The sequence below is a fragment of the Solanum verrucosum genome, unplaced genomic scaffold (genome assembly GCF_900185275.1).
Source record: "Solanum verrucosum unplaced genomic scaffold, falcon-dt-bn FXZP01000115.1, whole genome shotgun sequence".
NCBI classification, from domain to species: Eukaryota; Viridiplantae; Streptophyta; class Magnoliopsida; order Solanales; family Solanaceae; genus Solanum; species Solanum verrucosum.
This window is the reverse complement of record NW_026020680.1, coordinates 3137711-3209799: the sequence shown is the minus strand read 5'-3', so window position 1 is coordinate 3209799 and position 72089 is coordinate 3137711. Positions and strand designations below refer to the sequence as shown.

Sequence of the window (72089 nt, the reverse complement as noted above, 5' to 3'; positions counted from 1 at the left end):
TACCAACCAAACTTTGTATAAATTAATACATGAATAACTTTTATTCAATTTGCAAACCAAATATGGTACAAAATTAATACATGAATAACCAAGTTATTCATGTATTATCTTTGGATTTATCCAGCTACCAAACAACCCCTGAGTCCGAGTCCAAGTCCATCAAGATCCATTACTTTAGTTTTTATCTATTCTACCCAAATCAGATGGTCAACTTTCTTGTGGATTGTTCATGTACTAAGTTTATGTCTATTGAGATGCATATGCCATTAACAAATTTATTATTTTCAAACCAAAAAAATCAAAGCAAATCGTCAATAACCAAATCGACGGTTATTTTTTCATTTAATTGATTTGTTTTGAAAATTTAAAAACCAATTAAATTAATTTGATTTTAATTTTAACTAATAATCAATCCAAATTCTGAACCATGAACAGCCCCTACGTAAAAGTAGTTTGAATATTTACATCAATATTGTGTTAGGTGAATTGATCCCCTTTTCATTATATACTTTAAATTTTTTAAACAATAGATCACAGGGAACAACTTTGTAGATGTATTCCTTTTGTTTCAATTTATTTATTTTTATTAGTCGGATTATAAAAATGTACTTTGCTCTTTTTATAACTATTAATTAATTTCAATTTTCACATTACATAATTAAGTTCACAAAATTAAAAGATATTTTGGACTTTTTATACATTAAAGTTCCACATCACTGTTTTGAAGTCACAAGATTTCTACCACAAAATTCAATTTTTTAGTTTGCTTTTTAAAATTTTGTATCAAGTTAAAAAAAAAAAAAAAAAAAAAATTTAAAAAAAATAATATTAATAATAACATGCTCCACCACTTGTACCCCTCAATTCTTTGAGTTTCACTCTTACAAATAAACTGCCCCAAAGTATGATAACCATTTTTTTTTTCTTTTTTAAGCATTGATAACATTTATGTAATTGGGTCAATTAAGAAACATGTTGCAGAAATGCTGAAAAACCCAAATTTAGTCCTTAAGTATGAACTTAATGACAATAAACTAACACGTTGATACCAAGCTTCTTCACTGATGCTTTTATAATATTATTGAGACTGTTTCACCCTTAACTAGATATCTCAAATTCGAATCTTAGGTATGAAAAAAATCTTGTTGGAAGCGTCATTTCTAAATAAATCTTGCAATGTGCGATTCAAATTTAATCAAAGCTCTAATATGGACTCCAAACATTATGATGAAAAAGAAAAAATAAAAATTAGTAAAAATATTCTAATATTTTTTTAGTATTTCGAAAAAGATGACAAGGTTCCTCGAATCCCGTAACTTAGATCCACACATATTTTGAATTTTGTTTTACAAGATGAATATATGATTTTTCATGCTGTCAGGTACAGATTGGGCCTTGGCCTATTTATTTCTAATATAAAGTTGTCAGTGAAATAAATGATATACTAGTTAATTGAATTTCAACTAATTTACTACTCCTTCCGTTCCTATTTCATTTGAGATTTCACGCCATTTAATAAACGTGGTAAGTTCTGTCTTTTTTAAATATCTTTTTATGTTAATTTTTTATAAATGAATAATAAAATAATTTATTTTAATTAATTAAATTAATCAATAAACGTTAATTAATTATTTAATTTTTTGATGTTGATCAAATTATATGTTGAAGGCTAATAACTCTCAAAGGTAAAATAGGAAGTAATGTCATTTATGTATTGATTTTGTGAAATAACAAAGTACTCTCCTCATCTACTTTTAATTGTCATGTTACATTTTTCAAAAATAAATTTAACTTATTTTCAAAATTAAATTAAATTACGGGAAACATGAACCATGGTGCATCGCTCAGTACAAACACATGAAATATGTGGTAACGATAAGTTTAAATTGAATGCTTCAACACTCTCAATAAATACTACTGGTAAATTCTTAAATATGCATAAATTATTTTATCTAGATCAATGAAATTCATTTAAAGAGAGAGAACTGCAATAATTATTGAGTCTGCAAATGAAGTATTTTATATAGGAGAATATAGTACAATTTTAATTTTAAAATATAAATTAAACTCATTTAAAAAAATTAATTAAATTAAATTTTGAGAATTAAAACGTGACAAATTTTGTCATGTCTGATGTAAGGACAAAAACATGTGTTTATGATTAAAAGACAGCAAAAAGCATAGGAAATTTCAGGTGAATTTGAAGGATTTTGAACGAAGTGATTTTAACACAACTCTGAAAAGTTACCAATCTTATCATAGAAGACGTTTGATCATGCGATATTATATTACGATATAAAATAGTGAGATAGAACCAATATTTAGATATGTGATTTCATACTAATTTCATTTCATGAGATGAAATCTCACATTCTTCAAAAAATTCTTCAAAAAATATGACATGTGAATTTCATATTAAAATTTGAGATTTTTTATATAAAAAAATTGACCCATAAGTTTATATTTTGTTAAAACAACCCTATATTTATATTTATTAGCCATTTATTTAGTATTTAAATAAAAATTATTATCATATCATTACTTTTTAAAATTTATTATTCTCACCCACATAAAATTTATTATTACTTTAAATCAATTCCTACTTTATCATTTATATTCATCAAATTCATTATTTTTTATCAAATTTATTTATCAACCAAATTTATTAGTATTACTTTAATGTCTAATAAAAAAATTAATTTTCATCTATATTGAGTGAACACGACTGACCAGTGACCACAATGACGTTGTAATAATTTATTATGCGATTTTATAATTTTTTGTTTATTTGGTAAGATTGAATAAATAATTGGGATTATTTTAATAGTTTTACAACTTATGAGATATTCTTATGTTTATAAAAAAATATACAACACAAAAACTCCATATTGCATGTCAGAGGCGAATTTACCTATATCTAAGGTGTGTCACGTGACACGGCTACGTCGAACGGGCCGTTCGTCCGTTTTAATTTAATTGATGTGATATTGTTTAATTGATTACATAATAAGAAATAAAAAGTGATTTTCTTTTATTTATTAAATTTATTTGATACTCCTTTTAGTTAACTTTTTTCATAAAATATAAATGAAATTCAATAAAAATAAAATGAAGATAATATTATGAGATAATTCTCGAATAAAAAGTATTTTTATTAGGAAAAAAAAGGATAACACGTAACTTTGGACAGAGAGTAATCATTTCGGATACAACTTTCCAATTTTGAAAGTTTGTCAAAAATAATATAATGAAAAGATGGACCAAGACAATGACTCCAGAAAAACTATAAAGAAACTTTTGCTTAATATAATAAGGGTTGATACCAAAATTTTGGAATATGAAAAATATTCTTTATTTTGTGTTTTATTGAAGAGGAATATAAAAATATGATGACATTGCACTAATTTATATATATATTTTATTTTTTTTATATTTTTTTTATTTTAAAATTTAACTTCAGCGAAATCATTATGTTTTTTTTTTTTTTTTTTTGAAGAAAACACACTTTGTATGAACGATTTTCTAATGATTAAAGAAACAAGCATAATTTTATTCACTTGATTATATCTGAAGAAAAATTAAATTGTATACTTTGGAATCCATATTTACTGTGTAGGGGGGAATTAATTGAGACGGTTGAGAATAATTTGTATTGTACATTTTAATTAAAATATATTAAAATGCAAAAATAAAATTACAATTTTTTTAACAAAAGTGTATAACTTTTTGTTTTAATTAACTAAAAATTATTTGTTTTTAATAATTAATTGTATATTTTAAAAAAATAAAATAAAATCAATTGTATATAATACACACAAAAAAAGGAAATATATAAAGAGGCTTTTCATCTTTCTTTGTTTAGCAATTCAAAGAGTGTGTAAAAGAGGAAAAAGACTGTTTTGTTTGGAGCAGCAAGTGTTAGGTAAACAAATGCAAAATTACATCTAAGGATATTATGGACATTTTTTTTTTTATGTATGGTCATATTTGGGCAAAACTATTATGGCTATTTACATTCATTTTTTAGTACCACGAATAAATAGAGTAGACTAGTAAGTAAATAATAAAATAAATTTGAGAGTACATGACCTGACACTAAATTTATAACAACAAAAAAAATGTACAAATGTACTTATTGCTTTCAAAAATAGTACTCCCTCCGTTTTATTTTTTGTGGCAAAATTTAACTTGACATGATACTTTGAAGAAAGGAAGATTTTTTGAACTTGTGATCTAAAATAATTCATAGATATTTTAGAATAAGATTAATTAAATTTGTATATATATATATATATATATACACACTAGGTGAATAAGATTAATTAAATTTGTAGACACATATTTGATCAATAAGATTACATATTTGTTGCTCCAATCAATTAAGATTGAAACAACATTTTACCTAAACGTGCTACAAATAAACACAAAGTAACAAATGCAGTGGGAGGCTATAAATGTCCTTATCAATATTGGGACCCCAAAGAGGATAAATTCAAAACAATTAACAACTTTAGAAGAAAAACAACGCTACAGTAACCTGTTTTATACAAACACTAAAAAACGCATTGTATTGTATTAAGACAATTATTAGTAGTATTCAATCAATCAAATAATGGAAAACATAATTGTAACGTCTCACCATATTTCGAAATTCCACTAACTTAATTAAGACAATTGTTAGTAGTATTCAATAAATCAAATAATTGTATATTTTCTCCAATAATTGAATTGAGAGGTTGATAGGCACATGCATTTTCACTAAGAGACATAAAATGAGTCCATCTTTTTTTGTTTGTTACGTAACGTCTGTCTGCCAAACAAATAAAACACTGCTGCTTCAACCTGTTGTGTTTTTGCTTTTAATCTATCTATATAGTAAAGGATTAAAAAATATTTTTAATTTTGACGTAAATTATTAGTTTCGTTTTTAAATTATTAACAGGCTTAAAACAGATCTCTACTTGATTAACTAAACTTGAATAAACTCCTAATCTTGTAACATAAATAAAATATACCTCTAAATTTCCGTTAAAATTAAGAGTGTTTTCTATATTTCTCTTGATTTTTTATTAAGAGCTAGCCCTATACGTTTCTACAAGAGTTTGAGATCACTTATTATGCCATGTGTCAAATTGAAGGTGTATTTAAGTATAGTTAATCAAACAAAAAATATTTTTAAAACTACCAATAATTCATAAATGAAATTAATAATTCACATCAAATTCAATATCAGTTACTCTCTTATTTTGTGCAAAAAAATAAGGTACTTTTAATTCCTTCAAAAGTTTGGTACTTTTAAGCTGAACAAAGAACAATGAACAGAGAACTCAACTCTCTTTATGTTTCTGACAACTTTACAAATAACAAAATCTTTAAATATCCTTATTTCCCTTCATTCTCATCTCTACCTTTTTTTTTTCTAACGGAAAATTCGTATAATTATGTGATATTTTGTTCCAACAATAGTAGTACTCCCTCGATCTCATTTGATGTGTCACTACTTAATTTGATACGATATTTTAAAAAAAAATTAAAAAATTTCGTGTCCTAAACAATGGTGGTAATTAGTTTCATTAAGTGTAAAAAGAAAAAAATTAAAGTTAATTTTGTTCTAATTATAATAAGGGTAACATTTTTTCGGAGGCAGACTTATATCTAAGAATTATTTTAGATTTGGCAAGGTCCCTTCTTTCCATATAACCAATCACCAACTTATATCTTTAACATTAGATGTTATACGCCCGTGTAAGCATGAACACAATAAATTAAGATTGGGTGTATTAATAGGTTATTTAGTATGAGAATGTATAAGATTATTTTATCCTGAGTTTGATTAGTTATATTAGTTGATTCCAAAATTAATAATCTTATTTATATGTTAACGAAATAATTAATTTCATGAAATATCTCAATTCACAAAACAATTTTATTTATCTTACTCTTTTACCAACCGACCCCTAATAGTACATCCAATTCATTTTTACTTGTGTACATAGAGAAAATGCCATCTAATAAATTCAAATTGGAGCAACTTAAAATTGAAAATTATTACTATAAGTGCACTCATAAAATTCTACTTGCTTTGAAGCATATAAGTAATTTGAATATGAATTGATCCCCTATTGATCATATATTTAAAAAAATCTAAACGATAAATAAAAAAGCAACTTTGTACATATATTTTTTTGTTTCAATTTGTTTATTCCCCTTTTTAATAACTATTAATTGATTCTAATTTTCACATCACATATTTAAGTCCCTTAATCAAAGGTCTCTAGTCTGAGTCATGAATATGAAGAGAATCACGCTCCAAGCGCCACCCTCAAATGATCTTGTAGTACACGATTCAAATTTAATTGAAACTCTAATAAAGACACCAAATAATTCGTGAAAAACAAAAAATAAAAAATAGTAAAATATATTTTAATATAATTATAGAATTTCGAAAAAGATTACAAGGTTCCCAGAATTCCGTAATGTAGATCCACACATGTTAAAGGCCCGTGGTTCGTAAAGGTTAAATTAAAATATAACTAAACATATTTTGGATTTTCTTTTGCGAGATAGGGATATATTATTATTTTCATGTTGTTGGGGTACAGACTATGCCTTGGTCTATTTTATTATTTCTAAAAATAAATAAATAAATGATTTGTGCATCCAATTCTTTATTCACCTCTTTAAAGTTTGAATACTCTTAACGAAATTAATGGCTTCGCTACCGCTATTTTATATGTAATACATTAGCTCTAAATAAAATGTAATTAACATGTATATTCTAAAATATTAGTAGCTCTTCTAAATCTGCAAATTTTATCATTGAATTATTCATCTGGAATAGGAAATAATATTGAAAATTAAAAAATACATTCACCATCTTTTGACTTCACTTAATTGGATGTCCCTCCTCCTTTTGGGACATAACTTTTCTTGCACTTTTAATATAATTTAAATGGAAATAATTAGTGGAAAAAAGTTCTTTTTATTCTTATTTTAATAGAAAAGGAAAGGTAATAGTGTCAATCAATTTTATAAGAACATATTGGTTTTTGATTTTTTTTTACTTGGGGTATTCGTATTTTATTTAGTATGATATGAGTAAGAACTAAAATTTATGTTTTCCGTCTCAGATTGTTAGTCCTATTTTAATTTAGTACAAAGTCTAGAAAAATATATATATTTTTTTAATCTTATGATAGTCCATTAAAAATATGTCAAATATACTAAAATATTTTTTAATTAACCTTAAACATATTAATATAAAAAAAATTAAAATTTAAAAAATTGCTAAAAAAAAGACTTAGAGCCAATTGGATTAGCTTAAAAAAATAGTTTTTAATTAAAAAATAAAATGTCAAACTGAAATGACTTTTAAGTCAAAAAATAAAAAGTAGGGGAGACCTACTTTTGATTTTTGACTTATTTTAAGTCATTTTTTACCTTGTCAAACACTACCTAACTTATTTTAAGTAATTTTTAATTTATTTTAAATTATTTTTTTATATTTATCAAACACTTATAAAAATAAAAAACTGACCTAAAAATAAATTTGACTAACTTTTAAGATAATTCAAACACCCTCTTATTCTACCAACCTGCAATCATGCATCCCCTGCAATAATTAGAGGCCTACATGAATGTACAATAATGCATATTAATCATGAAGCACTGAAAATGATTAATTTATCTATGATACTATTTCTATCACTCGTCTCTTTTCTACTCCTTCCAATATAAAAATAAAAGAGTGTAATCATTACCTTTTTTGTTGCATATTGGAAATAAAATATAAAATCTAGTTCATTATCTTTTTACTTAAAGCTTAAAATAAGAACCGTTACACAATAGGTATTCTAAAAAATATTTGAGTTGTATTGCTTAGCTTGTTTGCTATTAATGTATTGCTTTTGCATGTTCATATTGTTGTTGTTATTAATTATCATCGATTATGTTATAAAATTATTTTTAACAAAACATGTTCATTTTATTTTTTGATAGACAAGAAGAGGCAGAAACAATCGTATTTTGTGGCGCATGATGCGTTGATATTGCAAAGACAAAGAATAAGTTCACAACGTTTCAATAAGCTACTTGAGTGACTAAAGCTCTATAGGTAACTCAGTATCCTTAAGTAAGGGCATCGAAAAAATTCTGCAAATTAAATAAGATCTCTTCTATCTTTACATTCGATTACCTTGATTATTTATTGTCATTTTACTAGCTCGAATTGATACATAGGGCCTGTTTGGTCATACGATTTGAAATCATGATATGAAATAATGAGATGAAGTTGAAGTTTTGTTTGGACATGCGATTTTGACTTTTTATGTTGTAAGTTTTCTCATAAACATAATAACTCAATAAGTTGTAAAACTATTAAAATTGTCCAATTCTTACAATCTTACCAAATAAGCAAAAGTTAATAAAATCGAATAATACACTATCATAAAGATATTCTTTAAAAAATATAATATTTATTGACCAAGCTTTAATTTAATAAAAATTAAAATTAAACATAAGTTGTGGTCTACTAGTCTTTCGTATAATCCCCCACATAGTACTGTCAATCTTCTCAACTTGAACTTGCATTTCTCATTCATATGACTAAGAAGCTGAACCAACATTGTTACGTTGAATCATTTGTTGATAAATAAACTTGATTAAAAATAATGAATTTGGTAAATATAAACGGTAAAGTAGAAATTGATTTGAGTAATAACAAATTCTACGTTAGTGAGAATAATCATTATATGAGATATAAATGTTTTGAAAAGTAATGATATGAATTATAAAATTTAGGGATAAGGGTCCGAAAAATACCCCAACTTTGATCGAATTTGCTGTTGCGATACTAAACTTTCATGAGGACCTATTGTCTTCCTAGACTATTTAATACCGTATTTTAAACATATATATTTGTCCACGTGGACATAAAAAATAATGCAAAATTATAAATACTAATGTATCCACGTATGCACATATATACCTTTAAAATACACTATTAAATAGTTCAGGGGGTAAAAAATACGGTATTAAATAGTCTAGGGAGGTAATAGGTCCTCATGAAAGTTTAGTATCGCAACAACAAATTCGACCAAAGTTGGGGTATTTTTCAGACCCTTATCCCTAAAATTTATATATACATGAAATAAATGATTAGTAGATATAGATATGAGGTTGTTTTTACAAAATATAAATTTATGGGTCAATATTTGTATTTGAAAATTTTCAAATCATGATTTTTGGAGAATTTGATATTTCATCTTATGATATGAAATCATGAGATGAAATCAACGTGAAACCATATGTCCAAAAGTTGATTTCATCTCATGATTTTATATCGCGATATGAAATCGCATATCAAAACGCTGATTTCACCTCATGATTTTATATCGCGATATAAAATCACATATTCAAACGCCTACAATTGTTTCAAACTTACAAAATAATTTGATTTAATTACATTGTTATACACCCTATTTCAAATAAATTTGACTGATTTTTCTAGTAACCCAATTTTAGGCTATTTTGGCACCTACCATGGGGACTTACCATCAAATAATTGTCCTAAAAGTTATTTTAATTCTTGGTTGATTTTATGTTGCCAAGAAAAACAATGGCTGGCGAACAACATTTGGCACGTGCGTCAAAGACGCCCCTCAGCGCACACTCATTACTTATTTTCTCTGTCCCTAATTATTTATCCATTTTTCTTTTGTTAATTATCCTTAATTAATTGTTCATTTTGACAAATCAAGAAAGAATAATTTTTTTTATCATATTATTTATATCCTCAATTAATTACTTTGAAAAAGATAGAACTTTTTAAAAATCCTAAGTTCTTAATTCATCCACTTCATAATTAATAGGGGTAAAATGATAAACTCACTATGTCAATCATTGTTTTCTTAACAGATGTGTCAATTCAAAAGTGGACAAGTAATTAGGGACAAAGAAAATATTTTATTAGCGTTTCTCAATCTCTGTATTAATCAAGAATAAACACTCTATTATTAAATGTAAGTAGATTCACATCGTGATCTACGTTCCATTTTCCATCGAGAGGTTATGATACTGATAAAAGAGGGTATTAATTAATCTTTGGAGATTATCAATGTTGATGTGCACTTTAATTTAGTTCGTATTTTATGTCGATTGACAAGGTAGTGTTGTTTGCTTAATTAGACGACAAACAATATTACCCCACATGGCCACATCAATATATAGTATATATAGTGTAAATACGTTGGAATCTTTTTCTAATAAATTGCCTTAATATGTAAAAAAATAATAATAAAGACATCGATTATGAAATGTTTTATAAGGTCAAATCTAGAGAAATCTATTTGAATTTATACATCCATTTAGCATAGTCAATTCAAGAGTTCGAAGCTAAAATGATCACTTTTTTTACTAAAATAGAAAAAAGGGTCACTTGTTTTAGTAATTAATCGAAACAAACAATTCATTCAACCTTGAACAATCATCTGCCATCGTTAAATCAAAAGACATTTAGCGATTTGTAATTTGTTAAATTTGGCTAAACTTTAAATAGTTGGTTAAAGTCTTAATATAGATCCTAAAAGCAACTATTTGCTGTTATTTCTGAAATTACTTTTTATATGTACTGGTAGGGACTATTTGCCTTATAAGTCTTGGTGGATGTCATTATACTTGTATAGTTGTATCAATGAAAGATAACATAACATCATGAAATATCGCAATATATGTAAGTTGATTTAGACACTACGATTTTGAGATGAATATCAATTTCTTAAGAAAATTAAATGGCAAGAATAATATTTAATTTTATTTTTTTATATATATATCGTTGAAACATTGGCCCAACTATAGTCACTGACTACTTAAGATCTTATTGAAGATTTTGTTCTGTGAATAATCTGGATTGAGGTAGGTATGTCAATAGGACGGGTCAAATCTTGATCCGCTAAGATTTTTATCTGTTTTATTTTAATAAAATGAATATTTTATCCCGTTAAGTCATGTCCCTACCATGTTCCGCCCCACACTGCCCCATTTAAGTGTCAATTTGGTTTTTTTCCCACTTTTTAATGTTCTATTTAATTTTAAAAACATAAATATCAGTGTCATGAAGACTAACAAAAATAATTGTCAGGTATATAAATGCCTTTTAATTATACTACCATATTTATGAAAGAGGAAAATGGAAAATAAATACCATTAATTAAAGTAGTAATCGATCACAACAAGATGATGTTGATCAAAGCATGAATTTTATTTGGATTGTACGAACTGATATTCAGTTGAAATAATGGGCCAAAAGTTAACACAATCCACCTTTGACCCACCGTATTAAAGTTTTAAATCTATTATCTTTTGACGCGTATTTAAATATTACCTTGTCGCAATCTTATTGCGATTGTGACCCCATTGGTAGCATTCTTTTTGGGAAAAAAACAACATAAAGGTATTTGCCAACAGTGACTTGGTGGTTGGTAGTCTCCAATTGACCTAATTCTTTGGACATCCATTCTCATATTCATCACTCATTTTGGAGTGCTATATGTACTAAACATTATAAACGTGTACTTTGCTTGTACCATTGTAATTAATACCATTCTTCATCCACCATATTAATTCATGAATTTCTTTGGTAAGAAGCTTATACTTTGTAATTTTTCCTATCTTACATTCTATTTGAGAAAGTATTAAATAAATATTTATTTACTAGGTTAATTTTATTTTAATTAATTAAATAAAAAAGGTCAAAATTGTTTTTAAACTATGTAAAATAGACTACTTATAAATTATATTACATTTTGAGATTAAAAAAAGCCTCCACCTTTATCTCAAGAGACCACAAATACCATCAAAAGTTAACAATCTCGCCGTTATCTTAAGTTCAATACAAGAAACTGGACCTTTAGCAGCGACAACCATTCGATATATATAATAGTTTTCTTTTAAGACTTTTTACGATACTTTTACTTGAAATCGTCTACTAAACTCATTTATCAACCGGAAAAAAGGTGGTGTTGATGAATGAAAAAAAGAAAGTCTTCACAAAAATAATCACAAATATTTTTGTATTATTAATGAAATTCAACGGACTCTTTTGAGTTATCGATAAAACCATTAAAAAATCTTGAAGTAACGTTAACCAAATCGATCTGATTGGCCAATAACATAAATACAAAGCTGATTACAAATTGTTAAAATGATATCAATAAATCAATAACTTTTTTTTTTCTTCAGTTCAATTTATTGAATAACCTGAAATTTGCACACCCCAGCGGCCCAGCCTACCAGCTACTTGCTCTTTTGCTATCTAGCACGCCGCTTTATTTTTTATTTGTTTATTAACTTTAAAAAGTCCAATATTTTATTTTCCTTAAAAGTATATTTTTACAATTATATCTCAATCACAAACAAATTGAAATATAGCAATATGAATCGATCACTATCATATCAAATGAAAATAATCTCATTTTTTCCCCCAATGCAACATAAATCTATTATAAAGTCAAAATACTCCTAGAAAAAGAATAGGATGAATATTCTGATATCGGATCTCAATCATAAATCAATTTTTTTACAATTTGATTGACTACTATTTTGACTGTGACCTTGATGATTGTGTTGTGCCAAATAAAATATAAATACCAACCCTTCTCCAAACTCCGCATATAATGAAAGCTTTAATACATCAGACCGCGGATTGGAGGAAATACAGTATTATTATGACAGGGAGCGTGTTGTTGGTAAGTCACTTGCATAACACATTTGGGTTCCAACAACACCATTTATAAAGAAAAATATAAAGAAAGACCAGGGTAAGGCAAAATTTACATGTATAAATTGCCTAATGATAATAGTCTGCCATTATAATCAATATGTACATTCATTAGCCAAATGCAGTTGCCAGCACTACCCTTTCCACTCTCCCAAATCAAGCTGTTAGAAAGATTGGCATTCAAAGAAACCAAGTTGGAACAAAAATATGAACCCCTAAGATTTCAGTTTCAGAATAATGTCTGGCATCACTTTGACATATTAATTTAGTTGCAAAACAAAAAAGGATTAAAATTTCTTGAAAAGGTAGCAGGGAATATTTCATTTACTTCTTAGAACCATCAAATGAGTTGTACCACAGCTGCTACGCGAAGTGCTCCATTTTGGAGAAGGTCAGATACTTCATCAAACAACAGGGCCGAGCGCCAGCCCCATCCTTTGGGAGCTTTTGGCAGAAGAGTTCCAGTTTGTTTGAAGCTGCCAAACACCATCACTTCTCTCTTTGAAGGAAAAATCAACTGGTTTACCAAATTATTGACAGGAAAAAAAGAAGCAATTTTAGCATGACATTTGCTGAAGATAACAAAACAAGGGCATTGAAACTTAGCCATTGTAAGTTCACCTGATATCTAGCAGTAACCTTTTCACGGGAATCGACATACATATGCACCTGAATACACAATACAAAAAAGATCATCAAGGACAAGAGAAGAGAAAATCAATGTTCACTTATAATTTTACATAAACAAGAGAGAAGGGAAAGGAGGACGACCTATCATATTTTACTTGTATTAATCGTTCTAATTAATTAGAAGCTTCAGAACTCAGATATACATATATGTTCATGAACGGTTTTAGTAATGATTAAGTATAAGAAAATTAAATGCTGATCCCCACTTAAAAAAACTTCTATTTATTCACAAAATTAAAAAGGAATAGTTCACCTTTCTAACTGGATCAGCTATTTCTGCCTTCCTACGATGAAGAAATAGCCCTGATATAACAACATATCAACAAAGTTACAAAAGAGGTAATAAATCTATTTTCATCATGCAGACAATTTTAGAGAAATACAATATTACCAAGTGTTCGGCGTCCCTGAGGGTCTTCATCACTGAAAGCCTGAACACTAACCTAGAGAATGCAAAACACTAGATTGATCAACTCCTTATTGGTTGCAATAGCAAAAATCTTCTGAAAAGCAAACTCAATCATTTGCATTTCCCCCAAAGAAATGCGTGAGTAAATGAAATGCAATGAAGAGTTAGATTCACAAACCTTCCATAAGGAACCAGCATAAAAAAAATCTGGAGAGTGTTTGACTTGGCCATCATTAAGCCTGAGAACATCGTGAAACTCAACCCTGTGAAGCAAGTCAGGTGTAAGTAAACACTTTTGTTAGCCATAAAGAGAATGAAAGGATTCTATTTTCATAAAGAGGGCACTGTATTCAGAACACAGAACAGAAGGAAATTTACACGAAACAAAGAGGTCAGGCTACTGTAAAATTGAGACTCCTGCAATTAGAGAGATTGTTTATGGATGGATTTCATTATCCAAAGAAGGAAACATGGAGAAGTGCATAAGAATCTCCCTGTCACAACTGTTCATTTGCAGGTTACAAAAAGGTAATCAAACATTTTCAGGTAATTCGAATGATTGCATATTTTGAAGGGCAAAAGGTGCATGTTTTCTATCAAATGATTGCATCTCTTAAGGGAAAAAAGTTACATTTTCTGTTCAAATCCTAAAAAGTATAACATGGAAGAACCATGAGAATCTTCATAAAGATTTCAAGAAGAAATTTTATGTCCCTGATTTTATGACAAAAATTGTTTTAGAGTATTTTTTTTTCCGATAAGTCATTGACGTAGGATATCTGAGAGTTGAAAGGGTAGACACAGAATACGGACAGAGCGACAGCTTTATTTGCAGTTTCTGAAGCTAACAGATCAAATGGGCAATATCTTAATGATATGGAAAGGTTCACCTTATTACAAAATGTAAACTGGTCACTCGTCATGTTTCATTGTAATCAAAAGAACATTCAAGCATGTTGGCTGTATTTGTCTCTTCAATGTAAAGTGAAAATACAATTTCTTCTCAATGGTTACAGGTTACATGCTTAGGAGCTACATAAACTGATACTTCGAAAAATTAATCCAAGAAAGGAAGTAAACAGAACCTAATCTATGGAACTCATTTCACATGCAATGGATTGCCATAATGCAGAAGCCAACCAAATATAGCAGAAAGAATAACTTACCCAAACCGAAAGGGAGGAAAGTGACTTAAAGGAGTTTTCATATCCAATGATATAGAAGTGCTTCCATTCTCCCACTCTATTCCCATTGCATGTTCTGACGAGCCTAGCATCTGGGGGGAAATACTGCTTGAACTTGGGCCAACAGTTGATGGTCCTTCCAGTCTGCTTTGCAGTTCTGTCTCATATCCCCTATCAACCCGTTCAACATGAATATTAGCACTATTGCTTCCTTCTTGGCTGAGCCCAACCAGAGCAGTTAGTCCATCTCCAGCAAGATCCCCGCTCTGTTCTGCTCTATTTTCTGGGTCATCATTGGCAGGAGATTGCTGACAGTTCCGATTGCCCATACCAAGTGGTACACGAGAGAAAACAAAACGAGTTGGAGGCCAAGCAACTGCAGACACAAATGTAGATCCACGTCCAATACCAGCTAGACCATCATTGGGGCCCCTAACATGAACCCGAACAGGCCTAAACATGCCACTTCCTTCCCTGTGAGGCGAGTCTGTGGCATAAATATTTCCTATATTGTTGGATTGATTGCTCTGATCATGCTCTGACATGTAATATCCAGTAGCCGCGACTCCGCATGAATTTCCAAATGGCTGCCGACAAGCACATGCCATACTCACAAGGCAGCAACTTTTGCAAGTGTCAGCACCAATTTCCTGCACCCGCTGGCTTATGAGAATCTGCAAAAAAACACAAGCAATTTAAGAGCAAAATTTAAATTAGGAAATAAGATATCTACTATGGTTAGGAATGTAGACAGGCAGACTATTCTGTCAGCTATCAAAAAAGAAAAAAAAAAGAACAGCAAAATGGGGAATAAATATAGTTACAGACCTGTAGCCACAACCCGTCATTCACAGCTTTGCAAGGAAACCCCATTTCTTCAAGTTGCTTTCTCACACTAAGAAGTGCATCAAATGACATGTTACAATATAAAAGTGAGCCACCCTCAAAAATGTTGGCAAAGACATCATAATCTTCTCTACTTACTCCTGAATGAGCATTTAGGCAAGTTTTGACTTTTCTCCGGCCCACAGTTCTACCACCCCAAGATAGAGGAGTGAAATTGCATCTTTCCCATTCATTCGGAATCATCAAATTACAGGATGAGCCCATTGATGAGAAGTTCCTCTGATCCCCACAAAGCCAACTGTTGTTATTCAATTGATAGCATGAATCTTCTTCAGATGGCCCTTCCACACCCATACCATTGCCCCCTAATCCACTAGCTCCAGTACTAATTGGCATTTCAAAATAAGAACATGAAGATCTGACTTCATCAGCATATAAGAGTGAGTTATTTGATGAAGGACGTCCACTGTTGCATGGGTATCTTGACTCCGAGTCTGACTGAAGACAAGCTGATTCTTGCATCTTTTGTTTAGAGTTAGGCACCTCAGTGAGGGAATCAACATTACAATCTGCAAGCTCAACCAAGATATTTTGACCGTTGTTACAACCATCAATGCCATCTTTTAAGCTTAGGTGTCCTAGTCCAGATTCCACCCTTCTGTCATCAGTTAAATTCGTTGGAACTACTCTGGAAATATCAGAAATTGTACTTGTTCCAACTCCAGAATCAGAACATTTTTCTTCATGATTTTCTGCCTTGCAAAGAGCATTTTTTGCAAGAAGTGTACATAAAGCTAGTTCAAACCTGCTCAGATTTGCAAGCAGAAAAATCAAGATAGAGAAAGAGTTATCATGCTAGACTAAAATTTCAAATATCATTTTAGCAAGTCCTAACAAAAAGCAGCCACAGTTCTCACCGTTTCTTTTCGGTAGGGACCCATAACTCGTCTGAGATCAGTAGAGCATTTAGTGTTGGAGCAGAAAGTTTTGGAAGGACCTGGTCACAAGACAGTTGACAAGCCAACTATTTATCATCTCATGGATTTCATCATAACTCAAATAAGAAAAGAGAATCATGCATATGCAATTTTTTTTTTTGATAAAGGTATAGAACATGCATACGAGAAATTGAACTGCAGAATCAGGTACTATCTTAAGAACAAAGCAAGGTCTCCACTCTCCACATGCTTATTTGTGACTGGAAGCTAGGTAAGTTGCTTTAACAAAGCCGCTAAAATGGAAATAAGCCCATGTCAGAAGATATGCAGGAATCTCTACGTATGTGAATTATTCGCTATGTTGCTCGGACTCTTAAAAAATGTCAAGGGGTACATGTCGTATTCACCAAAAGTAGTGTATTCTTGGAGAATTCGACACGGGTGCAACATTGAAAGTGAAGAGTCCGCACAAACTTAGATTATTCGAAAAGAAACTGCTGTAGATATTTTGCATTGTCTAATGAGTTGCAACTTAAGATAAAACTCTTATCCCCAGTTGCATCACATGTTCAAAAGAAGGTATTTCCATGATAGCAATTCAACAATGAAAAACTTGCACCACTTAGCCGTTGCATGCAAAACATCATTTTAACACCTTGATGTGAAAGTGCAGTTTGTTAAAGACATACTTGAGGTTTCATAAAGAGTTTGGAATAACTGAAAGCGCTGACATGCACATTGAGAGAGGTATTTACTTATTGTTGCAATAAATTAGGAACAGAAGTGCCTTTCTGGAGAAAATTAGTTTCTCCTAGTATCACGCCAAATTGGCAAAGTAGCAGCCTGAAAATTAGAAGATAACTAACTGATACTCAAATACATGTGGTGTAGCAGAGTGTTTTTTCTTTTGATAAGGTAATAGAAATATGGTGCAACAGAGTTTCTGCTAGGCTTTGCAACATGTGCCTCCAGAAAAAAAAAAGCTGTTAATTTAAATAAAAGGAGAAAGTAGAGAGGTAACTTCCAATATTCACTGCTTAAAACTTTAGCATGGTTTCCAAATAGTTACCTCTTTCAACTCTATAGCACCACTTTGACATAAGTATCCCCAACAAGCATTTCTAACCCGCTCACCATGTAAACCATAATCTTGGCTTTCTGCGAACACCTAAGTTCCAAAACAATGTGGTTAGCAAAATGCATGAATGCACGGATGATGAAGTAAAAAAATATCGAGCAGCAATCTGGAACCTGGTATGTTAAGAAATTTGATGTCCACAATTCGGATATGATGAAGTCTGTGCAAATTGCACATAAATCCTGCATGAAGAATGTTAAATCTGTACTGTTATGCCAGGGAGGAAAATTAGTTATCAAGTAAAAGATTGGACACATCAATCAGCAAATTCAGGAGGATTTTTGTTGGTTGAGAAATCAAAGTAATTATTGATAACTGGTAACACACCAAGATAATGTCAGCTTTACAAAAAGTGCAATGGCACTGTACATCACACGTCCAAAATTTCAACCATCAACAGATGTAGGTATTTCCACTTTGCACCAAAATATAACTAGGGAAAAAAGGGAGAACTCTTGACTCTTGAAATAGAGCTCTCTACATCCTTGAAATTCAGTCACATATTTTCAAGTGCTCTTGATATTCTGAGAGAGTGTCTCTAACCTATGAATTCTTAAAAGACTGTATGTAGAATTTTGATTCGGATTGAGAAAAGACTATGGAATTTGCTCAATCAATTGTTGTAAAGCCCCGTGGATTTCTAGAATTGATAGAGACTAATTTCGAGCTTAAGGATGTGATTTAATCAAATTCGAGTCACGTGGGGTTACAAGTGTAACAAAGTCACGGGAACACTTGTAATTAACATTGATATAGCTTGGAATAAATTACAATTAGATGGTACAAGTGATTGAATTAATTGGATGAATCAGTGTTATCACATTGTATAGGAATAATTAATTACCTATGATTGAGAAATAATTTATGGGAGTAATCATTTTCCATTGATTAGCCATTGATATGTTATGGGAACAAAAAATATTAGTCATCAGATGCAGTTGAATAAATGACTTAAGAAATGGAATAAAGGGATGCTACGTGTCAAGTGAAACAAGGGTGGTAGGGGGTAAAAGGAATTGGAGGCAAGGATTTTAGCTGGTCAATGGTATAAAGGTGCATAACGGATAGATGCCAAGGATCTAAAATCCGTAAGTTGGCAGCAATTAACGAAACAGAACAGTGACTCTTTACAATAGCACCAAGTGAGGTGTCAATTTTTTTTTAGAACCCGGGACAGATCGAGCGTCACACCTCACACCTATCCCCACAATGCAGCTGCTGAAGTATTTTAAATGCCTTAGGGGTGAGGTGTTTTATTTGTTTGGTTCAAGTTCTTAGGGGTTAGAGAGAAGGAAGAGCTCCTACTCGGTAAATGCTGCCTTGAGGTCAGTATTAAATACATTGCTTGGTAGATTTGGTTCATTAAATACATTTCTTAACACTCCAACATTATGGAAATTATAGATTTTCGATCACAAGAGTATCTCAAGAGCTCAAGAACTCAAGTCTTGAAAATTCTAGGGTTTGACAAAGAGATAATCCCCTCACTCCAACCTTGCCACTAGCTACATAACCTAGTTGACTCTACCTCTTGTGTTGGTGATGGTATAGTACTCCCAGTGAATGATGTAATCGCACATGATTTTGATCAAGCTTTAATTCTAAAAAATGAGGACTCGGAATGTGTTTACTTTGATATCTCATTACTATCTAAATTGAGAATTAATATAAATGCTTCGTTCTTATATCAATGTCTATGCATAGCACTCGATTTATTTAAATCTTGTCTCATTTCTTGGGGAATCGGTTGTATGATACATATTAGGCATGTCGAAGTCAGGCCTTTTAGCCATTCAACTTTTGATTTCAGGATATGGTTGACCATCCTGAGCCATGTTGTTAGGACAGCTCCACCTCTTCTTGTTGGATACTTTTGGTGAGACTCCACTTGCTTCTCGTGGAGCTCAGATTGTTATATGTTTTTTTGAGTCATCGGGGATTGTCGTTGTTGACTAACCTAATCCTTGTCATAGAGGTTCCCTTGACAGTAGAAGTTCTTTCAAGTTGTAATTGTGGTTATTCATGACACGTGTGCATGAGACTTTATTATTTTTATGAATATTTCACTTTTTTGAAAAAAATGTGATTGATTTAATGGTTATATTCATGCATGATTTTCAATACTTCAAAAGTTGAGATTTCTAAAAGCTTTTGCATACATGATTTAGGTGCATAAGTAGGAATTATTACTTGAGTTGGTACGCTTTGGTCAGGTAGAGTTTAGGGTGTCGGTCACGTAAATTTGGGGTAGTGTTATCAAAAGCAAAAGGCCCTAAAAAGTTTTAAGGTCTACTGGGTTTTAAGTGCAAATAAAGCATGGACTTTAATGAAAATGGCACAAAGGGAGAAAAAAAATACAAATATAAATGTTTAGTTCAAGACTATAATTATAAGCATAATGAAAAATATATGAGCAAATAAATTGAAAAACATATACGATAAAGTGAAACATTGATTGTATAGTGTCACCTCTTTAGAAGAGGCTCATTGGCAAGGAAAGTATGCCTTAAAACCTTGATGACGACATTGAAGCGCACATTAAGCGAGGCGAAGTGCTCAACATGTTTTGAGCCTCGCTTTAGGGCTTAAGAGCGCCTTTGACAACACTGATATGGAGTGTGACAATTATTATCAAGGAATAACAATTTAAACACCAACTTGGGCCATGCCTCTAACCTATGATTCTTAAGACTATATGTCAAATTTTGATTTGGATTAATAAATGACTACGAAATTTGTTATCAATTGTGATTAAGGAATGACAATTTAAACACCAAAATGATAGAAGACTCCAGTTACTCCCCTTTTCAGAAGGAAAACTGGCTAAGTATACAAATCCTTTTTCCTCATGAAGAACTTTAAAATAAAACATCCGGAAGAACTGAAAACTTAAAGCTAACCAGAATAATGAAGAAATATAGCAACTGGTATCTAAGAGATAGTAGAATAAAAATATATCTTTTTTTAATAAAACACTTTTTTTTTATTTCAACATACCCTTAGAAGAGTTGCTGCAAATGATCATGCAGGAAGTGCAGATATCTGACGTACAAAAAGCAATGCCACCATAACAATATGCAGAAATTTTTACAGTACGTCTTGGCAAAAGTAATCATGTCTCATCCCTTTTTCAAGACCAAACTAATGGCGTCTATCAGAACACAAGACTGATTAGTAAGCCATTATATGTTTCACATTCCATACCTGAAGATCGAGAAAGGATGCAGCAGCAAGAACGCGAAAGGCATTATTATCATTAAGCTTAGGATGGTGTCCATACAGATATGCTAATGCTATATCAATAGCCTCCCCATTGACATTGCTATCATCCACTGTCAAGGTCAAAACTGGAGCTTTGGCTTCTTTCCATGGTCCCTGAAGCATATTCCTGTTCATTAAACAAGTACATAAACTAGAGTTCTAGAAGATTCACTTACTTGTATGCAAAGACCAATAATATTTGTGTATAAATGCAGCTAACTATGAAGGCAGAGAACGTAAATAAACACAACTTCGGTGAATGGCCCTCCAACCTCTTTCTCCCTTGGCATCTGGCCCTCCAACCTTTTGTTTGGAGGTAGATGGCCCTTTCCACTAGGCACTTGTAATGCATCTTATTAGAAGAACATACAACAAATAGCCTTGGCACTTCTACATGCATGTAAATACTGATAGAGTTCTGTGATTAGGGATACAACGGTGAAGGCTCATTTACATGACCCTAATTTGTCAGGATGGCAAGTGTTATAATGAAAGTAAAGCATGTAGCCTGATACCAAACATGCAATAAATGAGACCAGACAGCATGCAGTCTTGAATTACAAATTTTAACCAAGTGGATCTTGCTAATTAAAAGATTACAGGAAACATACACTGAGGACTTTAATATAATTGAACTGGAACAAGTGCAAGGGTTGCAAGAGCAGTTATGGATACATGAAGCTAGTATCTGACAGGGTGTTTTGTCAGTGGCAAAGCGACAATTCTGAAGTCATTACTTCTTCCTTCCCAAAAAGAATGACAGTATTTGGAGGTTGAGGGTTAGCATATTTAATTTCAGTACGATTCAGGTATAATCTTATAAATCTTCTTGAAATAAAATGTACAGATTTAGAAACTACAATAAATGTACTGTAGATTACAATTTCTATAAAAATCTTCTTAAAACTATAAAATCTATTGCGATTATTCAAATAGAATTATGGAAATAGTGTAATTTTTCTTCGCTATGCATGGAGTAATAGATAATGAGGAAAAATGACCACGAAAGTAGCCATAAAACATCAAACGTTTTCAGCAGAATATACAGTAATGAAGCAAACAACAGAAAGCTCTGTACATTTCCAACATAATTATCAACGCAAGCCTACTAAATCATATCAAAGAACAAAAAGAGAGCCACAATGGATGGAGTTGATGGGTGCAATAGGAGGCCCAAAACAGCGAATAGAAATCATGAAGTAAAAGTTGAGGAATTTTGTAGTACTCATGGCCAAATGACAACCTAACCAAATTATATCAAGAGAAAAAAGACACCCCACCAAGAATGAACCTTTTGTACTCTGTAACTAATAATTATTGAAGGGGGCCAAACCAAATTACATCAGCAAAAAAAAATTCCACCAAAAACATCAAACCTTCTGCAAATTAGCCTAAATTAGTGAAGCAAAATTACAGAAAGTTTTGAACTTCTCTAACTGATAGCTACAAATGCAAGTAAAATTATACCAATAATGGAATTAAACTATACAATTGGAGACCCAAAACGAACCTGAAATAAGAACTACGGGAAAGGATTAAGCGATGAAGGTGATAAGTAGAACCCATGGCTTGAACAATGACATCGGAAAATGAGCCGTTGTTAAAACCTTCCAATTGAATATGATCACAAAGGGATGTAAGGTTACAATCCAATGCTCGAAGTTCATGGCTAGTCCGGTCGTTATCGGAGTATTGTGACTGCAATTGAGTTGAGGGTTGTCTTGTTGTTTCCATCGGTAAAGATCCTCCTCCTCCGCCGATGCCGGTGACGTTGCCGGTGCCGCCGCCGTAGTAGGTTCTCTGATGCTGCTGCCGGATAGGGGATTGTGGTTCCATTTTATGTAGCCAAAAAGGGGAGCGGATCCTACCGGAAAATTTTGGAATTTAGAAACAGAAAACATTGGGCTGTAAGTTTGGGAAAAACAAAATTTCCTATTAGCCTTTGTTCCGTCCGTTCGGTTCGGTTCGATTCATTTTTGTGTATTATTAGTTCGGTCTATCGATTTTTTGTTTTTAAATACATTAAATCAATAACCAAATGAATAAGATATTTTTTATCAGTTTTCGACTAATTAGTTTTGATCATTTACGGTTCGATTTTCGATTTAACCAATTAAAGAAAATGTTTATCAAATAAATAAATGACTTTTCTAATAATTTTTTCGTGACAAGACAATAATGTAACTTACAAATGATCAGAAATGGAGTAGAAACAATAATAACAAACATGAAAAGAACAAGTGTAACACATAGAAATTAAGAGAAATAGAAACTTTAGATTTTGAGTTTTGACGGTTTGTATAATGTGGAGTTGTGAACTCAAAGTCACAGTGAAGTATGAATTGAAGGCTAAATGACAAAGACATAACTAGTAATATATTGAGATTAATATTTATGTATAGCTAAAAGTAGTAAATTACTATACTCTTATTGGGTTACCGCTTTATCCAATAACTCAATATTAAAAATCAACACCGAACCAATAACTTGATAATTTTTTTTATAAACCCATTAAAAACCCGTTAAACCAATAGCCCAATAGCAATAAACCAATAACACTTTTTTTTGTCCGATTTATCAGTCGATTCGGCTTTTGCACACCCTACAAACAAGTCTCTTTTTTGGTTCAAATTTTTTTATTTCCCTCTTTTTTTGGGTTTGACTTTTTCAATTTTTTCTATAATTACACCTTAATTGAAAAAAAAAGAGATTAAATTGAAGAGGTTGATCCTTTGGTCATGTGATTTAATGCCGCACTTGAAATTCTCAATTGAAGGTTGTTTCCTTGATCAGTTGATCCTGTGACTATATTGCTTAATGACATCTAAAAAACATGACTTGAATAAATAAAATCAGAAAAAATAAAATGTACAATAACGAAAAGACAAAAAATATGTCAATTTTTTTAAGAGTTAATCATAGTACAAGCCCAAATATGAAATAATATATGTAAAGGATAAGAATCTGAAAAATATCCTAACTTTGGTCGGATTTGCTATTGCGATACTAAACTTTCATAAGTACCTATTACCTTTCTAGACTATTTAATACCGTATTTTTTACCCCCTGAACTATTTAATAGTGTATTTTAAAGGTATATATGTGCCCACGTGGACACATTACTATTTATAATTTTGCATTATTTTTGATGTCCATGTGGGCAAATATATATGTTTAAAATACGGTATTAAATAGTCTAGGGAGGTAATAGGTCCTCATGAAAGTTTAATATTGCAACAGCAAATCCGACCATAGTTGGAGTATTTTTCAAACCCTTATCCCTATATGTAATATTGAAAGTTATGAATTAATTTTAAAAATATTTACAAAGCATATTAAAAACAAATATTTTCTTATGTATAAAAAAAATAAAATTACATATGTATTATGTCGGTTTGATTTGAATTCGATTAGACTTTTTTCCTGTTAATACTAAACCAATCAGACAATGGTTGGTTTATCTTTTTTCACATCAAATCAATCAAGCCAAACCACAAGTCAATTTTTTTTAACTGTTTGACTTGATTCTTCGATTTGGCTTCACTTGACGGTTTGACTTAGTTCACGAGAAGTAGTTTATATTTATACAGAAATTGGTGATATATTTTAAATAAGGGAAAAATGACAAATATACCACCGAACTTTGTTAAATAGTACGTCTATACCATCCGTTATACTTTTCATCCATCTCAGCCCTTGCCGTCCAATAATTGGTGCACATTTACCCCTCCCACTAACGGCACCCTCTTTGTGTACACGTGGCGAAATCCTAAGCCATTACCCAATTGACCAATTCCTTTAACCCAAATCCTAATAACCCGCCACATAACCCAATAAACCCACTCGATTTGTAGGTAAAATATACTCTCTAAAATCTAAAATTTGGGTCTTTTCTTTAGATTTTAAACTCAGTACTTCGTAAAATTTAAACTCAATAATTAGTAAATTTTTAAAATCTTTAAAATATGTAAGTAAATCTTTTTTGCGGAGGTTTGAGAATTCAAATTACTGATCTAGTTATAATGAGGTTTAACTAACAACAAACCTTCTATGACTCTCAAGCTATTCTTTTTTGGGAGGCTTTTAGGTCTAAACAACTTTCTCTTATGCAACCACACAATGAGTCACAATCAGCAGCTAAAGAGAAACATGACGGTGATCTAGCTTCAAGCAAGAGTTCAACCGCTCGAAAAAGACTCCAATTTATTAACCTCCACTAACAAAAACAGGTATCAACATTGGCACCGCAAGCAGCAGTAGCAGACATCCAACTTTAGCTTATGAATCCTCTAACCCTTCGACAACATTTAAGGACAAGGTTGGACAAAAATGATACATTGATGTGTGTGTTAGAATATGCACAACGAAAGCTATATTCAGGATCACAAATCTTACATGTAGACTAAATAATATAACATGAACGAATTTAGAAGAAGACTAACCTGTTGAAACTTCTACAAAAGTCGTCCAGATGCCAAGGATCCAGAGCTACGATCTTCTCCTATTTCCTGATTGATTGTTACTACCGAGTTACTTGTGTGGGCAAGTATTACTTGTTTAAAAGGATGACTTCTTTCATGCCACATCCAGCCTATTTATACTAGTTTTCCAACTCAAGAATGAATAGGAAAAATCAAATATATTTTAGCCTTAATGAGCAATTAAGAGGATCATTCAAAATGAGAATAAATTGAGATTAATACAAAAAACGTTTTCATCCATTTAAGGCCAAACGTTTTTGTCATTAACTCAATATTTGACTCTCAAATAATTCATAAGATCAACAATAAAATTAATTTGTCCTTCTTTTCAAACTTGGTCAATTAATCAGGCATAGTAGGGACCGTAGATATATTTAATAGAGGCTTCCAATTACAACAATAATTCTCAAATAAATGAATTAACCATATCACAATAAATTACAAATTATTCCACTAAAAATTTGTAATTGCACTCCTCGATTTAATTTCGAAATCTACCACTACATCTTATTTAACCCCCGTATTAGAATTACCGACACCAATCACTTATATCAAATTTTCTGAAAATTTAATTCATTGACTAAATTAATCCTTTATTATATTTACTTAACTTATTTCACATGACGGATATAAAGTCCACCTGCAGGGTTTTCACGTGAAAACTTATAAGTAACCATAAAGGGGTGTCTTCAACTAATTATTATTTCACTAATGTAATTTGTCATTATCTAATCTATTAGGAATTTATTGACTCATCAAAAAGTCTCACCTTTTAATAGATTAAAAAAAATAAAATAAATTACATAGATCATAATAATTATATCAAGATTAAGAGTATAAGTACATGTAGTGGACTAGAGAATTTATTTATAAATATTCAGAACATTAATAAATGTCTCTAATTGGTCCGTTCAATACATACAAAATGTACTAGCACAAGAAGTTGGAATTTAACCATCCTCATAATTAAGATCAAATTATATTTAATCTTATGCTATGATCATCAAGATGTTTGTCCTACTTCATCTTTGATCATGAACATTAATTTATAACTTATATGCACTGACAATTTTAATCTTCCGCGTATGAGTTAAAATACTCCATACACAAAATTGTCTACTATATAAGCAATGGACACACATATATACACAATGATCTATTTAAACAAAGATTTTATTATATTAAATAAATAACATAAAAAATCTTTACAAGGGATTAAATAAAAATAATTACTATAACACAATTACATGGTTAATAGTATATCCCAACAATCTCCCACTTAGACTTATAACCATGCATTCACAATTTTAACACCCATTTCTTCCACATGCTTATCAAACCCTTCTGAGGTAAGCCTTTTGTAAATGGTTCTGCCAAATTGTTCTTCGATTCAATCTTCAATACTCTCACATCACCCCTTTGAGTTATATCACGAATCAAATTATATTTCCTCTCAATGTGCTTACTCCTTTTATGGCTTCGCGATTCTTTCGAGTTAGCAACTGCACCACTGTTATCACAATAAAGTGTGATTGGTGCTTCAACTGAAGGAACCACTCCAAGCTCTTTCAGGAAGTTTCCGAGCCAAACAACCTCCTTAGCCGCCTCAGAGGCAGCTACATATTCAGCTTTCATGGTGGAATCAACAACACACGATTGCTTGATACTCCTCCATATTACAGCTCCACTTCCCAGAGTAAATACATATCCTGAGGTTGACTTTCTTGAATCTCTATCTGACTGGAAATATGAATCTGTATACCCAATAGGTACAAGATTTCCAGGATGGAAAACAAGTATGTAATTTTTAGTCCTTTTCAGGTACTTGATTTTATGCTTAACTGTTGTCCAATGTTCTTTTCCAGGATTAGACTGAAATCTATTAACCATGCCAATAACAAAGCAGATATCCGGTCTAGTACATAACATAACATACATGAGACTCCCTACAACAGATGCATAAGAGACAACCTTCATTCTCTCTCATCAGTCGTTTTGGGCGACTGATCCTTTGATAAAGTAATTCCATGTCTAAAAGGAAGAAATCCCTTTTTGGATTTTTGCATGTTAAACCTTGCAAGAATAGTATCAATGTAAAGCGCTTGAGACAAGCCTAATATCCTTTGTTTACGATCTCGCATAAGCTTGATCCCAAGGATATGAGCCGTTTCTCCAAAGTCTTTCATATCAAAACGCGATGACAGTCATTCCTTAACTAAATTCAACATGCTCACATTATTTCCTATGAGCAAAATGTCATCAACATACAAAATTAAAAATGCTACTCTGCTTCCTCCAATTTTTTATAGATGCATGATTCATTTTCAAATTGATCAAAACCAAAAGTCTTAATCGACTTGTCAAAACAAATATTCCATGCTCTAGATGCTTGCTTTAATCCATAAATGGATCTCTTAAGTTTACACAACATGTGTTCATTGCCACTTTCTATGAAACCTTCTGGTTGTGCCATATAGATGCATTCATTAAGACTTTCGTTTAGAAAAGCCGTCTTGACATCTATTTGCCAAATCTCATAATTGTAATGAGCAACAATGGACAAGAGAATCCTAATGGATTTAAGCATAGCTACCGGCGAAAAAGTTTCCTTATAATCAATTCCTTCTTTTTGAGTAAACCCTTTCGCAACAAGCCTAGCCTTAAAAGTTTTCACTCTTCCATCCACACCTTTCTTTTTCTTGAAGATCCACTTACAACCAATATGTTTGACATCCACAAATGGTTCTACAAGATCTCAGACTTGATTAGAGTACATAGACTCCATTTCAGATTTCATAGCAACAATCCAAATTTCAGCATCTTTATCATGTGGTGCTTCGGCGTAATTCAATGATTCTGTATTAGGCTCCTCAGGGATTCTATCATATGATTCTCCCAAGAGCGTAAACCTTTCAGGCTTTCTAATAACTCTCCTACTACGACAAATAGCCACTACATGATTTGCTATTTCTTGAACTAAATCCTGATTATCCTAAACATTTTCCTCCACAACCGCAGGCTGCTGGACATTGCTCCCACTACTTTGAGGTAGCGAAATCTTGAGTTTGCTCTAGGGCAACCTCCTGCGCAGCCTTACGTGCAATTTGTTGCCTATTGACATGTCTCCCACTATGTGGTCGTAAAGGAATGTCAACAACTGTGTGTGGAGTTTGTTTTGTCGATTCATTACTCGTTATTCTTTTGGACAATTCCTGTAAAACAAGTTTACTTCTAGGAATATGGTTCATTAAATAGTCCTGTTTTAGAAACTTGGCATTTGTTGAGACAATTACCTTTTGTTCCTTAGGACAGTAAAATAAACCTCCTTTAGTGCCTTTTGGATATCTAATAAAAATACATACTTCTGTTCTAGATTCCAACTTATCTGTTTTTCCTTTTAGCACATGAGTTGGACAACCCCAAACTCGAATATGCCGTGGGCTAGGCTTTCGCCCATTCCACAATTCAGATGGGGTTAAAGGTATATATTTTGAAGGAACCAAATTCAGAATATAATTCGCAGTTTCTAAGGCATATCCCCAAAAGCTAAAAGGCAAATCAAAATAACTTAACATTGATCTAACCATTTCCAAAAGAGTTCTATTTTTACGTTTTGCTACACCGTTTTGTTGAGGTGTTCCTGGGGCAGAATATTGAGAAGTAATTCCTGATTCTGATAAATACTTAATGAATTCTGTAGAAAGGTATTCACCACCACGATCAAATCGTAATGTTTGGATATGTTTACCATGTCGCTTTTTCGTTTCAATCTTAAATTCTTTGAATTTTTCAAAGCATTCAGATTTACGGCACAACAAATAAATATATCCATAGTTGGAGTAATCATAGATGAAAGTCACAAAATACTCAAAACCACCTCTTGCTTGTATCTTCATAGGGCCACACAAATCAGAATGAATTAATTATAACTTATTACTGACTCTATTTCCTTTAGAAGGGAAAGGTCTCTTTGTCATTTTACCTTCTAAACAGGATTCACAGGTTGCTAGTGCCTCCTCTTTCAATGAACTCAAAGGTCCATCTTTAACTAACCGTGAAATCCTATTTATATTAATATGACATAGATGTAAGTGCCATAAATAAGTTGGACTCAATTGAGAAATATGTTTTTTTTTAATTCAAAACAACAATGTTATTTAGTGCAGTTTGTTGAAGCATGTTATGGAAAATTTCAAACACAAATAAATCATGTATTTTGGGAGCACTAAGGATAAAAAAGTTATTATACTTAATAACAACAGAGTTATTCGCAAAGTGAATATCATAACCATCATCCATTAATTTAGAAACAAACAATAAATTCCTTCTTATAGAAGGAACATATAAAACATTATTCGAAACTAAAAGTCTGGAACTACTAAATGAAAGCGAAATTATTCCAATAGAAAAGAATGGTGTCGGCTCCCCATTCGCTTGAAAAACACTAACTTCATCCTTGTTTAGCCGCCGCGTTTTCTGAAACCCCTGCAAAGAAGTGCATATATGATTAGTGGCTCCCAAATCTACAACCCATAATTGGGTAGAAACAACCGCTAAACAGGTTTCAACGACATTTAAAAAAAAGTTACCTTTGTTTTTCATCTTAGCCTGAAAGTCGGGGCATTGCTTTTTATAGTGTACATGTTGCTTACAATGAAAGCAATTACATTTCGGCTTAGCCACACCACCCTTAGCACCTCCGGGTGTCACAACCTTGCGGGCCTTTTTTTTTTCTTCTGAAATTTTGTTGGTTTTGAAGAGGACGGCCCAGCCTTGTCAACCAGGAATGCCGCAAGAGCTTGCTGCTTAATTATAGTCTCTGTCGCTTACAGCTCATTCAACAATTTCGCTAAAGACATGTCCATTTTATTCATATTATAGTTTAAGCGAAACTGTTGAAAACTGTCCGGCAAAGTTTGAAGGATCATCTCAACTTGAGATTCCTTATCAATCTCAGCACCAAGTATCTCCAGCTCATTCAAGTAACTCATCAACTTCAGCACATGTTCTATGACAGAAGATCCTTCAGCCATTTTTGTGGTCAAAAGGGATTTCATGGCAGTCTGCTTTGTAGCACGATTCTACTCACCAAACATCTCCTTAAGATATGCGAGCATATCGTAAGCAGATGTCATAGACTGATGCTGATGCTGCAAGACATTCGCCATTGAGGCAAAAATGTAGCATCTTGCCATCTCATCAGCCTTAACCAATTTGTCATAGGCTTGAACTTCCTCATCAGTAGGATCTGCTGATTTGATAGGACATTCCTCAACCAATACAAATTTATAACTCTCAAAAGTTAGGACAATATCTAAATTTCATTTCCATTTAACATAGTTTGGACCCTCAAGTTTATTTTGATTCAAGATTGAGAACAGGGGATTGAAGTAAGACATAGTTAATCTGAGAGAGATAACATAGATCATTGAGTATACATGCTATATTATTAAGGAAAACACAATGAGACTCATATAATCATGCTTATAAACAATTAGATTTGATAGGGAAACTTAACTATTCTAGCAAATATATGAGCATGTTTAAATATAGTACCAGTTAAGCAAAACAAGTCCAACTCAGTTAGAGAGTATTTTGTTAAGTATAACAAGATATATATGTATATAGTTTATCTCTCTTGTTCATTGATTCAACATGTAACTAAGTTGGAAAGTTTTAAACAAGTCATCAAAACAAAAGACATACCAAAACAGTATCAAAATATACAAGTTTATCCGATGGGGAAAAGGACCTAAGTCAACATATAAACTCATATATTTACTGTAAAATACATTTATAAGTGTTAGGGATGAACCCTTACGCCACTGGATTACTAAAAATAATTTTTTATTTTTTTTTTCTTTAATTTTTTGAAAACAGAGAAATGGCCAAAAACCCATCAAAACGACTTTGAATGGCCAAAAAAGGCCCTTGATCACAGAAAAGCTACGAGTATTGCTCACTGGGCCATTTCCAATCAACCAACCAAAGTTGAGGCCAATCGGAGTTCGTCAGAAAAAAACCAGACTTGCCAGGCCAATGACATGCTGTCCGTTTTTTTCAAACAAAAAATTCTCACAGTACTCTAACAAATATTCAGAATCCAGACAATATTTAAAAAATTTAAAAACCTTACTCTAAAACTATTAATTCAAGGAACATGAATCATGAATTCGTTTTACAAGATCTGAATTATGAACAATAATCAATATTACATGAAACATTATGTTTTCAAACTCGAATTATAAACAATGATTTATTTCAATCTCATCATTGAACATAACATCAAATCATGAATTCATAAACAAAAATTAAATTATTTATGAAACAACGAATTCATATATTAAACAGTAACGCATCATGATATAGACATTCAATCAATCATGAATTATCTTATTACATTATTTAGTATATGTAAGAAGACTCGCGATACCATTTGTTAGAATATGCACAACAGAAGCTATCTTCAGGATCACAAATCTTACATGTAGACTAAACAATATAACATGAACGAATTTAGAAGATGACTAACCTGTTGAAACTTTTACAAAAGTCGTCCAGATGCCAAGGATCCAGAGCTACGATCTTCTCCTATTTCCAGATTGATTGTTACTACCAAGTTACGTATTACTTGTGTGGGCAAGTATTACTTATTTTAAAGGATGATTTCTTTCATGCCACATCCAGCCTATTTATACTAGTTTTCCAACTCAAGAATGAATAGGAAAAATCAAATAAATTTTAGCCTTAATGAGCAATTAAGAGGATCATTCAAAATAAGAATAAATTGAGATTAATACAAAAAACGTTTTCATCCATTTAAGGTCAAACGTTTTTGTCATTAACTCAATATTTGACTCTCAAATAATTCATCCTTTAAAGATCAACAATAAAATTAATTTGTCCTTCTTTTCAAACTTGGTCAATTAATCAGGCATAGTATGGACCATAGATATATTTAATAGAGGCTTCCAATTACGACAATAATTCTCAAATAAACGAATTAACCATATCGCAATAAATTACAAATTATTCCACTAAAAATTTGTAATTGCACTCCTCGATTTAATTTCGAAATCTACCACTACATCTTATTTAACCCCCCGTGTTAGAATTACCGACACCAATCAATCTCATCAAAAAGTCTCACCTTTTAATAGATTAAAACAATAAAATAAATTACATTTATCATAATAATTATATCAAGATTAAGAGTATAAGTACATGTAGTGGACTAGAGAATTTATTTATAAATATTCAGAACATTAATAAATGTCTCTAATTGGTCCGTTCAATACATACAAAATGTACTAGCACAAGAAGTTGGAATTTAACCATCCTCATAATTAAGATCAAATTATATTTAATCTTGTGCTACGATCATCAAGATGTTCGTCCTACTTCATCTTTGATCGTGAACATTAATTTATAACTTATATGCACTGACAATTTTAATCTTCCGCGTATGAGTTAAAATACTCCATACACAAATTTGTCTACTATATAAGCAATGGACACACATATATACACAATGATCTATTTAAACAAAGATTTTATTATATTAAATAAATAACATAAAAAATCTTTACAAGAGATTAAATAAAAATAATTACTATAACACAATTACATGGTTAATAGTATATCCCAACAGTGTGTTTCTAAGAAACTGTCTGCATTTGAGGCAGCAACTGCACCGATGAACTCTCTAAAATCTGATGAACTAGGCTAGGGTTTGTGAGATGAACGAAAGTGACTTAGGATTTGGGTCTTTAGATTTTAGAGAGTATATTTTACCCACAAATCGGGTGGGTTTATTGGGTTATGGAGCGGGTTCTTAGGATTTGGGTTAAAAGAGTAGTGGCTTAGGATTTTGCCACGTGTACATAAAGAGAGCGCCGTTAGTGGGAGGGGCAAATGTGCACCGATTATTGGACGACAAGAGCTGAGATGGACGAAAAGTATAATGGAGGATATAGACGTACCATTTATTAAAGTTCGGGGGTATATTTATCCTTTTTCCCTTTAAATAATTCTAATTTATATAGAAATTTGTGCTATATCTATGTCCACTTCACAATATATGGGGAATTATAAAAAAAAAGAGTAAACACTATACAATACAAATTTCACTTATTTAGGAGTTAATTACCTTTCTTCCTGTGAGCTTACAATATTACCAATTCTATAATAATTCGCACCTTGAATATATGTATTTGACACGTCCAGATACATGTTAATGACATAGGTAAATAAGGGAAAATAACATTTTTGGTCCCCGAAATATACTTTATTTTGCTTTTGATCCTTGTATTATTTGATGTAGAACATTTAACCTTTAACGAGATAGATAGAGGTAGGATATATAGAGCACAGTTTGAAATTGAGATTATCCTAGTTAATTTTGTAAACACGCATTAGATAATTTTGATTTTTACTCATATAAAAATATTTTTTAAAAACAAACTTAGAATTTTTTTTGGGCGTGGGGGGAGTCGGGGTGGGGGCTGGGGGTGGGATCGAGGGTAGGGGTGAAAAAAATGAAATTTTGACTTTACGGTATGCCTAAATGATAATGTGGTATCGGTATGTCATGTCACCTACTAATTAAACTTTCGAGTTTCTCAAATGATCATCCAATTTATAATTATATTTTTCAAAGTCTTCCTTTATTTCTTAATAACCTCTGCATCAAGTCAATATTATTTATTGGACAAATATTTTCTTTAACAAAAAATATATTTTTTTATAGGTAAAATATTCTCCTATTTACCCTGTAAACTTACTCAAGAGGAGTAATATTTAGTTGATAAAATACGTTTTACTATTAAACCGAATAATAGGTAAATTTCTTTTAGGAAATAAAGGGGTGAAAATTGGTGTAACTAAAAAATAAGTAGCATATATGGAAAATATGTTAATCCCTTGAAGAAACCGTCTATGCACTCCTAGTCCTATTTTGTGTAGAAAAAGTAAAGGTTAATAATTTGTAGGGGGTAAAGATTTATTTTTAAATATCTTTTAGGAAATGGAAAGGAAGTTCCTAAAATTTCCTATAAGGTTTATTTCCAAATATGTTCCTAAAATTTCATATAAGGTTTATTTCCAAATATGTTCCTAAAATTTCCTATATAAGGGAGCTTTGAGTCATGTTGATTAAACAAACAAAAAAGTGAGAGCTTAGGGAGAGTGTGTAAGAATGGATGATATCGAAGAAGTATTCATGAAATGGAATTATATCGACAAGAAGCCTTATGATATATGCCACATGATTGAAGAAGCTATCCTAGTTGCTGGAATCAAATATCCTCATCAATTTCACAAGCGCAAAAACAGGATAATCAGGATGATATCCAACCCCAGTACCTTCGATGAAGATGACGACACTACTACTCTTGAGGAAGAAGACGATGATACCAGTACTACTCTTGAGGAAGAAGACAGTGTCGTTCGTGATGAAGATAAAGTGACCAATGCTGAGGAAGAAACACAGCAGAGCCAGAAGCAGATTACAAAGCCACTCAAAATTAGAATAACTTACTCCAAAACTGTTCAAGTTGCTCCTCTGGAAAACCACAACAATAGCAATGCAATTACTCAAGAGTTGAAGATAACACCCGAGACACATGACTTGGATGGTCTTAAAGAAGGAACACAACAACAATCTCATAATACTACTACTATGGGATCAACAAAGAGGATGTCCACCAAACATGTACAAGTTGCTCCTCGTGTAAAACTTCTTTCTGATTTTTCTTTCGAGAAGGAGCTTGATGGACACAAACAACTCAACAAACAGAGTCAAAAAGGTTTCAAGAAGATGGAGACTGACCGGATTCAACAGAAAAGAATTGATAGTGACACAGAAAAGAAGACCCCTACTCAACACAGGATGGGATCAACAGCAAGAAAGCAGTGCACCAGTGGTTTAACCAAGACCATGTCAGCGTCATTGAAGAAGATGAATGTGGCCACCGAGCGAGTACAAGCCCCTCCTCATCAACACAGCAACTGCAGTGCAATTACAAGACCAATACAGAGCTCTGCACCAATGCAAAAAGAAACACAAAACATCAATGAAATAAAGAAATTTGAATCAAGTAAGAGGAAATTTGAGGAAAGGTTAGCAGAGCAAAAGACAGCCAAGAGACGGATCATAATGGTTGATCACCACGATATGCCTAAACTTCCTAATGACCCTCCTGCTACTAGACGCTGCTGGAATAGGAATAGGAAGAGGTTTTGATATTCTGATGATTCAATATATATTGTAATAACTACATGATTACTATTTTTTATTTGAAGTAATATAGAATTTCGTTATATGTTTTTATCATCTTAATCCAACTCATAGTTTACTCATACTTTCCTTACACTGATGTATGCACAATCAGGAATCAGGATGCTATTTATCTCTCTAGTCTCAATAACTGTTAACCTACATAATCCTGACATGATCTTTGTAGCAAGTATATGACTGTACACTACTTGTCCCAATAGATTAATTTGACTGGTTCCATCACTTTGTTGACACATTCAGAATAAAATCTTACCTTCTTCAGTTGCGAAAGTATTAATAATGAGAACCAACCGCTGATTGAACCATTTGCAATCTACACATAAGCTGAGTACTTCAAGTCGAGACTCAAGCTTAAAAAACAAAAACTCTCCCAGGTAAAACAGACCAACAATCTGAGGTAAGACAAGAGACTGAATTATTCAACACCTTAAAGAACAATAGAGAGAAAAGGCAGTGTCCTCTTTTCCAAACATAACTTAATTTTTCTGAAGTATCAAAGTCAGTCTAAGAAGTCCACAATCTCTCTAGCAGTCTGGTGTTCTCAAGTATACTTCAGCATATATAATGACTGTTGGCCAAAAAAATATGCAATTAGGAAGCTTGTACGAGGTCTATTTAGCACAAAAGTCGATAACCATTGATATTGAGTGAAATACTGAAAAAATACACTAGCATTTAGATAACAAAGATAATATTCAGTTTCAGACAACTGATAAAAGGGAACACAGCTTAGCTTGTAAAATACCAATGCCACAAAGTGAAGACTTTGTGAGTCAATGTTGAATTAAAAGTACCTCAAATCTTGGCAGAAAGTAATGTTATTCCATTTTCCTACTACATAAACAAAAGTGCATTTTGTTATCAGGATTTTTTCGACCATAACAAATGTCAAGTAGTTCTTTGTGATAGTATTCTGGGATCTGGATACATTTATTCCTCCCCAAAATACATGGCAACAGCAAGCACTGAATAAGTACCTAAATGCAAATTCCTCATACCCAAATATCAGAAGGTAAAAGTAATAAAAATTTATACCATTTCAAAAAGAAAGATACGTAAATTCCCCAATTCTAGATAGAGTAACTTTCTGTATGTGTAACCAAAGCCTCGTCACAAAATAGTGTTTCAGTCTTCAATTGTTGGCAAATTTATATATACAGTCAAGACATTCAATTTTTTTTTTAATAACCGAGAAATCCGTCTGTGACCCGCCCTTTGGACCAATCACAGCCTTCTAAACTCGGTAGATAATGGGCCCACCCCTCTACCCTTCTCCACTTAAATACCGGGCTTCGCTTTGCATGGTGTGGGGCTTGAACCTGCGACCTAAGCCACAAATCCTCCACCTTCTGCCACTTGAGCTAGGCCTTGGGGGCCAGTCAAGACATTCAATTTTGAGTAATACAAACTAGTGGTATCACTAGTTATATCTCAAATGTTAAAAAACAAGCCATTTGCATATACTTGTATGAAACGAGTCATCAGATATACACAAGTTAATCAATTCTTTCACAAATCAATTCAGATTGGCATTCTCATCAATCAGATCATTGTACATAAGGGCAAACATCAGTTCACAAGTTCAGGCCAGGAATCATTTCTCTAGCAAAAGTTGAATATTGATCCAATAACCAAGTCACAAAGTAACATCAAGCAAAAGTACTATACTAAACAAAAAGTGAAATTACATAGCAAGAAAGTCATTTCAAAAATCTTTTAGATGACTCACCAAAACAAAAGCAGGTCTACCTCAGCATACTTCTCTCACCATAATACCATAAAATATCATGAAGCCACACAACTCTTAAACTTAGATAAGCATAGTACTGAACTAGCCCAAAGCAACTAGTATTCAAAAGCCATACAAATTCAAAACTTACCTAAAACTTGCCGGAGCTGAGGAGCCTCATAATAGACCAATCTCACCTTAAATACAACAGCAGCAGCACCACAACTCATTTTGCCAGAAGCTAAACTCAAATAGAAAATTCATTAAATTACTACCAGGTCAAATGCAGTATAAGTTCAACCCATAACATTGGATAATGATAAATTTCTATTAAAAAACTGATATAGAAAAGGTTCTTAATAAGCAAAAATAATTCACCATAGCTACTAACAATAATTCAAACTTCAATGATTGGGAAATAACGCATAGATGTAATAGCAATATCTTTGATTGAACAAAACAGAGTACAGATTTCATTACTCAGATTCCAAAATTCTAGTAAACCACCAGTTTACACATACTACAACTGAAAGCATCTATAGATGTACACTACCAAGCATAGCATTCCAACTTCCATCAACAGATCTAAGCAAAACCATTGAACACAAATTTTCTTTAAACCCTAAAACGTTTATTCTTAAGCCCTTTCTCCGCGAATCCTCCTAGCAAGCTGAATATCCTTAGGCATGATCGTGACCCTCTTAGCATGAATTGCACAGAGATTAGTATCTTCAAAGAGACCAACAAGGTAAGCCTCAGCAGCCTCTTGTAAAGCAGCAACAGCACTACTCTGAAACCTCAGATCTGTCTTGAAATCCTGAGCAATTTCCCTCACCAGCCTTTGAAATGGAAGCTTCCTAATCAACAACTCCGTAGATTTCTGATACTTCCTGATCTCCCTCAAAGCCACAGTTCCTGGGCGGAAACGGTGAGGCTTCTTCACTCCTCCAGTTGCTGGAGCTGACTTTCTTGCAGCCTTGGTAGCTAACTGCTTCCTTGGTGCCTTTCCACCTGTAGATTTGCGAGCTGTTTGCTTAGTACGGGCCATTTGAAACTGAATGAATACAGAGAAAAAGTAGAGTTCTGAAATGATGAATTAGAGAAATGGGTAATGAAGGTATTTATACTGAGAGATAGAGGGCGGGAAATATGGAAATTTTGTAAAAGAGTTTGAAATCCTTTTGGCGCCGTTGATTGAGATTTTGAGTTTTAACGGTGGAAATTTGGTAAAAGAGTTTCACAAAAGAAAAAATATTTAAAATTTATGATCAAACAATGACCTTGTTAGCTCCCATCTGACCATAGATTATGAATTTAAGTTGAAATTTAGAAATTTAAAATTGTATTTAGATATGCATTTTACTTCAATATTAATTTTTAAAGTTTTATAAGTACAAAATTTAAAAATATTTAGCGATCAAACTATAAAATTTTACGATAAAATATTTTTTTTAAATATTACTTTGACAAAATTTATGGCCAAAACGCCAGATCGAAGCAATGGTTGCGTACGTAGATTAGCCTATTAGCAACATTAGATGTAATTTTTGTATTTGTACTTTGCAATTTAAAACTGATGTATATTGAATAAACTTAAAGGCTTTAATTAGAATGTTATCATGTTAATTAATAAAATAAATGTATATAAAAGGAATAAAGTTAAGATACTGAATTGCATTAAGCAAGACTAGTTTCTAAGGAATTGGGTATTTGAATGTGTAATGACTGGAAAGATCATTTTTGTAAATTTTTATAATATTACTATCCTACCCTTCTTGATAGTTCCCCGAGTTAATTTTGAACAATTTGTGAAGTTGGTTTGAGAATTTTAAACTATTCGATAACTACAGTTAATTAGTTAACATGTATTTATTAAGTAATTTCTTTTAATTTAATTGGTGGTTAATGGGCAGTTTATAATTTATTTAACGAAAATTAGCAAACTAGTCACAATCTTTATCATAATTATTAAAAATATCTACACTTTAAAATAATTATTTAAAATGTCAATATTTTAGAAAACAAATTGAATCATAATATAATTAATCTTCATTCCTTTTATTTCTCAAATTAGGTCATTATTTATTTCACTATCCCGTAAAAATATTAAAAATTCATCACCCACTTACCCATCTTTCTAGGTTTTACCTCAAATCACTTTTTTCTCTCTCTTCTCTTTTTCACCATTGCTATCTCTTTTCTTTGTTCAAGAAAATCAACTCTTCAAATTTCCTACACTTGTTTAAGAAATCTCACAATTAATTCAAATTATTCTTCACCCATTGATAAAGTAAATTCGAAGTCAACAAGTATTTTGTGAAGTTTCTTGTGATTTTGTTTTTATATTCACCAAGTATTTTGTATTTCAAATTTTTTGTCTTTTAATCAGTATTGTTTAATTTTTTTTGTGAGTTTGTTTTCATATTCACCAAGTATTTTGTCAGATTTTCCTCTATTATGTATTTCATACTTTTCGTCTTTTAAGCAATATTGTTCGATTTTTTTGTAATTTTGTTTTCATATTTGAGATTTAGTTGATCGTAGAAATCTACATTATACATCATATAATGTTTAATTTTTTATACATTCATATCTAATAATTTCGAATTTTTCTTATAGAGTTACTTATGCACAAGTAAATACGGATTTTCAGATTTGGATTTGGTGAACAAAAAATCAGAAAAAAGGAACATAACAGACGACGACGACGACGAAGAAGAAGAAGAAGAAGAAGAAAGAGAGAGTCAGATGAAGGTTGCAAAAATTGTATTCATACCAGAATTGTATTCATATTAATTTTGTTTGTCAATTATTGTTCTTTTACTCAACATTTGTATTTGTATTAAGAACATTACATTTCTTTGAGAAAATGGCCAAATGACCCCTCATTCTATTAGGGGGTTCTCAACTACACACTTATATTTTAGGAGGGTTCTATTACCCCCTTGAACTATTTTATAGTAGAATTATTTGCTCCCTAATGCTGAGTTGGCAAAGAAAGTGTAATATACCTTCTCCAAGAGAGTGAGATGCAAACTTTCTTATTTTTCTTTTTCATATTAATTTTCTGAATTTTTTTAAAATTTATGTATGCTAATATTTACTTTTATTTATCTTTTCCATTTTATTTTCTTTCTCTTCTTTCTCTATCTCTTCAACACGCTGTTTGATTTAAATTGTTTGAAAAAAGTATGAAATCACCTCACTGTTAATAATAGTTACTACTAACGCTATCTCCTTTAATTTCTTCTTCTTTTTTCAAAAGAAATCGACTTCACTAGAAAAAATTAGGAAAATACGAGATCAAATTAAAAATCAACACTTTTGCATAGCTAAGTGTTCATAAGTTGAAGCACAAGAACACAAAATTGAACAATATAGAGGAAACCCAGTTGAGTAAATAAAATAACAAAGCATCAAAGTCAAAATTAGTATCTTTTACAGCTAAATTTTTACTACTTCAAGTATAACAACGCACAAAATTGAAGAAACCAAGTTTCGAACCAGATCCGAAAGTTGATTAGTGATTACTATACAAGTATATCAACATCAAATTCTTTAACATGAACAACCCATAAGATTTTCTCCTTTTAAATTATTGTGAGTCAAATCAATATGTTTACGACTTTGAAAATCCGTAAACTTTCAAGGATTTCACCAATCAAATTCTTATCTCATTCAAATATACTTCATTTTTTAGCTTCCCAAAGTCCAACAATATTCTCATCAGAGAACACCCATTAAATACCAAACTTAGATATTCAAGATTGGCTTGTATAAGAAAATTGAGAACTTCTCTGAAAATAATTCAAACAAAGATTAAGAAACTAAAATTTTTGAGGTTTTAGAAATGGAACTTGGAATTTCCACTTTAATGGCAGGAAATTTGTAGTCAAAGAAAAGATGAATGGTTGAAATAGAAAAGAAAACAAATATAGAAGGGAAATAGAATAAAAAGTAGAAAAATAAAATTTTAATAAAAAAAGTACAATATATTTACATGGCATTGCGCGTGTGGCCCACCACTTACCACAAATCTGGGTGTGACCTTTTAAGGGGGGATATATTCCACTTTTAAAATGTCTAGGGGGGTAATAGGACCCCCGTAAAGTATAAATGTGTAGTCGAGAATTGACTAATAGATTGGGGGGTCATTTAACCATTTTCTCTATTTCTTTTTTAGTTTGTAGTCATTTCAATAGGTATGCCAAATAGATTTGTATTTCTTAAGCATGTATCCTATTTTTTCATAGTTAATTTATATTTTGTTGGAATGTATGCGTCCACTTAGTTACGATAGGACCAGGTCCTTAGCACGATTACAATAACATAAGTAAATAAGTACTGAAAGTAAAGAAGGTACACACAACTTTACATGGAAACCTCCTTGCTCAAGGGAGTAAAGCCACGACCTGTCTCACATGATTTTTCAAAATGCTTTTACTAAACTTCACAAGCCAAAGTAAAACCCAGTTTACAACACACACGAGATTAACCTACTAATCTTTATCCTGAGTAATACACTATCACTTAATGAGCCAAAGCAATTCCTGTATTGCCTACTATACTAACCCAATTGATTAATATAGACTTTGACGTAAGACACTAAGTTGCCCACAACTACGTTCTTACAAAGATTCACCCAAGGTTGAAACGTTTCTATGACAACGAAACGATTCTTACAATATATGTACAAATACAAGCAATCAAAGTAACAGCTGATTCAGGCAGCAATAATGCAATCTATTAGGTCCCTTGTTGTTTTGAAGCTTGAATTTCTTTCTTTGAATGAATGAGTTAGTTTGTTGTTTGTTGTCTTGAATATATCAACATCAAGAGTTAATACACATTAGACAAACAACCTCATCCCTTTTGATTGGTGTAGTACTCTGACGACTTCACCAGCTTCTGACGCGGACAACTTTCCAACTGTACAACATATGATTTGGACGAGCATACTCTGCAGAGTACCGGGTCCCTGCAATTGTGAGGAGATCATCAAAACATCTGGGAGCATTAAAACTTATCATTTTCCCTTTTTTTGATGATGACAAACAACTTAGAAGCTGCCTTATATGAGTGTTAAGCATTCATTCAAAAATACATTAATTCCCCCTATCGTTGTTCCCCCTATCACTGTTCTCCCCCTTAGTTCAGTTCCCTTCTAATTTCACACAACTATTCACCTTAATTTCCCTCTTTTGACATCATTGAAAAGGAATGACAATAAACATATACAAGTTGCATGCAAAACATTTAAGGATTCAGGGCCATGGGCCACACAGAACATGTATAGGTAAGCATAAAAGAGAATATCAAAGCATGAACATGGCACAAATAGAAATATCATTAGATTATCAAAGCTTACCACAAGAATCAGCCAAAACAGTACACAAAGCCACTAGAGTGTTTGACACAGAGGTGAGGAGGACAATAATATAAGACTCATTTAGGACGGAGGGGGAGGGGGAGGGGGATGGGGAGTAAGAGTTCATATCAGCAAAGACATTCGTTCATTTGCATCAACATGAGCTTAAATGATTTGCTTGTTGAGAGCTTTGACTTCCTCATCGAGTGAGGCATTTGTCTTCAGCAGCTGCTCATTCTCAGCTCTCAACTTCTCGACCTCTTTTACATCCACGACACTGGTACAAGGTCCCTTGAAGATAGCCTTCTGCAACTGAGCTTTAAGTTGGGCAATTTCAACTTCCTTATCAATCAGAATTGCTGCAAGGTCGGTCAACTCTCTTTTGAGAGAGGCTTGTTGTTCTAAAAGATCTGCTACTTGAGACCTACCCCTTGCCTTGCCCTCAACACACTCACGCTCTAAGAAAGTAACAACAGTAAACGTCTGCTTAACAGTACCAGGTAATCCACGACCAAGAGGCACTTCAAAATGTTTGAACACATAGTTCAACAAATAGCCATAAGGAATGCCATGTTTGGCCAACTTATAGGTCAGGAAGGTTGATTTCCTCAAGTTCATCCAGTTTTTCCATGAGAAATAGATTAGCAACAGATGCTACAGTTCTTTTCTCTGTCCTTGGCACCAATACCTTGTTGATGAATTCAAACAGCAACTGGTACTCCCCCTTGAGAAATTTCTTTGGCAACCCTGCATGTTTGATGTCCCCACGTTTAATAGCCTGTTTGGTGAATTCTTTCGAGGGTTTGCAGCCTTCAATTATCTAGATCCCTTTTACCGGGACACATAGAATGATTCCCAAGGTTTCCTCATCCAGAGATATTTTGACCTCTTTTACAGTAGTCCTAACCCCCTCCCCCATCGCTCAACAACTCCATCTTATAGTAGAATTCATGCACTTCTGGCTCGTGCAAGTATGGTGATGGTGCCTCAAATAGGTGACCCCAACCTTGTAGAGAAACAACATCAAATATATTAGACATACTGAATTCTGTTAGGATTTCAGAGTCAAATACTTCTACCATTCAGAACCTTTTGGTTCTCCATTTCCGCTATATGTTCTTCCCTGGTCATTTCCTTTTCTTCAACTTGTTTTGAACATGATGACCTGGTCCCTTGACAGATTTTGATTTTTCAGTGACCTTTTTACTCACTCTCTCCTTCTTCACATGAGATTTTTTCATTGACTTGTGACCTCTTTTGGATTTAACCCTCTCAAATTCTGCTTCTTTCTTTCTTTTTGCCACATGCGCAGCAACATCATCAGATTTTGTATCACTGGACCCAATAGGCAAATGAGTTGAGGTAGGTTCCCCAAGCAAGTGACCTTCTTGTCTTCTCTTTCTAGCCCTTTCTGTTTGAATCACATTTGCTGCTATGGCACTTCCCATGACCTTCTGCATCTCACTCTTGGTGCCATACTTCTTCTTGTCCCCCTTTGTGTGGGACTCGACTATCTTTCCTTTCCCCTTTCTTGTCCTCTCTTTTGCAGACTCAACAAGATCATTGTTGAGGTCGGTGTCAGGAACAATGTTAACTCCCTCTAGATCTGGGACACATGCTGTTAAGAAGTTAGCACCTAGAACCCCTTTCTTGCTTCATTTCAAAAGAACTTCTTCTTCCTCCCCTTCTTCACTTGCAACGTCAAATAACTTAGGAGTTTGGTCAAACACAGGTTGAACACTGTGAGGGATCTGTTTCGGCGATCTCAACTCTTATTTCAACAGAGTTGGTTGAACATCACCCCTGAGGGAGGCCAAACTTTAGACAACCACCAGTTCTGCCGCTATCGCCAGAATGTTTGACTCAGGACCCTTTCCCTCAGGCACATCTCCATCAAAAAGCCGCTAAGACATCATAGATGACACAACCCTAGAAAACACTTCGACCTCTTCAGTGGGGAGATCAGTACTGGGTTTCACAACTGATTGGGCCTCTGAGTTTTGAGATTTCTCACCGGATAGAACCAATGTAGGAGAATATGGCAAAACTATGTCAGATGGAAGTGTAGGAGAAGCCACCACTTCAGTATGAGGTGTGATGGATTCACCCGTCTCACCAACTCCACACACTGGTGTGGAAAGAAACTTTTCTTGTAGAGGAATAGAGAAATTGAATGAACTGGGTTTTCAATTTCTTGTGAGAGGGGAAGCTTTGAAGAAGAAAAAGATTGAGACATTTTGATAAGAAGAAAAAGATAGTTTAGAACAGAGTAGTGAATCACCAAAAGAAGATTTAAAAGAGATTAGGAGGTTTGGATTTACTAAAACCAGTTGTATTTAAGCACAAGGGGTATCGGGTCCCTGAAGAGTAACGACTCTTTGGATTTAAAGTGAAAAGACGTCTAACCTTTAGGGGACCATGTCCCATTTTGTATATAGCCCTGCCTGTATGATTAGATTTTCCCTTCAGCTAACATGTCATGAGTATATACCTACAGTAAGGTACCAAAAGTGAATTCTCAAACGATAAGCATTACAACTAGTATAGATACATGCCTTCCTTAACATAATCAACTAGAAGATTTTGTGCAAACTTGTTATGGAATCAGGTGATCTTGTGCATTCCCAACCTTAGTTTGTTTTTATAATACATTCTTTACTCAAGGGCTTTGTAAAGATATCATTCAATTGATCTTCTGTCTTGCAGAACCTCATCACCATATTTTACTTCTCAATATTGTCACTTAAGAAGTGATGCCTCACATCTATGTGTTTTGTCCTCTTATGCTGAACAGGGTTCTTGGCCATGTTTATTGCACTAGTGTTGTTGCATATTAGGGGAATAATGTATGTGAGAACACCAAAGTCTTCCAGTTGCTGCTTGATCCATATGAGTTGAGCACAACATGATGCAACAACCACATATTCTGCTTCTGATGTAGACAGTGCCACTGAATTTTGCTTCTTAGTCCCCCAAGAAATCAGTGATGATCCTAGGAAGTGTGTCATGCCTGATGTGCTTTTTCGATCAATAAGAAAACCTGCATAATCAGCGTGAGCATAACCAATTAGATCAAATGAGTCACCAGTGGGATAGAAGAGGGCCAGGTCATGAGTTCCCTTCAAGTATCTCAGAACTCGATTGGCTGCCTTCAAGTGTGGTTCCTTTGGTGTTGCTTGAAACCTTGCACACATGCCTACACTAAAGACTATGTCAGGACTGCTTGCAGTGAGGTACATAAGTGACCCAATAATTCCCCTGTACATGGTCTGATTAACCTCAATACCATATTCATCCAGATCAAGTTTCACACTTGTGCTCATATGAGTATCCAAGACTTTTGCTTCAAGCAGATTGGACTTTTTAAGCAATTCTTTTATATACTTCTCCTGACATATAGATGTGCCCTGAGAAGACTGCTTGATCTGCAATCCTAGGAAGAATGTAAGCTCCCCCATCATGCTAATTACAAATTCACTACTCATCAAATCAGAAAACTCTTTGCACAGTGAATCTGAAGTGGCTCCAAAAATGATGTCATCTACATATACCTGCACAATCAACAACTTCTTATCTCTGGATTTTAGGAACAAGGTATTATCAATTTTACCTCTTTTGAACCCATTTGCAAGGAGAAATTTTGACAGGCACTCATACCAAGCTCTGGGTGCTTGCTTTAGACCATACAAAACAGTTTCCAACTCCAGCACATGATTTGGCAGATCAATATCTTCAAAACCTGGAGGTTGTTTAACATACACCTCATCTTTCAAATGTCCATTCAAGAAGGCACTCTTGACATCCATTTGAAATAGTTTAAACTCCATGTAGGCAGCAAAGGCTATCAAGATTCTAATTGCTTCCATTCTGGCTACAAGAGCAAAGGTCTCATTATAGTCAATCCCTTCATGTTGATTATACCATTGCACCACGAGTTTTGACTTGTTTCTAGTAATGTTCTCATGTTCGTCAAGCTTGTTTCTAAAGACTCATATAGTCCCAACAATGGTTCTGTTGAGAGATCTGGGGACTAGGTGCCATAATTTGCTTCTCTCAAACTTATGAAGTTCTTCCTGCATTGATGTTACCCAATCTGCATCCTGTAAAGCCTCTTTGATATTCTTAGGCTCAATGGATGATATGAAGGCTGAATATGCAACTAGATTTCTTATTCTGGATCTAATTTGTATTCCAAAGTCAAGTGGAGAGATGAGGTTGTCTAGTGGATGTGAGGATTGATATTTCCATCCAGACTTTCTAGTTATCTTTTCTTCAATTTCAGCAGCGGATTCACCTTCTCCACTTTCTAGATTTTGAGATAATACCTCTTGAGCTGAACCAGAGGGACCAAGTTCTTCTGTGAGTTCTACACCATTTTCTCTTGCAACCTGTTTGCTTCCAAGATTTAGGATTGCCTTGTCCTGTTTTCCCTTGATCAACTCCTCCAAATCAGGGCCTTCTTTGTGTTCATCATTACTCTCTTCATCAGACTCATCAAATATCACATGTATGCTCTCTTCAACACATATATTTCTTTTGTTAAAAACTCAGTATGCCTTGTTAGTAGAAGAGTACCCGGCAAACACCCTTTCATCACTCCTGGCATCAAACTTGTCAAGGTTATCCTTTCCATTATTCAGTACAAAGCATTTGCAACCAAATGGCTTCAGATGAGCAATTGAAGGTTTCATGTTATTCACCAACTTATAAGGTGTTTTCTTGATCATGGACCTGATAAGACACATATTTGTAACATAACAGGTTGTGTTGACTGCTTCTGCCCAAAAATTCATTGCTAGCCCTGAGTCAATCAACACGGTTCTAGCAATATCCACCAATGTTCTGTTCTTCCTTTCGATAACTCCATTTTGCTGGGGAGTTCTTGGCGCAGAAAAGTTGTGATGAATTCCATTTTCAGCACAAAAGCCTTAAATTTGAGAGTTTTCAAACTCTGTGCCATGATCAAATCTGATGCTAACTATTTTGCAGTTAACCTTTAGTTGAATTACTTTTGAAAAGGTGATCAGAAGTTCGACTGTCTTGTCCTTAGTTCGTAGGAACATGTTCCAGGTGAACCTGGAAAAATCATCAACAACTACCATAATGTACTTCTTACCTCATCTGCTTTGAACTCAGATCCATGTGGAGAAGTTCTAAAGGTCTAGTTGTGCTCATACCTTTCTTGGATTTGAAAGATGATCTTGTTTGTTTCCTTTTTACACAGGCATCACATACTTTATCATCAGAAAACTTCAGCTTTGGCAAACCACGGACCAGGTCCCTTGCAGCAAGTTTGTTCAATAAGGATACACTCACATGACCCAATCGCCTATGCCATAGATTTGCATTGTTAGTTTGAGCACTTAGGCATGATAGATTGTCTCCTTCTACCGAGTCAAGATCTGCAACATACATATTTTTGACCCTTTTGGCAGATAAAACAACCTTGTTAGTTACACAGTTAGTTACCAAACACCCATCAGATAAGAACTTAACTTCATTTCCCTTATCGCAAATTTGGGAAATACTCAAAAGATAGTATTTTAAGCCATTCACATAATGTACATTGTCTATGGAATGATCAGTTGTTCTTCCTATCTTGCCAATTCCGAGAATGAAACCTTTCTTCCCACCACCAAATGACACACCACCTCCCTGGTGTGCTTCCAAAGAGAGGAAGTTTAGAGTATCTCCAGTCATGTGCCTTGAGAATCCACTGTCCATGTACCAGCACTGACTGTTTCCTCTCTTCTACACAAGACTCACTTATTAGACTTAGGAACCCATTTCAGATGGAGTTCCCAAAAACTGTCAAAAGGCTTAATAAGAAACCTTCATGTCCATGGGGGCAAAGTTTTCTTGTTAAAATGGTAACTGGGACCAGGTACCATTTTCCTTTTTACAAAAACTTTTCTGGATTTAAGAAACTTCTCCTGCCTTTCTTTTACTTCTCTCAGAATCTCACATTTTTCTTTCAGATGACCATTTCTTCCACAATGGGTACACAAAAGATTGTCAGAGACCGACACATATTTACCGTAGGGATTGCAGGGAAGCTCTATTTGTCTACAACCTAACCCTTTTTTGCTGTTGAACTTCTGATTTGCTAAGTTGGAGAGTATCTTAGACGAATCAGTCCATTTGAGGGAGTGGTTCAACTCTTATTTGATCTTACATAGATCCTTCACTAGTTGAGAATTCCTTTCAAGGGAGGCTACTAACTTAGACTCCGAGGTCTTAAGTTTCTCTTCTAGCTCAACCTCAAAGTTACTGAGTTTTCGCTTCCCACCCTCAGAGGTACCAGGTTCCTCATTGAGTTGCAAACTACCACTCATTTCAGACATTTTAGAGTTAAGAGCTGAGTTTTCATCCTCACACAAACTCAATTTTTCACTTATCATCAAATTTTCAGAAGTTAATTCATCAACTGAGTCAATTAATACAACAACAAGTTTTCTCAATCTTTTAATAGAAAGAGTGTCTAGATCATTTTTGAGATAAAAAAGGGTTACCTCATTCAGAACCTATTTATCGTCAAATTTTGCCATTAATGAGAAAATAGAGTTGAACACAGTTTCATCATCTTCGACAGCCATCATCGAGACATCTTCATGGTTGTCTGCCTCTTCTTCAGATTCGCTGGATGTAATTCCCCATACAACCAAGGCTTTTTTCACTAGTTGATTAGCATGAGCCTTTCTCTTGGCGTGGTCTAGGACCTGGTCCCTTCTGCGAGGTCTGAATTCCTGAGTTTCCTGCTTCTAACTCGGACAGTCCCTCATAAAATGACCAGGTTTGCCACATTTATGACAAAGATCATTTGCCTTCTTTTGAAAGCCTCTGTGTTTCTTGATAATCTTCTGGAACCTTCTAGTGACGTATGTCATTTCATCCTCCTCCTCAGTCCCATCGTTTAAAGACATTTTCAATGCTACTGATTTCTCTTTCTTTCCCTCCTTCATGTTTGACCCCTATTGTTTGTTCAACTCATATGTTTGAAGATATCCAATCAGTTCATCCATGGCGTGCACCTTCAGATCTTTTGCCTCAGTTATAACATTCATTTTACTCTCTTATGACTTGGGAAGCACCTTGAGAATCTTTCGAACTTGTTTGCTTGGTGGAATAGGTTCACCAAGGCATTTCAGTTCGTTGGTTATGAAGGTGAATCTTGAACTCATCTCGTGAATGGTTTCACCTTCCTTCATACAGAAACTCTCATATTGAGTCGTAATCATATCGACCTTAGACTCCTTCACTTGTGTCGTTCCCTCATGGGCTATTTGGAGACAGTCCCATATCTCCTTGGTTGTCTCATAGGCAGAGATTCTGTTGTACTCATCTGAGTCGATTCCACATACCAGAATCTTCTTCGCTTTATAGTTCTTCTCTATCTTCTTCCTATCTGTTTCGTCGTATTCCTTTCTGGTTTTGATAATCATCGTAGTAAGCTCTCCATCTTTCACTTCTTTTGTGGGAATGTAAGGTCTATCAAGAATCACGTCCACAACTCAGTGTCTTCAGCATTGATGTAGTCATGCATGCTATTCTTTCACCACCTATAATACTGTCCATTGAAGCGAGGTGATCTGGTAGATGACTGACCTTCCTCCATGTTGGGTGGAGCAGTCATTCCTTCATAATCTTTTCTTTTCTTAGTGTTACCCAAATAGAAAAGTCAAGCTCTGATACCACTTATTGGAATGTATGTGTCCACTTAGTTACGATAGGACCAGGTCCTTAGCACGATTACAATAACAAAAGTAAATAAGTACTGAAAATAAATAAGGTACACACAACTTTACGTGGAAACCTCCTTGCTCAAGGGAGTAAAGCCACGACCTGTCTCACATGATTTTTCAAACTGCTTTTACTAAACTTCACAAGCCAAAGTAAAACCCATTTTACAACACACACGAGATTAACCTACTAATCTCTATCCTGAGTAATACACTATCACTAAATGAGCCAAATCAATGCCTGCATTGCCCACTATACTAACTCAACTGATTAATATAGACTTTGACGTAAGACACTAAGTTGCCCACAACTACGTCTTACAAAGATTCATCCAAGGTTGAAACGTTTCTATCACAAGCGAAACGATTCCTACAATATACGTACAAATACAGGTAATCAAAGTAACAGGTGATTCAGGAAGCAATAATGCAATCTATTAGGTCCCTTGCTATTTTTAAGCTTGAATATCTCTCTTTGAATGAATGAGTTAGTTTGTTGTTTGTTGTCTTAAATATATCAACATCAAGAGTTAATACACATTGGACAAACAACCTCGTCCCTTTTGATTGATGTAGTACTCTGATGACTTCACCAACTTCTGACAAGGACAACTTTCCAGTTGTACAACATATGATCCTGGACGAGCATACTCTGCAGAGGACCGGGTCCCTGCACTTGTGAGCAGATCATCAAAATATCTGGGAGCATTAAGACTTATCATTTTTTTTGAATATTGTATCCTTTCTCAACGGATTGTATTATTTTCGCTATGTATGCTATTTTTGTTTTCCAAAATCTTGTATCCCTATTTCTTTCATAGTTAATTTGTGTTTTTTTTAAAAAAAATAATATTGTTTCCTTCCTCAATAGATTGTATTATTTCCACCATGTATGCTATTTTTTTCCAGAATCTTGTATCCTTTCGTAAATCATATTTATATGTGATGATTGGATTATGTTGGATACAATCATGTAATACAATTTCGCTGGAATACAATTTTAGTTTCCATTATGAAAGTAATATACTAATTTTAATTTGAATGGTAAAGTAAGTACATAAAATGTAAAAATTATTGGTATACAATTACGAAGAAAACATAATAAAAAATTTCTCTTTTTTGTTATTAAATAATTGTATTCTTTTAAATCAAACAAATAAAAGAATACATAAATCTGATACATAACAAACTAAAATATTGACATTTTAAATAAATATTAAAAGTGTGGCTAAGGGACCCTATTAAATGTCAAAATATTGACATTTTGAAAATTTTCCCTATATTTAATATTCAACTTAACTTGGCCCATGTATTAAAATAGGTTAATGAGTTCGTCATTTTTAATAAATAATTAATTTAGGAAAATAAAAGGAGGGGCAAAACCTTTACGGACGACAACCATGGCGGACTACCAATTGCATCAGGTAAAATCTCGCCTAATCCTTGTATTCTGGAAATGTGAATGAAGTGGTAGTATTATTATTATACTATATTATAAAAGTGTGGCGAAAGAGAAAATCAGAATGGAATTGTTTAAACCTCCTTACTGCCATCTTTGTTATTTTCTAAATTGGTGGGGGGACAAGCAATTAATGTCAATCATTGGCTAATGATGCCAATGTTTGACAATTGAGAAATTGATATTTGTTTTATATAAATATATAGGGAATAGATAGCAGAGAATAGCATGTTATCGATTCGATTATAGAAATTTCCTACGATTATCATCTTAAATTTAAGATTTTGACATGTTATAATTGCTAAATTAAATAGTAGGCATACTTTATTATATGAATGCCATTATAATTATGATATTGGAAGAACTAAGATTTAACTCTAGGCTTGAAATTTGGAAAATATGAGAGTTGACATGTTAGCAAGATTAGGAGTTTTGACTATAGGTTTGGGAGAGTTTTTGGGTCTAGGCTAAACATATAGTAATATGAGTGTTGTTAGTTCGAAATCTTATTGTGGTTATTTATTTGAATAGATTGTATTGATGTGGAAGTACAACGAAAGGGGAAGGCTCAAGTTCCGGAATGAATTGTTGATTAATTGAAGCAAGTGAATTTCTAAACCCTTGTTAATTGTATATAATCGTGTATTTCCTTGTGGTATGTGTTGGGGAGTAATGGGACTTGGTGATGGGTTGACTTGTCCATATTGAATAATTCTAATGATGAAAAATGGGTAATACACTACAAGAAGAGTGTGAATTACATGGGGATTAGTATGAAAAGCCGTAGGAAACTTATTTTCCTGCAAATTTTCATACTAATCCCCAGAAAAATCCTCATGTAATTCACACTTTTCTTGTAGTGATAAAAGGCAATGTGATTAATTATTGGTGTGTGATGTGTTGAGATGGTTTGAAAGGCTTATTGATTAATTGTTGATGTTATATCACAATTGTGCTGTTGTGAATTGTGCATTGTTGTGAAAATGGTCATCTCCTCATTATTTGTGTGAACATGCCATTTGCATTGGTTCTGAGACATGATTGTGATAAGTGTTATGTGAATTGAGGAAGAATAAGAAATTAAAAAGGATGTACCATTTATTCTCATAATACTTCCCCAGGTTTTAAGGAAAATTTCAATAAAACTTTTCGAGTTTTTGGGTAAAATCATTCTTAAACTTTACCTCCAACTTAAACTACATCCTTAAAATATATTTTTTTGGCAAAAAACATCCTCCAAATATTTAATAGCTAACCATATTCATCTTTATGTTAGGATTTGTCAGAAAACTAATGGATCACACAAAAATCAAGTCTCCTCTTCGTACTTATTATTCCGAGACAGCCCAAAAGTATTATTATGAACTTTTTCGACAATTGAGTTTAGCATTATGCAAAATCTTTTAATTTGATAGTTTTTTTTTTCATTTATTGTTCTTGTGATTTATGATAAAAAAATTTATCAATTGAAATATGCTTCTTCTCAATTGAATCTACTAGAAACAGTGTTTGTTGGAGACTTCCAATAATGGAGAATGAAACTCGAATGCAAGACAAAATCAGAATTTCGATTACCTTTATCAGATTGCCTCGAAAAATTATTGATCTAACTAGAATTTGAATTTGAAAAGGGTAAGGATAATTAAACTCCAACTTTTGTTCCTTTGTAAACGAGAAGAATAGCAGATCATGTATCCTCACACCTTCCTAATATTTTTTGTTTCAACAAGCAATGGTGTTCACGATTTTTAATATTTTTCTTTTTTCAGAAACATTTTATAGCATGTAATGAAATTATGTAGGAAAACTTTTGTTGATAGTAATGTGAATTGTACATATTTTTATAGGATCCCTTAGTTCTTTTTAAAATATCTAACGGGAGGATAAAAATTGGTAACTTTCAAATACTTGGAGGATGTTTTCTGCAAAAATAAAATATATATATATTTTAAAATATAGTTTAAATGTGGAATATAATTTAAGGATGATTTTTATCAAAAACTCAAATTATTCATTCATTGAAGCTAAATTCAACTTTAATCTTTGTTGGTTTCACTTGCTATATGTAAGTCAAGTTCTAAAAGTTGCTACAAGTACAACCACATGATGTCTAGACAATTCCTTAATGTTGAATGATCATGTGGGACTTTATATTTTATTCTCGGCATTAATTATTTATTTTTTTAAATCTAAAATTATACCGCAACAAATATGAATATCATGATAAACATATTAATCATTATTTTTTGAGAGGATAGAAAAATCTAAACTAAACAAATAAAAGTGAGCCACTGTAGTATCTAGGGATGTCAAAAGAATATGAAAATCGTCCGAATCAACCAAACCTAACCGAATCAATTTCTATAATTTTTTTAAACAAAAATACGGATTTTTACTTAAGTGTCTAACCGTCCTAAACAATTGGGATGATCTTTTTAATTTATAAAAAATCGAAAAATATCCAAACCGAACCGAATAATCTTACATGTATGTATATACATTTTATATATTAACAATATGTTAAAATCAATATATAAATGTATTTTATAACATTTTTCAAATATAAATATAACTTAGGTCCTAGGCCTAGATCTGATGACTAGACGACTTTGAGTCTTTACTCTTTAATTATCCTTTAATTAATTATATTTAAAATTAAAAGATACTATAATAGATACTTCATCAAACAATACGGCAAAACTTATACAAGTACTCCTATTAAATGTTTAAGATTAAAAAATACGGCAACAAGGTTCTACATTCTTGACATTTTGGTGAAGAATTGAAGTGCTTCTTTAAAAATATACTTGTGAAAGAAATATTTTAATAATAGTATATTGTGAAGTGATACTTAAAAAGTGAAAAAAAAATGAAAATAAACCCAACCGTACCAATACCGAATAAAAACCGATGTGATGGGGATGATTTTAAAAATCTAATTTTGGTTAGATCCGAAAAATTGAGATGATATAATTTTCTTAAAATAATTGACCAAATCTTTCCATTGACACCCCTTCACTAGTATCTCTTTGGTTTTTAATACACGGTTGATTCTTATAAGAACCTTTAATTTGGGGTTCTCTATAATTCAAGAAACGATTGTTTCTTAGAGTTAATATCTCATATGGTCACTCAACTTTGAATAGTTCACTCAGAAAGTCACTCAACTTTGAGTTGTTCACTTAGAAAGTCACTCAACTATTGATGTTTCACTTAGAAAGTCACCAAACTATTGATATTTCACTTAAAAAGTCACCCAATCAATTTAAATAATTTTTTTTATTAAATTTTGTAAAAATACAAAATAATTAAACTATTTTTAAAAAAAGTAATAAGATGTTTATTTGAATTATTTTATTAAATTTTGTTGAAATACAGTTTTGGTTTTTACCTATTTTTTTTAAAAAAAAGTTAGTAAAAGAATGCTACTGCGTGCTTTTCTTATTACTTCTTAATTACTACTTCTTATCAATTCCATCTTCCTATTTTTTAGATAATTTTTTGACATTTAATTCCAGTCATACAATTGTGATTTTGTTAGTTAATTTGTTTGTATATAACTTTGCCATTTGTGTTGTTTTAATTCCAGTCATACAATTACTAGAATGGTAAAGGGTTTTTTTTGGGTCAATTGTTGTACGTTTTATCAGAAAACTTATAATTAAATAATTGGAATGGATCAATAAATTAATTAAAATAGATATCTTATTATTTCTTTAAAAATAGGTTAAAATAAAATTTAATGAAAAATTATTCAAATTGATTGGGTGACTTTCTAAGTGAACAACTCAAAATTGAGTGACTTTCTAAGTGAACAACTCAAAGTTAAGTGACCATCTGAGATATTTACTCTTGTTTCTTAATAAAGACTTTCAGATTTTTAGCATAAACTAAATAGAAGTAGTAGAACTTCTCTAAATTAATAATCTCTTTAAGATAGAGTAATATTTTTCTCCGATTCTGATTTGGATCAGTGAAAAAATCACCGATTTTGATTAAATAATAAGATAATATATTTTTGGAAGATCAGTATAAATATATAATTCCATTAATATTATAAATTAATAATCCTTTAAAATTAGGAATAATGTATAACTATCCCTTAAATTATGACTGAAATTTCAGCGACATACCTTAACTTAACCAGAATCCTATTATCCCCTCGAACTCATTTTTCTGTATTTTCGTGCACTTTTTGTGCTGACATGGCACCCTCAACTAGAAAAGTTGATTGTGTTTGTACAACACGCACTTGCCACATGTATAATTATTTTTTTTAAAATCTTTTTATTTTCGTTATCTTGTATTTAAATTAAGTCAATACAACTATTTTTAATTTTTTTGTCTGGTATTTAAACTCTCTTTTTGTTGATTTTTTTTTTTACCTTCATTCATTGTTTTTTTCATTTTTTTCTATTGATTTTATTTATTCTTTTTACTTTCTTTACCTTTTCTTGTGATTTAATTTGATTTCAAATGTGTCGTGTATAGTGAAGAAAATCTAATAAAACGTAAAAAAAATTAAAATGTTGAAATTAAAGGACACTTTTTAATTATTTTTTAAAAATACACATAATTTTTTAAGAATAATTAAAAGTGAAAAGATAATAAATTAATGAATAAAAAAATAAAAATTTTAAAGTGAGGAAGAAATTAAAAGGGATAAGACACAAGTACCCCTTAGACTATGACCGAAATCCCAGAGACACATCTCAACTAAACCAAGACCCTATTACCCCCCTTGAACTTATTTTTTTTGTAATTTTGTACATTTTTTGTCTTATGTGGCACACTCTGTGACTCCACGCAATTGAGGCGCGTGAGAGATATTTGAATGTCACGTAAGCCAAAAAAGGTGCACAAAATTACAAAAAAAGGGTTAGGGGGGGGGGGGGGTAATAGGACCTTAGTTTAGTTAAGGTATGTTTTTGAGATTTTGGTCATAGTCTAGGGGGTACTTGTACCTTTTCCCAAATTAAAATAATACTTTACAAAGAAAGAAATGAAAATAACTATATATATATAAATATAAAAGTTATAATGTCAATAGTGATGTGTACTAACTAATTGTAAATAGACCAATTGAAAAATGACATGTGTCCAAGTTTTTCGGTCTTCACTTGCCTTCACTTTCTTTCGGTCATAGTTTAGGGGGACTACTTATGCATTATCCCTTAAAATTACAAAAACATCCAAGTGCACCAAAATATTGTGAAGAGTTTTGGATGCGATAAGTGCTTATGTAAGTGTAAATCGTTCCAAAGGTATTGTTTCGTCTTCAACTTCATCATCAACATTGTTTTCTCCGATGGTATCCACAATTTCTTCTTCTAAGCTCTGCCTCTGAACATGTATCATTTTCACAATTTATGTATAATTTTGTAGAGATATTATTTAATTGATAAAGTTATATTTATTAATTTAAAGAGTGTTTTCGAGATTAAATGAATGTTAGTTTTGATTAAATCAATATCATTGTATCTTACTAATATATATATATTGAATTAATATAAAATAAATATATTCAGAGGTCCAGAGAGCTTAGAAGAAATTACGGATACCATCGGAGAAAACAATGTTGATGTTAAAGTTGAAGACGATATAATACCTTTGGAACTAATTAATTACACGAAAGTAAACACATATCACATCTAGAACTCTTCACAAATTTTTGGTGAAGTTCAAGAAGACAGCATCGAAACTTTTAGATGTAATAAGAAAGTTAGAAATGAACTTCAAGTAGATTTAAATTTTAACAAAAAAACAAAAAACACTATAATCATATTTCACAAACTGTCTTGGATGTTTTTGCATTGTAATTTTAAGGGATAAGACATAAATACCCCTAAACAAAATTAGTTGTCTCAATCTTCATCTCCTTCGTGAGTTATTAAATTTCATAATTGATTTGATTACATAAATTTTAGGGAAAATGCATAAGTACCCCCAGCCTATGCCCAAAATTCTTGAGACACACCTAACTTTTACTAAGGTCCTATTACCCCCTCAAACTTATTTTATATATAATTTTCTACCCCTTTTCGGCCTACGTGGCACTATCTGACAATTTTTTCAAGGATAGTGCCATGTAGGCCGAAAAGGGGTAGAAAATTAATTAAAAAATAAGTTCGGGGTAATAGAACCTTAGTAAAAGTTAGGTGTGTCTCAGGAATTTTGGGCATAGGCTGGGGATAGTTATGGCATTTTCCCTGAATTTTATGTATAACCCAGAAATAAAAGAGACAACTCGAGCTAATCCTAACCAAAAAAATTCTAGACAAAAAGTTGCAGTGGCTCATAGACTATGAAGAAGTGTTTTTGTCACTGAATGAATTAAGGGTAATTTCATTTATCCAAACTGATGAGGCCTTTCACTTAATTGGGTAATTCAGAGTGGGAGTTGATCACATTTGGATTTCATGATCAAAACTATGGCTCAGGGATGCTAACTTATCTGCCGGCTGGTTAGTATATGATACTGAAACCACGGGATTTAACTAAAGTATTCTCCATTCTCCTTTGATACATTTAGCTAGCAAAAGTGATTCAGTTTCACAAGCATACAAGGTGATAAGTTGTGAATTTTCGATAAACCAAAATGGTATAGAAGGTGTACAGTATTTCACAAGCATAATAGCTCCTAACATTACATATTGAAATATATGAATAAAAATGTTGCTCTTAATGAAACTAATATTTCAAGAGTTGGTTAAACTGCAGGAATTTTTCTACTTTATCTGCGGAAAATGGCTCAAAATAACATTGATGATGTATTGGATCACCTAAGAATGATAAAGAGTGGAGGCTATCTGAATATCGTCGATATTGAGGCACTTGAAATGGAGCTAAGATTTTTCAGAACTTTTCTCAAAAACCATCATGTTCTTTGGCCTGATTCCTTAGTCAAAATCACAAAGAAGGCCAAATTGATTGTGGAAATGCTTGCTTTTGGTGGAATACCAGAAGAATGCAGAACTAACATTTATGGGGAGAGGCTAGTATCACAGTTGTGGGAATTCATTGAAGGTTCTGCTAGTTCAATGCTGAATTATGAGTCAGATGATTCCTATCTGATAGAATATATGGATTACCTCGAAAAGAATCTAAATGATGCACCGTATCTAGTCAAGTCTGATCCTTTCTTGATAAAAGAAACCAAAATCCTTCAGAAGACAGATAGGTATTTAAGGCAGTTGATCTTCATTCAAAAGAAAATGAGGTTTCTAAGATACTTATATAGCACAGAGATAAATGGTTACGTCAACCATGAGAAGTTGAAAGGTTTGCTGACCCGAATTCAGTTTATGGCTGAAAATGTGGGACATTTCTGTCCTGCTCTTTGGGTTAATGAAGATGAAGATGATGCCGATTCAAAAAAGGATGAAAATGACACCGATTCAGATGAAGATGATACAGATTCAAAAGAGGATGGAGATGATACATTTAACATCGAGAGTAAGCTTCCTTACCTACTATTCCTGATTGTACTAGTGGAGCTGGAAATGAAGAAGATTTTTCTCTGTGAACTAAAGGCTTCAAAATTTACTCAATCAAGAACTTTCAAGGACAAGAAATTACCAAAAGGATTTTCACATCATCTCCATGGTCTGTTGATGTATCTTAGACAGAAAAAGCTTAAGAACTTTGTTTCTGCTCGAAACATTGATGTGGCAATAGAGTTCTTGTTGGTTTTTCTCGGTGATGTGCCAAATCATGTTATTAATGGAAAGAGGTTGAATGAAGTCTTGGAAAAGATTGGAGTTCTTGTGGGTGATGTACTATGTGTAATTCAAATGCATCTTGAGGGATCTATAATCAAAGAAGATGCTAGCAAGATTGATCTTAGCACAATACAGATATTCGAGAAAATTGAAGATCTTAAGGCACAAGTGGAAGAAAAGTACAAATACTTAGAATACAATCCTTCTCATGAGTTCCCCACTGTTGGTGGATTGAGCTTTCTTTATTCTCTCCTTTGTAAATTGAATGAGATGTTGAAATCTGAAACAGGTTTGGTTTTCATGATGAAGCCTCATATTGGCATTTTAGAGAAAGAGCTCTCATCTCTAATGTCTGTTTTTGGAGATGTTGCACAGGTGCAACGTGAACATAAAATTCTTAAAGAACTTCGGAAGCATATTATCAATTTGGCATATGAAGCTGAAGTTTCTATTGACTCTACTCTTGCTCAATATAATGTTCTTTGGCATTCTTTTCACTCACTTCCTGCAATCATAGAAGAGATCAAACATACTCGTATGGAGGTGACAAAGATGTGGTCAGAGAACCTTGTTAGTAGGCCCTACTCTGTAGTTGAGCCATCTAAACATTTGCCAACTCAATATAACAATCTTATGAATGATGAGGAGATAGTAGGTTTTGAGAATGACACAAGAATAATTCAGCATCTGATTCAAGGAAGAAATGAGCTAGATGTCATCCCGATTGTTGGTATGGGGGGACAAGGTAAAACAACCTGTGCTAGAAAGTTGTACAACAGTGACATCATTGTTTCTCATTTTGATGTTCGGGCATGGTGCATCATCACCCAAACATATAACTGGAGAGAGTTATTACAAGAGATTTTTAGCCAAGTTACCGGTTCCAAGGACGAGGGAGATAAGGATGACATCCTTGCTGACATGTTGAGAAAAAGCCTAATGGGAAAGAGATATCTCATTGTATTAGATGATATGTGGGATGGTATGGCATGGGATGACTTAAGGCTTTCTTTTCCCGATGTTGGAAATAGAAGCAGAATAGTAGTAACAACTCGACTTGTGGAAGTTGGTGTGCATGTCATACACCATACTGATCTTTATTTCTTTCCATTCCTCACACCAGAAGAGGCTTGCAGATTATTGCAGAAAAAAGTGTTTCAAAAGGAAGTTTGCCCATCTGAACTAGAAGATGTGAGTCTAGCAGTTGCAAAAAGATGCAAAGGACTGACTCTAGTAGTTGTATTGGTAGCTGGAATAATCAAAAAAAGGAAAATGGAAGAATCTTGGTGGAATGAGATTGAAAATACTCTATTTTCCTATCTTAGTAAGTCTGAAGAATATAGTCTGGAGACTATGCTTTTAAGTTATTATAACTTACCCGATCATTTGAGACCGTGCCTTCTTTACATGGGGATGTTTCTGGAGGATGAAAGAATTCCAGTGTCTCAATTGATAAGTTTATGGATCGCAGAAGGTTTTGTGCAGAACATTCAATCTGGAAGCTTGGAAGATGCAGCTGAAGGTTACTTGATGGATCTCATTAGCAGTAACGTGGTAATGGTTTCAAGGAGAAGATATAACGGTAAAGTCAAATACTGTCAGGTTCATGACGTAGTGCTTCACTTTTGCTTGGAGATGAGCAGTGAAGAAAAGTTTATGTTGGCATTGAAGGGAAATCGTAGCCAGTTTCAACCTTGTGATTGGAAAGAAAGTCGAGTGAGCTTCAGTTTCAATAATGAGCTTTCCATGTTTGCATCTCTAGGCTCCAAAACACGAAAGCGTTTCCAGGAGCACTTGAGGTCACTGATAACGACCAATCTAAGTGAATTTCATGATTGGAATCCCTTCCGTCAGGTTAGTGAAGTGAGACTTCTTAAGGTCTTGGATTTGAGTTCTCATACAGTGGATCATTTTGGGTCAGCTACATTGAAACCACTAATTCACCTAAAGTACCTCTCTGTTCACACAATTACATTCAATTTTCATCGAGAACCGCACCTGCCCCATCTTGAAGCTTTAATTGTGAAGTGTTTCATCAAGCCTACAGTGTTACCAAAGATTTTTTGGAAAATGGAAAAATTAAGGCATGTTGATATTAGTAAAGCTGTTATTGATTTGGAGGGGATCTTTGAAGAATCACCTAAGTTGGAAAACTTGAGGATATTAAGGAATGCTAGATTTCGAATTCGCAATGCTGATAGTGTGGATGTGTTATTATGGGGGTGTCCTAATCTTCAAGAATTTGAGATCTTTTTTAAGGGCGATAACAAAAGATATTTTAGTCCCAATTTGGAGAGTCTTACCCAGCTTCAAATACTTCGCCTTTATGTTAAGTGGCCCCGAATTGTATCCGAGTTACACTTGCCTTCAAATTTAATGAAGATGGTACTAACTGGAAATCCTACAGAAGTCATGATTTCCCTCATTGCGGGACTACCAAGTCTGGAGTATCTCAAATTAAGCAGGAAGTCTCAGATTTGGATGAAATTAGGAGAGTGGTGTCTTAGAGATATCGCGTTCCATAAACTTAAATTCTTAAAACTGGTGTGGTTAAATATATCAAGGTTGGATGTCTCGGAGGAATCCTTTCCCCAGCTCGAAACACTTGTTATAAAAGGAAATGACGAGCTCAAGGAGGTCCCCCTTAGCTTTGCAGATGTTCCAACACTGAAACAGATTAAGTTGATTGACTGCAATGAATCACTGGAGGCTTCAGCTGTGAGAATTAAGGAAGAAGTCCAAGCAATTGAAGGATGTGACCGTCTTCAACTTATTATTATCAAAGTAAGTAGAAACAAACTCCTATGTGTTGTTTTTGAGTATCAACGAGCCTCTAATGTGCAAACAATATGTTCAATACAGGAAAGGTGGCAAAACATCCGGAAGTGACGAAAATCATTTTAGAAATCCCAATTTTCTTCAATTACTTCGCCTTTTTCCTTTCGGAGGTCCATAGTAGTATCCAAGTTACACTTGCCTTCAAATTTGAGAAGCTGGTATTAAAGGGGACTCCTATAGAAAGCATGATTTCCTTCATTGCGGGACTACTAAGCCTGGAGTAAACTCAATTAAGGGAGCGGATTACTCGTGTTCATGTCAGAGTTGATGCCTCAGAGATATCACATTCCATAAACTTATGTATCTCAAGGTGGGATGCCAGGCATCTTTTCCCCTGCTTGAAACACTTTTTATGAAGTCATTCGTTTCAAAGGTATAACATCTGTTTCATTCCACTTCTTATACATTATGTGTGAGTTTTCTATATTATTATTTATTTTTCTTTTGAGAATTTTGAACTACGGCAATGTGTTTTTACAGCTGTTGTGGCATGGGAGCCAGGGAACCTGGTACTGATCGAGGACTTGGAAGATTTCATAATTTCAGTAAAAATATCACGAGCTGGATGGACTTTTTATTTTATGTATTAACACAGGCTTCTTTTCATAAATAATGTCTTTTTGTAAACTTTTCAATCACAAGACACTCACATGTTAATTAAAAATAGTATAAGTATATCTAAAGGACTCCTACTTTAAAAAGAGTTCAAGTTATGGTAAATTTGTATAGTGTTACAGTAAAGAACTTGAAAGTGTTATATACATATGTAATATATTTCGTGGAGTTTGAAGTTATGTAGTATTCCTAAAATCCCAAAATAAAATTATAAGTTTAAAAAAAGAAGTCTGATTCCTAAACCAAATTGGTTTCTTCCTTTTTCTAAACTCTATATTCGGGTTACTACTTCTTGTATAAATAAAACACTCGTCCTCTTTTCATTCTTTATTAGGACACTAATATTTCTTACAATATTTTCTTTTCTCACTCTCAACACACAATATGGTTTTCACGCAGCTGAGTTTAGATGATTTTTCGGGTATGAGATGCACGCGCAACATGAATCCTATAGATTATATGCTTGCTGTATCTGAAGTCTCTTGCTTAAAATCTAAGTATGGTGAAGAAGATAACTTAATCGCCGAGCAAGACAAAGAATTTCGTTATAAGAAAGAAGAAAGGAACGCTCAGAATATACAGTCCATCTTATCATCATACTCACAAGTTCTTGATCGTCGTCAACAAAAACATTCCGTTCTTGATTGCTTCGTCCCAAAGGGGAAACTATCAAAACCAAACAGGCAGCCAAGAAAGTTTACTGAACGATTCGATGGTGAAGTTGAACCGATGATCAAGAAAGCTGTGGAAAATAATTCTGAAGAAGACCAAGAACAGAGAGTAGTAAAGGTTGACGATGAGGAAAAAAACAGAGTAGAACTAATTGGTGTGAGCAATCAAGAATTTTCCGAAAACAGAGTAAACAGAGGATCAGAAGAATGTGAATGTTTATTGGTCGAAAAATCAGGGGTAAAGAAGAGGAAAATTAATCATACAGTTGAAGCCGTCGCGCCACCTGTTGTAATCCTCAACAGAGAATTGAGTATTGAATTCAAGAATCAAATTACGTTCATTGGGGGTTCAGTTGAATCAGCTAAATTGGTTATTGAAAAGATACTATTCGATACGGATGTTAATCCAGCCGAAGGAAGGCTTTCAATCCCACAAAAGCAGATGAGTAATAGGTTTCTAAATACTGGAGAAGAACAACTTTTGAATACGCGCAATGGAGCTAAAATGTCTGAGATGAATGTGTCATTAATTGAGCCTTCGCGTCAAGTAGTTCAAATCAATCTGAGAAAATGGACTATGAATAAAAATAATGGAAAAACAAGTTCAAGTTATGTTTTAGTAAAACACTGGAATGATGTGACAAAAAGGAACGGTTTGAAAAGCGGTATGAAGATGCAATTGTGGGCATTCCGAAAGGATGAAAATTTATGTTTTGCATTGGTTAAAGTTTAAGATTTCAAGTTAAGTTACTTAGTAGTAACATGAATTCTTAGTAGTAGTTGTTGTTGTTGTCTTCATCATTGTCGTAACAGTAGTTGGCGGTATAATATTAACATGTTTCTTTTTGGTGTGAATAATTTAGTCAAGAAAGGAGGGACATACATATGAAATACCTACAGAAGATATCAATCTCAAGGTAAATTAGTCTTCCATCTGTTTATGCATACTTCCCTCAACTAAAAATATTAAGAATTTAATTCTTGATCGGACATCAGTTATAGTTGCAGTAAATTTCTTCAATCAGAATATTTGTAACTTTTATACAAAACTACATTCCATTTTGTTCATAAAACTGATGAATTGTTAGCCATCATGAGAAATATTTCGTGTCACTTTGTGAGCAACCTATTGCGGAAACATAGTTGAGTCTACAAGTTTAGTTTGAATTTTCATAATTAAGTGATACCAAGTAGATCCCTTCTTCCACGAATCAATTCACATAAGTATTTACATCAACCAGATCGTTGTGCTTAATGATGAACTTCAGTTCACACCAGGGCCGGCTCTATGTATACAAAAATAAGGCATTGGCCTTAGGCCCCCAATTTTAGGGGGCCCCAATTTTTTACCAAGAATAAATTATGTGTTAATTTTTTAAAGAAAAACATTAATTATTTATGATAAAAAGTATATATTTAAAATTATTATTTTATTCTCTTCAACCCCATTCAAATAGAAGAAATCAAGAAAATATTGTTTTATTTTCTTACACTATCTCTACTAATACTCACATTATTTTCTTTTTAACTCCTTTTACACTCTCTTCTTTAAATTGTTGATAAGTTAGAGTAATATTCTGTCAAAAATATCAATTAATAGTTGAAAAGTGTTGAACAAATTGAATTGTAAATTCTTTTTCCATTTCTTCTTAGATTTTCAAGCATTACAACAACCATAGTAAAATGTGGGGTAACCAAATTATCAACTTCGTCAAAGCTATGGTTCTAACTCTTATATTTATTTGAAATTTGTCAACTTATTACTCGTAGAACTATGTTAACAATTCATATAATGATTGCCTGAGTAAAATAATATTTTTCAACGTTGAATTAATAAAATCTTATTTAAAACTAATAATTGAAAAAGAAATCGAATAAATAATTTATATATAAAGAAATTATTAGGTAATACTTTGCATTTAAAAATGTAAGAGAAATAAATTTTAAATAAATGCATGTGAAGTTTATTTAGATTTTAGGCCTCTAATTAAGATTTCGCTTTAGGCCTCCGATTACGTTGAGCCGCCCCTGGTTCACACACAAGTTCAGGCCACAAACTATTTGTCTGGCAAAAGTAGAATATTGATCCAATAACCAAGTCAAAAAGTTAAAACTCTTAGCATGATGAATTATTAGAGAATGATTGTATATATTAATGTATTTAGTGTTGTAATTATAGAGATTTGCTGTAATAATCATATAGAATAATATTTTGATAGAATAGCGGATTTGGAGGGATAACATAGCAGATTTAGAAGGATTTGAATGACAGATTTAGAGGGATGAAAAGTTGATCTTTAGGGATATGTAATGTGTATACTCTCTATATAGAGGAAAGACTCTCACTTTGAGAGGCATTCAACAAAATCTTAACAAAAACAAGCTAAAGTACTAATCTACAAAGTGAAATTACATAGCAGGAAAGCCATTGTTTGTGAAAATGGTCCGTGATACATGGTTTGATGACCAATTCTATAGGGTAACGATCCCGGAATATAGAACTTAAAATTATGTGGTACTAAAGACATTTGCTTGATTACTGAGGAGAATGTGATATACACAGTTATTTTCATGTGTTATTCATTAATGTCGGGTATAGCTGCTTCAATAATTCGTATATGACATAACCACCAAGGAGAAAATGAATTTTGATGAAATAGAGTACATCATTAATGTTACTTCAAATAAGCCATATGGTATATCTGATGGATCAAATCCATTTTTGAAGGTAGTAAAACTCCAAGGTTCAACTTAGAAAGAAATGGAGTTTGGATGAGACTATGTGATCCTTTTTTGCATAGTCAAGAACGGGAGATGAAGATGCCAGGTGATTGATTGTTACAAAGAAGTATTTTACAAATCATATCTTAGGGGAAAGCATTTCAGGAAGAATCGCGTGTTTAATATGGATATGAGTGTTGGAGGCTTTCTAGCTCTCTTCTATCTCCTCAAATCACCTACAGAAGGTATCAATCTCAAGGTGAATTGGCCTTCCATAAGTTGAGTTCCATCTGTTTATGCATAGTTCTTATTGTCAATGAGATCCTCAACTAAAGTCTAAAAGTACAGAGAATTTAGTTCTTGATCAGACATCAGATATGTCACTTTTTGTGTAACTTTTATTCAAGACTACATTCCATTCTGTTCAGTTTTGGGATAAATCTGATGAATTGTTAGCCGTCAGGAGAATTATTTTGCGTCACTTTCTGAGCAACCTATCGCGGAAACATAGTTTAATCTAAAGATCCTTCTTTAAGACCTCAGGGAGATTAAGTCCTCTGATAAGCAAACTTCCTTTAGATTCAGTCCTCAAATTGCAACATGTGTGAATATTTTTCTTAACCCTTTTGCTGTAAAAACAGTTCTGAGTTCTGTACATAATATCACTCTCATTCCACTTGGAATGCAGCGGAAAGTCAGTGCATTCCCTCAAATTCTTGAAAACCTCTACTTGAAAAGGACACTAGAAGCAGTCTTTGTCAGGCGCTTGATGTCAAGGTTATATCGCCTGCAAAAGATGCGTCCTGTATACCAACATGTGGTATATTATTCTCATCTAAATTTCTCCTCTACTGGTTCTTTTTCATTAGGTCACCTTGCCATCTGGTCTTTTTGCTATATATTCCAGCAATTTGTTTGGCGATATTCATATCATATATCATTGTAACAATTGTCAGCACAATGTAATTTACAAACTCCGCTTGTTGATATATTTTTGCCTATAATAGCATTAGTAATACTTGAGAATATATTTATTGGTGAGATCCTTGGATCAGTAGTAGCTGGAGATTTGTCAGCAGTAAAATCTACCTTTGAAGTGAAGAAGTTAAAAGTGATTGAGTGCTACTGGAGTTGAATCTGAAGATGGTGAAATCAGTATTGATAAAGAGCTAAAATGAGTAATAGGTTTCTAAATACTGGAGAAGAACTTTTGAATATGCTCAATGGAGCTAAAATGTCTGAGATGAATGTGTCGTTGATTGAGCCTTCATGTCAAGTAGGTCAAATCAATCTGAGAAAATGGACTATGAATAAAAATAATGGAAAAACAAGTTCAAGTTACGTTTTGGTCAAACACTGGAATGATGTGACAAAAAGGAACGGTTTGGAAAGTGGTATGAAGATGCAATTGTGGGCATTCCGAAAGGATGAAAATTTATGTTTTGCATTGGTTAAAGTTTAAGATTTCAAGTTAAGTTACTTAGTAGTAACATGAATTCTTAGTAGCAGTTGGTTGATGTTGTTGTTGTCTTCATCATTGTCGTAATAGTAGTTGGCATTTTAATATTAACATGTTTCTTTTTGGTGTGAATAATTTAGTCAAGAATGGAGGGGCAGACATATGAAATATGATTGACGTTTCATCTAAATTAGTAACAGATGATATGTTGTAAAATTTGGTCCTTCAGAGATCGATATGAGTGCTGGAGACTTCTGAGCTCCTCAAACTAAATGATGAACTGATGTCTTTCACTGTTAAATAGCTTCTTTCATTCAGGATATATTAGTGAGTCCGGCTAGCTGGAAAAATGTTGCAACAATTGATTGTGTGTGATTTGCTTCATATGAAGGGTCGTGAATAGTGATGACATTCCTGTCGGCCTTGGAGATGGATTCACAATGAACTAGTCTGATGTGAAGTAGTTTTCTCTGGTGCAGCACAGAGCAAAAGTATATAATGCCAAACAAAGATGAAGAAATTCTTACTATGTGGCTTACGATACATGTTTCTTCCAAAAGCCTCATGTCTACATGAGACGTCCTCTGGATCTCCGATTATACCATTAGATTTATCACTTTTGAGAGAAGCAACAACACCTTGTACACCTCCAATGTTAGCAAGTTCGTCAACATTTTTATCTTTGACAAGCTTAGCTAGACTTGACTGATCAATGCCCGAGAATAAAGGGTGGTGTTGAACTACATCAATCGTGAGTCGTGACTGTTTCAGTCGATACACAAAGTACTTTTCTTGGATTGTAGGCAGCTCCATGTAGTGCTTTAGTGCTGGTTTTTGTTTTAACAGACATATAATAGTAGCTTTAGCCCTCTCCTAAGTAAACTTTCCTTTGAGTTGTCAATGTTCCTTGTAACAAATTTGCAGAACTGAATATATTTCTTGATCCTTTTTTACTGCAAAGATAGTTCTGAATTCTAGACATAACTAGTGTGTTGGGTTGAATAGTTACATTAATGGTCATGTTGGCCTTGTTTGTTTGTTGGTTGAAGTTTGATGATTGTTTTGGCTTATTGTCTTGATACATAGCTATTCTTAGCTTCTGTATAGAGATCATGACAGTTTTGCCAGCCTATATAGCGTTTACATTTTTCTAGATATCGTGATGGCCTCGACGGCCCAAACAGGATTTATGTGCTAGCCGCCTATTTCTTTATATGAACTATGGGAAGTAATAGTATCCTTTATAGTGTTGTTGACAGGGGTCTTACCAGTCAAGAGCTTCTTTTTTAAGTCGAAATATACTATCCGTCTAGACGGCCTAAGTGTACGTCTTACACCTCATAGTACTACTACACCCAAATTGAACTCACTCCGTAAACACTTTTTAAAATATTTACTTTTATAAAAGGGAATTTTAGGATATAATCCTTCAAAATTTCATAAAGATGATCAATCTTAAATAAATCGAATAAAGTCAATAAGATGAAATAAATAAATAAATAACTATAATAGAGCAAAATAAGAAATATAAATTAGATGCATATCACGAATTCAAACCTTATCACATAGCTCAAATGTCTATTATTAAAAACATTCATACTTCACCATATTCTTATCACATCACACTTAATAAAGTATTATGTAACAAAAACCACTCACAACATATAAACTTCACTAATCAGTCCCCTCCCCATTACATTAATTAATTAATTCTAAGAAGACCATTTGAATTGCAAAACTTGTTTGCCTTGAATTTTGAGATACAATCCATCCTTCTTTGCATGCCATTCACATATATTATTTGCACATCTTTTAGAATCTCTATTATTATCAAATAAAACAAATGTACCATGTACTCTTTTTGATGTTTGAGCAGTCAAAGCACATGAAGCAATTGCTTTTTGTTTTGGATCACCAAAATTTACTGGAAATGAGCTTTTTGTTCCTTTTGGAATTGGCAAAGTTCCATCATCAAATCCCATAATTATACAATGAGCTCCTAAATTAGCTCCTAATTCATTGTAGATTAATACTTTAAATTGTATACAATGAACTAAAGAGCATGAATAATATAAAGTCAAAATAAGAGAAATAATTGGCAAATTGTATTGTGAAGACTTCATTTTTATGTGGTTTATATGAGTGAAGTATTAGTCTTTATATAGTTGTATAACATAAAATTTTATGGGAACAAATTAAATTCTAGAATAATCATGCTAATATGTAATTACATAGTAATGTTTTTCTTTAAATTAATATTACTAATTCTGAAAAAGATTAGGATATGATTCATGTACCTCAGTCAATATCTTTATAGTTATCCTCAATTATTCAAGGAAAATGTTTTAAATCATTTTAGTCTCTGGAATATTGATAAATGGTGGTTCTTGTAATTTTTGTCTAAATATATCTAATTTTAGTTAATGGATATATGTACTTTTGATTGTGAATTTTTATAAATTTAATGAATTATTAAGTGTTAAGGTGTCTGGTCAATATGTTATGTTAAATTTTAATGTTATTTTGTATTTGAGGATCAGATAATATGTAAATATAAATATATAATTATGCTCTATTTAATTTCCAATCATACAAAGATTTTCTTGCTCAACTATTATGGCATAAGGATATTGGAGTAAATGTTAAAGATTCTCATCATTTTCACCTCCTCGTTGTTCTTAATAACTTTGAAGTTCGATCGATGTATCTTTTGTTATGTTGATTTCATGTATATAATATTTAGTCAAAGTCGAATGACTTTTTAGTTATAATTTTTTTTGTTTAGTGACTTGTTGTTATCATTTGGCAAAGTTGAATGGTTTTTTGTTATAAAAGATTGTTTAATTTTGTTATATTTTAACAAAATTGAATGATTTTTATATTAAAAAAAAAATAGTATAGTAACTTTACTGTAATAAAATAAAAGTTAAGTAATCATAGATAAAATTAACCTTTCTCATTTTTTTTTTAAAAATCCCCTAGTTTTTTCCAACTTATAATTAAGGAAAAAAGGTTTGAAAAATATTCCAACTTTGATCGAAATTGTTGTTACGATACCAAACTTTGGAAAGGACCTATTTAATAGTGTATTTTAAAGGTATATATGTGTCTACGTGGACATCATAAATATTTCATCATTTTAAATAGTAATGTGTCCACGTGGGCACATATATACCTTTAAAATACACTATTAAATAGTGCAGGGGGTAAAAGGTCCTCCATAAAATTTGGTATCGTAACAACAATTTCGGTCAAAACTGAAATATTTTTCAGACCCTTTTCCCTATAATTAATAAAATATCACTCTCTTATACAAAAATGAAACTAATCTCCAAATATTGACCTAATGGTTATTTTCCATCTTTTATTCATCCGGCCATTAAGATAGCCAATTACACATCAATTTCTTTAGCTTAGCTTCCATTAGTAAGACCTTACTAATAGTTGTTATCTGATTATAGTTATGCAAATATTAGTAAGGTTGATATTAGTTATGAGGTAATCTATGTATTATTCTATGCAGAGTTATTATACCTTATGTCCTTTGCATAAAATAATACATAGAATCGTGCATACCTTATATTAGTTATACATTTTTCTAAATAGCATATTAATTTTGTACAATGTACATGAATAATTTACCTCATAACCAACCACCAAACGTGATATTACGTATGCATAATTTAATATCTGCATAACTCAGCTCCAAACCAACTACCAATCGACCCCTTAATTTATTGAACATTTCCT

At 32.6% G+C, this 72089-nt stretch overlaps 4 protein-coding genes and 1 pseudogene across 4 annotated transcripts; 2 read left to right on the top strand and 3 right to left on the bottom strand.

The window, feature by feature from the left end:
- Positions 1-12955: 12955 nt before the first annotated feature.
- Positions 12956-23100, bottom strand: LOC125812220 (uncharacterized). Its single transcript, XM_049491744.1, has 12 exons — positions 22752-23100; positions 21185-21368; positions 18094-18162; positions 17912-18010; positions 16822-16901; positions 15887-16709; positions 15041-15732; positions 14053-14137; positions 13857-13908; positions 13719-13768; positions 13397-13444; positions 12956-13292 (listed from the first exon to the last, which is right to left on the bottom strand). Exons 1-12 carry the CDS (start codon positions 23075-23077, stop codon positions 13116-13118), a joined length of 2685 nt encoding a protein of 894 aa, XP_049347701.1. The 5' UTR covers positions 23078-23100; the 3' UTR covers positions 12956-13115.
- Positions 23101-30428: 7328 nt separating this feature from the next.
- Positions 30429-31121, bottom strand: LOC125812286 (uncharacterized; annotated as a pseudogene).
- Positions 31122-38385: 7264 nt separating this feature from the next.
- LOC125812232 (histone H3.2) lies at positions 38386-38826 on the bottom strand. Its single transcript, XM_049491758.1, has one exon. It carries the CDS (start codon positions 38794-38796, stop codon positions 38386-38388), a length of 411 nt encoding a protein of 136 aa, XP_049347715.1. The 5' UTR covers positions 38797-38826.
- Positions 38827-59060: 20234 nt separating this feature from the next.
- LOC125812285 (putative late blight resistance protein homolog R1A-3) lies at positions 59061-62924 on the top strand. The gene has a single exon (XM_049491796.1). It carries the CDS (start codon positions 59061-59063, stop codon positions 62922-62924), a length of 3864 nt encoding a protein of 1287 aa, XP_049347753.1.
- A 948-nt stretch (positions 62925-63872) lies between these two features.
- Positions 63873-64892, top strand: LOC125812227 (B3 domain-containing protein At3g25182-like). The gene is made up of 2 exons (XM_049491753.1): positions 63873-64314; positions 64396-64892. Exons 1-2 carry the CDS (start codon positions 63873-63875, stop codon positions 64890-64892), a joined length of 939 nt encoding a protein of 312 aa, XP_049347710.1.
- The last annotated feature ends 7197 nt before the right edge of the window (positions 64893-72089 follow it).

Bases quoted from the DNA above. Each gene is read 5' to 3' on its own strand.
- LOC125812220 (XM_049491744.1), bottom strand. From the start codon at position 23,077: ATGGAACCACAATCCCCTATCCGGCAGCAGCATCAGAGAACCTACTAC. The intron at 18,163-21,184 runs GTATGGAATGTG...TTCTTCATGCAG, and splicing joins CATCCTTTCTCGATCTTCAG to GATTTATGTGCAATTTGCAC. The intron at 13,293-13,396 runs GTGAACTTACAA...TTGGTAAACCAG, and splicing joins AGGTTACTGCTAGATATCAG to TTGATTTTTCCTTCAAAGAG.
- LOC125812232 (XM_049491758.1), bottom strand. From the start codon at position 38,796: ATGGCCCGTACTAAGCAAACAGCTCGCAAATCTACAGGTGGAAAGGCA.
- LOC125812285 (XM_049491796.1), top strand. From the start codon at position 59,061: ATGGCTCAAAATAACATTGATGATGTATTGGATCACCTAAGAATGATA.
- LOC125812227 (XM_049491753.1), top strand. From the start codon at position 63,873: ATGGTTTTCACGCAGCTGAGTTTAGATGATTTTTCGGGTATGAGATGC. The intron at 64,315-64,395 runs GTGTGAGCAATC...TCGAAAAATCAG, and splicing joins AAACAGAGTAGAACTAATTG to GGGTAAAGAAGAGGAAAATT.